This window comes from Nelumbo nucifera, chromosome 3, assembly GCF_055504915.1.
Source record: "Nelumbo nucifera cultivar China Antique chromosome 3, China Antique-T2T, whole genome shotgun sequence".
Taxonomy (NCBI): domain Eukaryota; kingdom Viridiplantae; phylum Streptophyta; class Magnoliopsida; order Proteales; family Nelumbonaceae; genus Nelumbo; species Nelumbo nucifera.
In genome coordinates, this window is record NC_142651.1 from 51,408,515 (window position 1) to 51,467,722 (window position 59,208).

Sequence of the window (59,208 nt, forward strand, 5' to 3'; positions counted from 1 at the left end):
TACTGCAAAATCGTCGACCACCGCTACTCCTGGTTGCTACTGATTAAAGAGGAAGGAAATCTGCCACTACTCCTTGTTGTTCACCGCGGAAGCCCTTTTGAGGAAGGAAATCCGTCGTAGTTGCTGGTCGTCGTGATTCACCATTGGTTGTGGCTGCTACAGGTTGTTAGTCGATGTTGATCACGTCGTTGGAGTATGAGGTGAGAGGAAGGAAGGCTGGAACTTGGAAGGGTTGGAACAAAAATGAAAAATTTTCATTCTAACCCTAACATAATTAACATAAGGCTGGAATCGGGGGACTGGAGATATAAATGACATTTTTTTAAATCAAGCGAAAATAAATTTTGCTACCCGCAAACCGTTGTTTGGGTCAAACGGTTAAGTGGTTCGACCGCCTGGGTCAGTTTTTTTTTTTGACCTTTTCAACATTTTTAATAAATAACGGTTTACAGTATTTTTTGATGGAATCTAACGCTTCTAGGCAATTTTGTTATGATCTATGACCACCTAATGTCTTTAACATCAGTTGCATCATCGTGGTGGGAGCATGGACGGGAATGGTTTTTGGTGACACTGGGTTTCTTTGTGCGGGACCTTGACCAACCACTAGAGTCACTGTTAGTCTTCGCTAGTTTTATGTCGTCGGGGTTGACTAGTTGAGGACTGAACTTGAGAACCCAAAGCAAGACAGGAAAGGTTTGGTCTTCTGGGTTGTTTCGCGATTTCAACCATTGAAGTTGGAGAGAGAGGGAGATGAAGAGAGGCATAGCACAACATGGAGAAGGGGATTCGAAGTTGGGAAAGTTTGAAATGGTGTCATTGTGGGGCGTTGAATTGTACTTCACTTGGCAAATAAGAGAAACTTTTCATTTTGAGTAATTGAAATAATAAATTTGCAATATAACAGAAATGGACATGATTAGTGCACAAAGCATTGTGTTGCTTCAATACAGGGTAGTTTGGGGATTTTAATTTATAACTCGATATAGTAGATGGCAAAATAATCTCGTAAAATATACAACGGTAGTTTGGGATTTAGAATTGTTTTAAGGCACACTTGACATCACGTGCCCATTAATCTACTCGGTTCATCGAGAAACATTTCATGCATCGATGGGGTCTTGATTTATGAGATATGCCCGGTTTTTCAATAAACTTTTAAACCAAACAGTAAAATATTTACACGTTTGTTGAAACGCCTATATAGATTCGATGTAGCACTGTTTTTGAAAAATGACCACGATTCCAAACATCCCCAACATTAATTTATATCATCGGACAGCATAAATTAAGTTGGACTAGAGCCTCCCTTATTGTATGATGTCATCGGACAGCAGCCTCCCCTCTATTAACATTAACATTTAATAATCTATTATTTACATCCATTTACACGTGATTTCATGCGCATGCTATTTTTTTTTGAAAAATCCAATCTTACCCTTCATCATCCCTTTGCCTCCGATTCTCGTGTTTTTATCTTTATCTGGGTGAAAACCTCAAACCTCCCCAAGTATTATATTCATTTTTTAACGCTGAGTCATTGCCATCTTTTCATTACTTTTCCGTATATTTAATTCTTTGAAAGTCAGGAGAAAGGATTCGTCTTATTTAGTTAACTTTCAGTTGTCTTAAAAATGTAGTAGAAAAATCTGACCTTTCTTTATGGATTTGGATTCCAGAATAACGCTTTTGCTTCTTCTAGGAAAATAAAAAATCTTATGGGTCCCTACGACAGTGAAGCTAGCGGTGGTAGAGGGGTGGGCTTGATACTTCAAGTTCGGACTTGGGCCCAGTCTGGCCCGTATATATTTAAATTTATATATTTTGTATATAATGTATATATATATATATATATTATTTTACATATTATATTATATATATAAATATTATAACATAACATATATAATTTTTATAATATGAATATTTTATATTATATAATATATAAAATAAGTTTATATATATAGCCTGAAGTCATGCTCAACCCGGCTCGAGCCCATATAGACTAGGACTATGGCTTATGTTTTAAACTTGGAATCCCAGGCCGGACTAAGTCGGGCCCCGGCCTAAACTATAACCCTTATTATAAGTGCAATGCTCAACCCATGATCACCCTTAAGCCCTAGTTTTGTGGATTCCGGATCTCTTGCCCACAAGAATTCTGCCACGCCTACCTACAATACACTACCCTTGTAAATCAGAGTGTAAACATATCAAATTCGAATCCAATCAGATAATATCTAAATTCAAATCTGATTAGAAATTTGATTGATATGAATTCAATTAATTAATTATTTTAGATAATTAATAAAAATATAAAATAAATATTTCATTGATATAAAATATATAAATATATAAATTATTAATATAATTTAATTATTATATATACATTAAATAAAATATTTTATATATTATATATAAGAATTAAATAATCGAACGAATTCAGATTTTCGTTAACACCTCTACCCGTGAATGGAAACATCTCCCCTTTTATAGTACTATGTTCTCCTTCTCCGGGGCAGGAGATGCGGATTCAGCCCTGGGTCCAAATTCCGAAGTACAGAAGTTGGGAACGGGCGGGAAATCGGCCGAAGCCACTCCAACGGAGCGAGAGCGACCCTTTCCTTTCTTTGTTCTCTGAGCCTCCCTCTCGAGGAACTCTAACTCGAATCCCAGATAATTATGCGCCAATGGACATACAAATCGCACGCTGGATTGCTGAATTTATGATTCTACAACCAATCGACGATAGTGTGGTGAACGCTCTTCTTTATGTCCTTCCCCTGTCGGACAATGATCTCCGTCTCAAGAAGGCAATACTTTTAAGGAGAATCTCTTCAGAAGTATCCAATGGTTCCGTTTCGGAGAGGGTTCTTGAATCGCTAGAAAGGATTGAAGAGTTAGAGTATATGGAAGGAAATTCCATTCTGGAATCGATGAAGGAAGCTTATTGCGCGGTAGCAGTTGATTGTACAGTGAGGTTATTGCGAGAGGGTCCGGACAAGCGTGCTGATTATTTTGATTCAGTCAAGAGGACATGGAAGGTCAGGATAGGCGAAATGATTTCAGGAAAAACTGGGTTGGTTTCGGAACAATTTAAAGAGGCGTTGGCACAGATCGAGGCGGCAAAATGGAGTGCCACCGGTTGTCAAAATGTCTTAAACAAGGATACGCGAAATGATGCTCTTAGACTGCTAAAAATTTTTCTAAACGAGGCAAGAGAAGCGATGATCCCCTCTTTTCTGGAATTCGCAGCTGAAAAGATGAACGAGATGGGATTGGAAACGAACGATTTTAGTAGTGTCTCAATACCTGATCAAGTTGGATTGGGACAGAGAGCAGCGAGTTCAACTCTCATCCCCGAGGGAGATAAGAATTCTGAAATGCCTATAAACATACCTGCGGAAGATGGCAAGAAAGTGATGCTTCATTCATCGTCTATTGGTTAGTGATGCCATTTCCTTTTTTGCTTCATTCTTTCCTTGCAAAATCACCGTGTTTTTAGTGCACTGGTTCTCTATTTTAATTTACTGGGTTCCTCCTCTTTCCAAATTAATTTTTTAATTCGTAAAATATGTGTGTTATTGTCAAACCTTTGGCTTTTCCAATATATAAAGCTATAGTTCAATCACTTAGCTTCTAAAGAATCTGAGATTACTTACGCAGCAAGAATGGGTGTGGATACTGCATGTAATAAATATGATTGCTTGCCGACACCTGAAGTTAGCAAAATACAAGAAGCTCTCAAGTCGAGTACTTCAGATCTACAAACATTGGTGAAAGACCCTCTTCTTGATGCTTTACACATTGCAGAAACTGTACTGTCAAACACTGCAAGAGAAAACATGAATCACAAACCTTCGGAAGAAAATCAAGATAAGGTAGATGCTGCTGTATCAAGCCATGACAATGAGGGCATCGTAGAGGTTCAAGCAAAGAACAGTAATATTGGAAACGAGAGTTCTAGTAATCAGAATATGCCAAGGCCTAGTTTGATGGAACGGAATAGTACTGCCCACACTTATGAGGTGATGTTTGAATGACTCAGTGTTCTATTATACTTGATGAGTTATTGTATATGTTATTAATCAGGGTTCTTATTCTGTATTGCTCAATAAATTTATTTAGTTACTTTTTACTGCATTATACATCTTTTGGTGTCATTTCTTGGTGTTATTATTATTATTATCATCATTGAGGGAGTGGAAAATTTGAGGGCGGTTGTGAATCTCTTTGAGAAGATGTCTAATTTGAGGATTAATTGGTCAAAGAGCTTATTGGTTGGAGTCAACATTGAAGAAGATGAAGTGAGATTCTTGGCAAGTTCCCTAGGTTGTGAGAAAGGTGAGTGGCCAATGAAATACTTGGGTTTACCCCTTTAGATAATCTTAGATCTGCCTGTTTTTGGTCTCCGGTGGTGGAAAGGATAGAGAAATGATTGGCGGCGTGGAAAATAAATTATATGTCATTGGGGGGGGGAGAATAACCCTAATTAAATCCACTTTAGCAAATCTCTCAGTGTACTATATGTCAGTGCTTAGGATGCCACAAAAGATAGTGAGGAAAGTTGAAAAAATCATGAGGGATTTTCTATGGGAGCCAGGGGAAAAAAATAAGGATCATTTGCTTAGATGGGAGAAGGTGAGTAAACTGAAAGAGGAAGGGGGTTTGGGAATTGGTAATGTTAGAATGAAGAATCGGGCTTTGCTGGGCAAATGGCTCTGGAGGTTTCCAAATGAAAATGAGAAATTATGGCACAAAGTGGTTGCAAGCATTCATGGCATGTTGTGCAACGGATGGGATGTTGCCTGTCTACGTAGGGCTAACTTGGCTGCTCCCTGGAAGACCATTCATGATGTCCTCCCTATGTTCCTTAATTTTATCAGGTATGATTTGTATTTTGGGAGGATTTGTGGATTGGTGATACTTCCTAAGGGGAGAAATTTCCTTCTCTTTGTGATCTGTCTAGGTTCAAGGGTAAGCTTATTTCTGATTTCCTAAACCATCATTCTCACCTTCCAGGATTGAATTGGAACCTTGGTTTTAATAGGAATCTTAGAGAGTCTGAACTGCTTGTAGTCTCTGAGTTGTTAGGATTGCTGAATTCAGTTTTCTTGGGGGAAGGTGGGTCAGATTCTAGAGTTTGGGGTACTAATTCTGATGGATCTTTTTCTTGTAAATCCTTTCTTCATTCGATGGTTGCCACATAGTTTTCTCTTTAGTTTCTAGTCAAAGAAATTTGGTGCCATCCTATTCCCCCTAAAATCAGTGCTTTTTGTTGGGAAGCCTTTCATTGTTGTATTAATACCTTTGATGTACTTCAAAGGAAAAGGCCAAATTGGTGCTTGTCCCCTAACTAGTGTGTCCTGTGTAAGTTGAATGGTGAGACTGCTATCCACTTTCTTTCATCATGCCCTTTTGTCGGTTTTATTTGGAGTTGGTTTACTTCCCTTTTTGGGTGCAGGTGGTCATCTCCTGACCGGTTGGAAGGTTTATTCAACCCTAATGGTTGCAGTGGTAAGACAAGGAGGGGAAGGATTCTTTGGAGGTGCACTAGAGTAGCAATAATTTGGACCATTTGGTAGGAAAGAAATGATAGAATATTTGAAAGTAAGGAAAAATGCAAGGAGGCTTTAGTGGAAACAATAACATTGAGGGTGGCACATTGGGTAAAAAGTTTAAAGCAGTTTTTAGATTTTAAAGTTGATGACTTCTGTAGGGTTTGGGGACTTATTGCTGCTTCATCAACTATGAGGTGACAGGTTTGTGAGACATGGTCCCCTCCAACAGAGGGGTCTGAGGCAGGGTGACCCTTTGTACCCTTTGTTGTTCATATGTGTTATGGAAATTCTCACACTTTTTAGCAAGAAGGATGCAGATTCGGGCTTATGGAATGGGTTTGCTATCTCCCCTGGAAAGGAGAAAGTCAATATCCTTCAATTTGCAGATGACACCCTATGCTTTGCGGATGCTTCTCTGACTCAATTGGACTCAGTGCTTGGAATTCTGAGATGGTTTGATGTGGTGTCGGGTCTCAAAGTCAACTTGAGTAAAAGTAAAATCATCCCAGTGGGGCATGTTTCAAATTTAGAAGATTGTGCAAAAGTGATGGCTTGTCAAATTGATTTCCTCTCGGTAAAGTATTTGGGTCTACCTCTCAAGGCCAAATATTCTTCCTCCTCTATCTGGTGCTTAATCATTGAGAGAATGGAAAAGAAGTTGGCTTCTTGGAAGGCAAAATATCTATCTTTTGGTGGTAGGGTTACATTGATTAAGAGCACCCTCTCCAACCTCCCCACTTATTTTTTTCTCTCTTTCCCATCCCAAACAAAATAGCAAATAGGTTGGAACAACTCCAAAGGAACTTCTTATGAAGGGGTTGGGAAGATTAGAAGAAGATTCACATTGTAAAATGGGAGCAAGTGTGCCTTCCTAAGGAAGTGGGTGGACTGGGAATTAGGAAGTTGAAAGAATTTAATTCTGCTCTTCTCAGTAAATGGTTATGGAGATTTGCTTCTGAGAGGAATGCATGGTGGAGAAGTCTTATTGCGGCAAAGTATGGAGTGGATTGGGGTGATTGGAGAACTCTGGATCCCCATCCAATTGGGGGTAAATCTCTTTGGGCTAGCATCTCAAAGTACAACCCTCTCTTTCTGAATGGGATCAGTTTTAAGGTCGGCAAGGGGGACACAATCAAGTTTTGGAAGGATCCCTGGTGTTTGGAGGGTCCCTTGGTTGTAGCTTTTCCTCGTCTGTACCAAATTGCAGTGAATCAGAGGATTGATTTGAGTCTAGAAGATGAATGGTCTTGGAAGTGGAATGCAGATGGTAGCTTCTCAGTTAAATCCCTATTCCTTAAGGTGTGCAGTTCAGGTCAGGAGAACTTCCCTGCTAGGCAGATTTGGAATCCAACTAGCCCCTCCAAGATCAACTTCCCGGTCTGGACAATGGCTTTGACTAGGATTTACCTGGAGAGAAGGGGTATTCAGATTCTGGACCCCTCTTGTGTTTTGTGTGGAAACTGTGCAGAATCCATAGAGCACTTGTGTATCCATTGTTAGGTTTCCTCTTCAATCTGGGGACATTTTTTCAAGAAGCTGGAGATTTGTTGGTCTATGCCAAGATCTCTGAAGGAGCTGCTAATGTGTTGGAGAATGGAGGGTCTCAGTAAGAAAGGTAAGCTTGTTTGGAATACCATTCCGCAAGCTGTTCTTTGGTCCATTTGGACTGAAAGAAATAACATAATCTTCTGTGGTCAACTCAAAAGCCCAGAAGTAGTGCAGAAAGCGGTGGGCAAGATTTGTTCCTGGGTGTCGGTGAATGAGGAATTTAAAAATCAGAATGTATCTCATTTGTTATGCACTAAATCATGGATGATCTTGTAATCTGTCTCGGGCCCAGGCAGATCTAGTGGTGTGGACCTTGTTGTAATCTTCTTTTATTCTGAATAAATTACTTTACCTTTTTCCAAAAAAAAAAAAAGGAAATGCAACCTATCATAGTGCATTGGGACAATTGTTTTATACACTTCAGACTGCCAAGGTGTATGGATTAAATGTTAAAACATCACATGCCTGTAATGAGGGTAATCAAGGAGTTGACTTTCTAGTGAATAGAAGATTCATGGATAGAAAGTGAATTAAGTGAACAAGATGGACAAAAACTAGATAGGATCGTAAGAGATGATCCTGCCTAACTTAGGGCACTTCCTTTCTACTACCAAAAAGGGCCTTTGCACTATCTGTTCACTGTTGGTCAACTTCATCTGGTGTGCTTTTCTTGCTCCCAGTTTTTCTTTTGGATACCTGTACCCAAATCCACTTTATTGTTCTTTCCAGGTTGCTAGGTTGTAGTTAAAAGTTGAAGTTCTGTTTAAAAAGAACCTCCCAATTCCCAATAGGTGATGTGAAGGATAAAATGCAACTATTTACACAAGAGGTAGTGTTTATCCCACTCACATGTTGGATTTGTGTGTTCACTATATCCATGTCAGAAATCTGGGTTGCACAAAGATAGAAATTGGGTGTCACTTGAATTGTGTTGAGTTTGCTTAGTGATGGTCACATGTCTCAATATTTTAACCATCTTTAATAAACTCAAGAGAGAAATATATCCTTAATAACTATTGACTGGTTATAAGATAAACCAATAAAATGAGAATCTTCTTAAAATCATACCAGGAATAAATTTCAATAACTTCTAATTTGGATCTTCAAAATGTCGGAACTTAGTGAACTTGATTACCTCATCTAAACCTTGTCCGAACCATATGAGGTTGGCTACATGAATCCTATCCTGCCATTCTGTTATGTTCAGTGTTATATCAATCGTTAAATTATGGGTTTTTAAATAATTTCTTATTATTTCCGCCCAAGTCCTTTTTGGACTATCCCTATCTCTACTATCCCCTTCAACTTGTAATGTTTCACTTTCCCTAACAAGTGTTGTAGGTGGTCTCCTATGTATGTGAAGAAACCATTTCCATCTACTTTCTCACATTTTTTTGCCTATCAGAGCTACTCCTAGGTTTCTTCGCATGCCTTCATTTCTAACACTGTTATTTCTAGTTTTACCACTCACCCATCTATGCATTCGTATTTCTGTCACACTCATTTTCTGGACATGCTGTTTTCTTAACTGTTAAACATTCTTGCTCCATACAACATAGCTGGCCTTACAACGTTTTATAGAAATTTCCTTTTAGCTGAAGTGGTATTCGCCTATCACATAAGACTCTAGATGCATCCTGATGAGTTACCGCTCACCTCGGAAGCCCCTTCGAGGGTGGCTTAACCTCCTGAAACAGAAAGATGGAAGAACGGGGATGGGAGGAAGAAGATAACAGAGAGAAAGAGAGACATGCTCATTCATGCCACTTATTACATGATCAGGGCCTTATATAGCTGGCCTATCTATGCAATCAAGAAGAAAATATCTTCTGGTGGCAGTGTAACTAACTCTGGAAAGGCTCTGCCAGCGTGGCATGCTAGCCTCTTTGTCTTCTAGTGAAATGCTGATTGGTGGAGGTCTGCTCCACACCTGTAGTTGGGTTCGAAGGGGGTGTTTGGGCCCCAACAATTTCTCCCCCCTTAACATTGACCTTGTCCTCAAGGTCTAGGTTTGGAAGCCTTTCATTCAGCCTAAGATAAGGTTCCCAAGTGGCATCGTTTGGAGGAAGCCCAACCCACTCTACTTTGGCTTCGGGCACAACTTGACCTCCTCGTTGAACCCAACAGAAATCCACAATTCTTACAAGCTCAGTGTTGAGGTCCCCTTCTTTAGTGAACCGGGGTAAGTTGGGTGAGATAGGGGTCTGATTCCCCACTGCCTTCTTAAGAAGTGAGATGTGAAACACTGGATGTAGCTTCGAGGTTGCAGGGAGATCCAACCGATAAGCAACAGGGCCCACTCTTTCCAAAACCATATGAGTCCCATAATACTTGGGTGCTAACTTGTGCCAAGCCCGCCTTACCACTAAGATCTGGTGGTAAGGTTGGAGCTTGAGGTAAATGAAGTCACCCACCTGAAATTCCAATGGGCGGTGGTGAGCGTCATAGTGGGCCTTCATTCGCTGCTGGGCCTTTGCCAAATTGGACTTGAGCAATCTAGGGATCTCGTCCCTTGCAATCAGACGGTTCTCCACTTCTGCCACATTGGTTGACCCATACTCATAAGGTAATATGGGAGGAGGTTCTCTGCCATAAAGAGCCTTGAAGGGTGTCATCCTAGCAGCTGACTGATAGGTCGAATTGTACCAATATTCTGCCCACGAGAGCCAGTGAGCCCACTGTTTAGGCTTTTCCCCTGCGAAACATGTAAGGTAGGCCTCCAAGCAACAATTAAGAACTTCAATCTGTCCATCATTCTGCGGGTGATAACTCGTGGAAGGGTGCAGTTGGGTTCCTTGCAAGCGAAAATATTCTTTCCAGAATGAACTCAGGAAAGCAGGGTCCCAGTCTGAGACAATGGATCTTGGGGTCCCATGTAGCTTGGCGACGTCCCGGATGAAGATGTCAGCCACCATAGCTGCGGTGTATGGGTGAGGTAATGCAGAGAAATGGCTGTACTTGGTGAGACGGTCAACCACTACGGACTACCATGATAACCGCCTTTCCTGCAGAACGAAGAAGACCCGTGATGAAATCCATGGGAAGGTCTTCCCACACCTGATCTGGAATTCTGAGAGGTTGTAGAAGGCCATTGGGAGACTGTGATGAGTATTTCTGCTGTTGGCAGGTTTGACATTCGGATATATACCGTAATACATCCTTACACATTCCTACCCAATGATAGTGGCTGCTGAGCCTCTTTATGGTCTGTAGCACCCTTGAGTGTCCTCCCAAAGCGGAGTTGTGAAACAACCTTCGCAGTTCAGCTTTGTGGGCCGAATTCTGGGCTACAACAAACCGGCTCCTAAAGAAAAGATCAGGCCCCACAACTTGGTAACCAACAACTTGTGAAGGATCTCGATTCCACTTATTTCTAATGGCCTGCAACTATAGATCAGACCTGGTTTCTTGTCGTATAGCTTCAAATAAAGGGAAGCTGGGCTGAGAGCAGGTTAGCTGGGTTAACTCTTCTACTGGTGACAATGCATAAGCTACTTTGTTTGCGGGCCCCGGTTTATACTCTATGAGGTAGTCAAAGCCCATCAGTTTTCTAAGCCATTTTTGCTGTTCTGGGGTGTGCATCCTTTGTTTTTCTATATACTTCAAACTTCGTTGGTCCGTTCTAATAACAAACTGGCGTCCCAAGAGGTATGCACGCCACTTTTGCATTGCCATCACTACAGCCATCATTTCTTTAACATAAGTGGACTGATTTTGGTGAGTTACTGAGAGAGCCTTGCTGAAATAAGCAATGGGCTGCCCTTTTTGCATCAAGACGACCCTTACCCCTACACCCGAAGCATCACACTCTATTTCAAAGGGCTGAGAGAAGTCTGAAAGAGTGAGGACTGGCGGGCTAGAAACTGCTGTCTTTAATTCTTCAAAAGCCCATTGGGTTTCCTCAGTCCACCTGAATCAATCTTTCTTCAATAGACGCGTTAGTGGGGCAGCCATAAGCCCATATCCCTTAATGAAGCGCCCATAATATCTTGTAAGCCCAAGGAAGCCCTGCAATGCTTTTACAATAGTGGGCTTGGGCCACTTCTGAATGACTTCTACCTTTTGTGGATCTGCCATGACCTGACTCGCTGCAACCACATGTCCTAGGTACTGAATTTGTCCTTGCCCAAAGGAGCACTTTGTCATTTTGGCATGTAACTGATTTCTCCTCAAAGTTGTGAGGGTGAGTTTTAGGTGTTCCATATGTGTGTCCCAATCCCTGCTATACACAAGAATATCGTCGAAAAATACCAAAATAAGTTGCCTTAGAAATGGCCTGAAGATGTCATTCATGATGGCCTGAAAGGTTGAGGGGGCGTTTGTGAACCCAAAAGGCATAACCAAGAACTCATAATGGCCATTGTGGGTCCTAAAGGCCGTTTTGTGGATATAAGCTTGGTGAACCCGGATCTGATGATACCTGGAGTGCAGGTCTAATTTGGAGAACACTCGTGCCTCTCCTAACTCATCAAGCAACTCATCAATGAGGGGTATAGGAAACTTGTCCTTCACAGTAGTCTGATTTAAGGCCTGGTAATCTACACAAGCGCCAACTACCATCCTTCTTCTTTACTAAGAGCACGAGAGATGAAAAAGGGTTGGTGCTGGTCTGTATATGCCCTTTTTCCAATAACTCTCTTACTGCCTTCTCAATTTCCAGCTTTTGAAAGTAAGGGTATCTATATGGCCTTATTGTTATGGACACACCACCCGGTAGCGCACTATGACGCAGTCATAGGCAGTAGCACACACAGCGGGCCGCCTAGCAGCACGCACCGCCCGGCAGCGCACACAGCAGCACGCACTGCCTGGCAGCGCGCATAGTAGCATGCACCGCCCGGCAGCGCGCAACACGCACCACACGGCAGCAGCACTAGGCAGCAACGCGCACTGCACGGCAGCAGCACACACCGCACTACAGCAGCACGCACCACACGGCAGCAGCACTGCGAGACGCGCGCACCGCCCGGGCAGCAGTAGTAGGGCGGGGCCCACATGACAGCTCATCAGGGTGGGTCCACACTTATCTTACCACATCAGCTCTGCCCGCCAACTCGCCGCCAGCTACACCATTCCTCATCCCTTATCCTTATCCTTATCTTATCTTCAGTAAGAGTTGTGTTACCTTTAGGAGTAGGTAATTAGGAGTTTGAGTTCAAGTTGGAGTTTGAGTTTAATTAGGAATTTCCTTCTGTAATCTCCTATTTAAGGAGCCACGAATTGAAATAAAGGCATTCAGTTTTCCAGCCAAGAAAGAGAGTGAGGAGAGTTCGGGTGGTCTCTTGGACAAATCACCCATTAGGAGAGTTCGGGTGATCTCTTGGACAAATCACCCACGTGATTGCCACAATAGGGTCTGTACGCAAGGGCAAGGGCAAGGGAAGACAGGAGTCTCTTCCGGTGGACCGACCTGTGACGAGATCCTACGCGCGGGCCCATAACACTTACATTGGCTGGATTAGAGCCAGGTAAGAGAGGTATCTGATGATCACGAGTCTGGGATGGGGGTAATTGGTTTGGCTCCTCAAATACATCAACAAACTGATTGAGTATCGGTCGTAGGGCCCTTTGTTGAACTTCAGTGGGGTGGACACAACCTTGGTTGTCCAAAATTGGAACTGTGGGCCGAAGGCCCAAGTGCATAAATATGGGTTGACTTGCAGCTTTGGAGGCCCGTATCATGGAGGTTAAAGTATCACTTTGAGGGCCTGGAGGCTGCACCCCCTGTAGATGACAAGACTGGCTATCCTGGTGAAAATCCATTGTCATTTGGGCCTAATCACATAGTGCAGGGCCCAAACCACGCAACCAATGAACCCCCAAAATAATATCAGCCCCCGAGAAATCCAATGGATGGAGATCCACCGCGAAATTATGGCCTTGTATGAGGATTTTCTCCTTCTTACATACACCATTAAATGACATCTGATTCCCATTAGCCACATGAGTTGAAAAGAGAGGGGTGGGTTGTATGGTCATACTTAGCTGCTTAGCCAAGCGGCAAGTGATGAAATTCAGGGTGGAGCCATTGTCAATTAAAATCATCACGGTCCGGCCCATCAATTTCCCTTCTACTCGCATGAAATGGAGAGTTGAGGCCCATGAGGGCATGCAAGGAGATCTCAGCCCCATCAGGTTTTGGACCATCTGGAATCAATTCACATTCAGTCGAGTTCTCTGGGTTGGACTCGTCTGGCTCTTCCTCTGTCTGTAGGAGAAATACCCGCTGGACTCGACATTTATGGCCCACTCCAAACTTGTCATCATAGTTATAACAAAGGCCATTCTCGCGTCGGGCCTTGCATCTTAGCCCAAGAGAGGCGCTTGAAAGGCATAGTGGGCCGATGTAGTATGGGCTTAGGAGGATCACCAACCGGTTTCATGGGCAATTGGTCGACCTGTGGAGGAGTCTTCAAGATTGGGTAGGGTTGTTTGCTAGCTTGACGAAGGTTATCAATTCTCTCTTCTTACAGGCGAGCTAATCCCACTGCAGCCATGACAGTCGCCGGGCGGAGTGCTCTCGCTTCTAGGTGGATATCCTCTCTAAGCCCTCCCACAAAACACCCTACTAAGGCCTTCTCCGGCCAGCCATGCACCTTGGTCACCATCCGTTCAAACTCGAGTTGGTATTCTGCTACCGTTCCAGTCTGCTTCAGCCTAGTGATCAACTCGTCATAGTCCACGAACACCATCGGCCCAAAGCGGATGCACAAGGCTTCGGTGAACTCCAACCAAGTAACATGGGGATGATTCTGGCGCCATAGAATCACGTCTCCTTCTAGATGAATGGAGGCGATGGAGACACGTTGGTGGGCAGGAGTTTCATGGTACTCGAAGTATCTTTCTGTGCAGAAGATCCAAGGAATAGGATCTCCACCGGAATAGTTGGGAAAATTGATCTTAGTGACTTTCCTGATGGGGTAACCCCCTGTCCTTTGGCTACTGGAAGCAGAGGCTTCCGCTCCTGCTAGGTGGCTGGTCTCACCGGTCTGCTGCTGAGAGGCGATACTGGAGACAAGCACTCTGAGTTCCTTGAATTCGTTCACCACCTGGTGAAGTCTGACCTCAATTTGGAGGTCTGCTCCACATCTGTAGTTGGGTTCGAAGGGGGTGTTTGGGCCCCAACAAATCCTTCCATTTTGCCCATCTTGCTGTAATGGCAGAGGTCACGTTGAGTTATCTCTTGGTCTCCAATCTTAAGTGTACCCTGAATTGCACTCCTATTATTATTAAATTTACATTGCACATGTTCTATTTTAGTTCTACTTATTTTAGAACTTCTTGTTTCTAATGCAGTTGTCTAATTTTGTATTTAATCATTCGCTAGTTTAGTGGACTTGAATACCTAACAGACTTTTTGACTGAATTTCTAATTATTAAAATAACTAAAAAGATACATCAAATGATCAAACCAAACTAACTAAAGTTTTAGGCTATTCATGATCATATGATGCTCAAGAACTTCCCTTCCTTGGTGTGACTCCATGAAAAGCCTTGTATTGAGTTATATGTTACCCCATACTTGATTCGGGAAGAGAAGCATGACTCCTCTAATTATCTTTTTCTCTTAATCTTTATTTTTCTTGCTCCTTAATTATGTTTAATATTTATTTCAAGCTATTTCCTTGCTAGAAAATCATTTCAAACTTGTAGTAGCTCAAATAGTTATTGTAGAAGGTTTTTTATGAGTTCTAACCAGCTTTAAAGTCCATCCGATTTTAGGCATCTTTCAGGAAGTAATTTGGAGTATTTAGATTAGGGTGATAAATCTATCTTGGCAAGCTGTTAAACTTAATGTGTTGCTGTTGAGAATAAAATGAATCATTCTTAAATATGTGCTGTGTGAAGATGTGCTTAATCTAAGTCTATTGTTTTTTCTTTAACTAATAGGATCTTCTCTCTACAGTGGGATGATGTTCAGGACCGACCTGAAGGATCATCAAGTCATTCAGAGAAACTTCACTTACCTAGTCCAAAGAAAAGGGCTGTTTCTCCCTTAAAGAAGTATGAAACGATGAAATTTGCTAGGAGGAGGAAGACTAAGAGGTGGAGTTCATTGGAAGAAGAAACTTTGAGAGCTGCTGTAGAAAAGTATGTGTGCCTTTCAACATGGCTATTATTTTCATCATCATTGCTTTTGGCGGAGTCTTACTAAAAGTTATGCCTATCTACATGTCTTCTCATAAGTTACTTGGATGTTTATTTTACATGTTTTTATGTTTCAGTAAATAATTATGCTGTAATTTGATGAGGATAGTCATTTTTACATTCACATTTTTCTTTTCATGTGAAGGTATGGAAGAGGGAATTGGAAGTTCATTTTAAATAGCTATCGTGATGTATTTGAAGAGAGGACTGAGGTAAGTATGTTTTGAACTCAAGCAGTGTAGGCAACCTATATAGAACTTCTGACATCCCAAGGCATTTCATTAATCAGACAATGTCTATTGACTAAAATTAGAATTTTATTTATCTACTTTCAGAGAAATAACTATATTGAGCTACCGCATTAATTGCATAGGTAAATGCTAAAAACAAGTATTAGCTTTACCACTAGGAAAATTGAAGTATTTCAAAATTTCATACATAGGTGTCAAGGTGTTATGTGATTCTTGGAAACAGTGGAACTCTTAAGTGCCCACCTGGGTGGTGGAATTTGACAAAGGAAAACTTAATCTCTAGGTTAATTTCTTTGTTTTATATTATATACTAACTAGCAAGCATGCAAATTGAAAAATAGAAAAAATTTCTGATAGATAGAAAAATTTCATTTCGAACCATGGTAAGTCGTATCTTTATTTCCTGTCTTTTCCCTGCCTATTCCCTTGTTTCCCAGTCAATTGGGAACCTTTGAACACCTTGTCTGCAAGAATGGATATTTTGTTATATCAATTATTATATTAAGGACTTCTCTAATATAAGCAAATAATATAGTATCTTTTGTTATTGTAAGATAATTAATATTAAGTAAGGATTTTGGTGTTCAACTTATATGCTTAAGTAACTACTGACTGCCTGGACCCTAATACAGTAAATGGGGAGTAAAGGGTAGGGGTGATCATTTATAGCTCGGCCTGGCCCAGCTTGGAAATTTCTGTGCCATGCTTGGGCCAATACTTTAGGTCTGATCCACACTTATGATACATGTTAATTTTTGTAATATTTTAGGTTTTTTTGATAGAATGTAATATTTTAGGTTGTATATCATAACATGACACCTATTATACACATTATATATAATATTTTATATTATATAATGTATAACATAAATTTTAAACAGATTTTATATCTCATATAATATAAAATATCATATACATTTAATATTTATATTTAAAGTCATAGGCCTGGAACTTGGCCCAGGCCTGAGCCTCGGCTATAGCCCTTAACATAGGTGTTAAGCCTGGTCCATGATCATCCCTAGTAGGGGGTTTTGGCCTTCTGGCCAGTGGGGTCAATTGCCATAAGTGAACTTAATTACTGTTTCAGAGAGTTACGTTGTTCTTATTAGAGATTGCAATGTTCAGGTTGATTTGAAGGACAAGTGGCGAAATATGACACGCTAGTAATCTTTTCTGCTCCTTTTTGGATTTTTACATAAGAGGTATGATGTTTATATTCCATTTCTTTTATCTATTGTTCACGTGAAAGACATTAGCATTTCTTGGATCGTTGGATCATGACATTTTTAAGAAAAAAAAGAAAATCAAGAAACTTTCCATTACTTTTTTTTAGAATTTCTATGTTCAAAGTACTAGTTATGCACATGGTTCAAAGTATTGATACTGTGATACACAAATTTTGTGTATCGAGAGTTTAAAATGATCAAACCTATACTGTTTGTTTTATATTTTGTCAGACATGTTGTCACATCATATAAAATTATATAAAACAAACCAACCTTGAAAACTTTTAATATTTAGTGTTTTGGAGACCCAAAGATACGATATGGTACACCTTGAAAGAATGGTAGGATCCATCTAATGGACGCTATGAAGATTGTGGAATGGGTGGGCGAATTTCAAAAATTTTCCTACCTTCTTCCAACTGGGAATCGTATTCCCTAAATTTAGAATACAATATTCAAGGATCCTACTTGAACCATAATCGAACCAAATCTGAACCAAAGGGAATGGAGGAATTATACCTGATCCAGAGAAGCAGTATCTCCCAAAGTTGGTGTTCACACCCAAAGATGACACTAAGATCCGCTCCTGCTGAAGATGACATAGCTGTATGTGGAACGGAACCAGCAGAGTGCGTCCTACACACTGGATCCTTCGCAAGAATCCTCTGGAAACTCTGAGCACCAAATCTTTTTTAGTCTTTTCTGCAAGACTGATGTCAAGAATTGATTTCTTGATTTCTTTCTTCCTCAAAGATCGAATCTTGCCAGAAAGAATGGTGGCGGCTGAAGGAGAACTCCTGGGACGAAAATGGCTGAATTGCTTCTCTTTTCTCTGGAGTGTGTATGAGATCCTATCTCAATTCGCAGGTTTCTTGCACACAACCCTAGGTTCGAAATCTGATTGATTTTCTCTCTTAGGGTTTCTCCTCTTTTCTTCTTGATTAAGAAACCTCCTAATTAGGAGTTATCCCAATCCAAATCAGTATTTGGATAGGGGATGATCTCAATCCTATCTGAAGATTAAGTTAGCTTATTCCTGATCTTATCAGGAGGTTACCAGATTCAAATCTGATTTGAATTTGGTCTCCCTGAGTGGATAAGGTTAAAGGCCCATTCCTTTTACTAACTCTAATCCCAGATTCGCCCCATAAATGGGTGATCATATCAGCCCAGCTCGAAATGGGCTTTTGGCCCATTAAATGTCCAGTGCTTAACTAGTTTCCAATCTACTGCCCAGTTGGGCTTCTTTGTATGGCGTGGGACCCAAGCATTGATCTACACACCAGCCACATGGGTTCGACCCAGCCTTTATTACAAGGCCCAGCCGAATTCACTGAAAAACTCAGTAAACCCCTGAGCCCATCACATGGACCCTATGGGCCCAACACTTACATTAAGTGGTCCCTGGGCCAAGCCATCTTATAAAAACCTAGGGACTGTGGGCAGGTGCAAGATTAGCCCATCAGGTATCCTAAATGGTCTTACACTTAACCTCTCAGCCCTTAATGATCAAGCACTGCCCGACAAGAGAGGACCTCTCCCTTGGCTGCAAGGAACAGTGCCGCACTCTCCACTCACATGGATCCCGGGAATTAAAACCATTTGCAAACATTTTGAAACCGTACATATATATATATATCATATATAAATTTTGCAAAACAAAATTCCAACGATTGAAATCAACTGCCGGCAGTTTGGTTTCCATCAGAGATAGTGCATTCCTGATCATTACCTTTGTCCGACAAAGGGGCTGATCTTGTCACTATGATCACCCACTCAGATGAATTCTCAGACTGCCCCAACATGCCCAGGTTTTGACCCCTGCTAAGGATCTCACTGATTGGCATATCAAAGACAGCCCGACCCATAGAAATGAGATTGCAAATCTCAAATTAATTTTGGAGGATTTTCAATTTCTGTTGAGTCAAAGAATTAATTTTGATAATTCTGGCATAATGTGTAGAAAATCTGTACATCCTCCATGTCAAAGAATGATTAGAGGCTGACTCAATGAAAATTTTAGATAAATCTAACAAATATTTGGGTTTGCCTTTACATTTTAATAAGAATAGGTCTCAGCCTCTGCAGTTTATTTTGGATAATCTGAAGAACAAACTTGAAAGGCTGAAAGCAAACTCAATCTCACAAGCAGGTAAACATGTGCCCATCAAATCAGTTTTGCAGTCAGCTCCTCTCCATTGTATGTTGGTTATGCAACTGCCTCAAAAGATTTTACAGATTATTGGTAAAGTTCAAAGGCAGTTTGGTGGTCTAATGGATCTCAGGGTACCCACAAGAGTAGATGGTGTTCCTGGTTTAAACTGTGCTGTCCAAAATCTGGAGGAGGATTAGGATTTAGGAAATCAGAAATTGTTAATTTAGCATTCTTGGAGAAATTATCTTGGAGATTTCTCACTGAGGATCAATCTATTTGGGTTCATTGTGGAAAGCTAAATATTTGAAGAATTCAAGTTTGTTTTCTTTAAAGGTAAGTAGCAATGCTTTTGTTTGGAAATTGGTTTCGAGTTTTGCTTAAATTCCATATTGAAGTGGGATATTTGATAAAGCAAAATGATTCTCGTGCCATCTGTCATGTTCCTTGAATCAAATTGAATGTCAGATATAGAATGCCTTGGGGCCCAGTTCCATTGGCTGTCTCAACTTAAATTAAAAGATTTAATGAGAGATAATGGGCAATGGGGTGAAATTAAGTTAAAAGAAAAATTTTCATCTTGAAATTATTGAACATATTGAGGGTCCGTTTGGTTTGCAGTAATAGGGGTCTAGAATCGGAATCGGAATCGGAATGGTCCATTCCAATTCCAGGCGTTTGGTTGGGCGGAATCGGAATCCGATTCCTATTTCGGGTGGAATGGCAATCCCCCATTTTTGGGAATGGCCATTCCTGACCCACCCCCCGGATCAGGAATCTCATTCCTGCTCTTTCGCATAAAAAACCAAAATGACAAAAAAACCCTCAAACCTCTCCCAACCCGATTCCAACTTTCTAACCCTCACTCTCTCTCTCTCTCATTACTCCCTCATTCGGCAGCTGGAGTTCAAAGTAGTGATCTGAAATTCAGAACCGAAACTCCGGTGACGGTGACAACAAGGTAAGTCTCTGTTGATTTTTTCTCTCCCATTTCCTATTCTTCTTCCTCTCCTTCTCTCTCTCACACTTTATTTTTTCATTACTCCCCAGTTTTTTCGCTGCAAACCTGACCAGACCACAGCAAGGTAAGTTTTATTTTTAATTGATTTGTTTTCATTTCTGAGTTATGCTAGCCGATTCATGATCCCTTAAATTAGAGGATACAACAGATTTTGTATTGCAATTTGGCAAGTTAAATTCCTTTTCTCATTTAAAAGGTAGTTTCTACTTTCGAGAGGTAAAATCTCTGAAAATTCCGCTCATTTTGTTTAATAGACTGAACTATATAGAGCTCAGTAGGTAGTTTCTTCTTCTTCTCTTTCTCTCCTATATTCTTCTCTTTTTTCCTTCTATTTTCTGCTATTATTCTAATCAAATTATACCATATTTATAGCCATTAGTTGCTTACCTTCTTTGATGAGATGCCCTGATGCCCATGGACCTGAAACATTTGAAGAGAGCCATTATATGAGAAGTTCATCTTTCTCGAAGAAGGAAAAATTATATAAACTGGGATATAGTATATATAATAGGGCTTTGACTGTATTGATTAGAATAGGGATGGCATATGGGTGCATTCAGGCTTAAAATAGAGAGAGCAGGTACAAGTATTTCAAAACTGCTGCTTATGGAGGTCTAGAAGCTATGGTTTGTAAAGAAAAATCTAGGCGTTCGAAGAAAAAAGTGTTATCTGGTAGGTGCCATGTGTAAGGATGGTTGCTGCTAAAATTCAAGAAAACATGAGGGTGATTTTATGTATAGTAATTTTCTTTTCCAAATTTCAGAGCTAAAAATTCGGTACTGTAATCACGTTTTTTTTCACTTGCACAACCTTATGGTTTACTCATCCAATGGTGGATCCTAGTAATCTGTGTATATGTAATATGTGGTAAGTTACAGGGTACCAGGTTGAAGTACATTGAATTATGGGGGCACCAAAATCACAACCTCCTCTTAACCTCCTTCGTTAGTTCATATTTGGGGACTCGTGCTTTTGGTCAATTGTCACATATATTAGAGCCTTATCTTCTTCCAACACTCCAAAGAAATTAAGTTGTTCTAAAGGTGGACCAAACATCTGGAAGAGGAATAGGGAGATGACACAGAACAGATAGCACTCCATTGGGGATGCTTTTCAAATTTCAAATAACTTGTCTTTCTTTGACATAGGGAGAGAGATTGATTTATGGAGAGAGGGTACTTTATTTCCTAGAAAAGAAATCTGAGAAATTCCACTAGTTTGTGCCTTAGATATGCAACCTTGAATTAGTCAAATGCTGTTAATCAAGAGTTGAAGTTAGACTTGCAATATTTCTGAGAATATGGACTTGGATGCAACCTTGAATTGTCCAAGATGAAGCTTTGTAGGTCAGCATTGACTTTATGGGGTGATTGTCCAAGATTTAGCAATGTGGACGCCAAATCTCTTTTTTCTTTCTCACCAATAGATATTTCTTATGTTTATGGAAAGCAGCTTATGTATGAATCCAATATTTGTGTAAATTAGTGATTGCTAATACTAATCCTAAAAATCTGATAATCATCACATCTCCACCAGTCTCTGAGAGCAGACTCATAAGAGAAATGCAACATTGTTTGAGAAGTACAAACAGGTGGAGGAGGCGATAAACCCACAAAGATAAGAGTGGTGCATTGGGATTTAGTGGCAACAGAATTTAAAGATGTACCTTTTAATAATTGATTAGAGACTGGTAAACAGTGGTGGGTTTCCAAAGAAGTAAACAGGTAAGAGGGATGCAATGGAGTCCACCAGATTGTGGGAAAATCAAGTTTAATTTTGATGGGTGTTGTATTAGAAATCCGGGGCTATTGAGTGTAGAGAGTGTTGTCAGAAATGTTATGCTTAGTTTTTCAGGCCCAGTGGGACAAGGGAAGTCTTTGAGAGCAGCATTGATGGCTCAAATACAAGGTTTAAAATTTCTGCAACAACAGGGGTTAAGAGATGTAATAGTGGAGGGAGACTGTCATGTGTTATTTGCTAGATGAAAGGTCAGAAACAAATGCCTTGGGAATTTAAGGCTTTGGTAAGGATGGTTATCTCACTAGGGTCCTCTCTGAATGCCTCATTCAATTGGATCCCTAGAAGCGCAAATATGTTAGCAGATTCTTTAGCAAGAGATGGAGTGGGGAGGGATTCTCTGCTATGGGGTTGCCCTGGACTGGGCTGTAATTTCGTAGAAAAGATTTCTTGGTAGGGGTGTGGGGAATTTGTTTCTGTTATATAAAGTTTACTTGTTTTAATGATGGTTGCTTTGTAATCAGTTTGACTTGATTAATGAAAATCTTCTGTAATTTATCAAAAAAAAATCACATCCTAACCTGTCCCAACCTATTTTATCCAGATACAGAAAGGACATGCCTGGATACAGTATAGATATGAAATTTACCTAAAATTTGAAGTATCCAACATGATATGGCACCCTCGTACATGTATCTGGGTATCATAGGTTCTAACCCGTTTAGGTGGGTTGGCAGCACCTACTTATTCCCTCATTCTGCTCTAAGGCTGTGTTTTATGTTATAGTGGTGGTAGTAGTTGTGCATTAATAGTTATAGCATTTTTAGCTTTAGTTTATACATTGAAAACTCATTTCTATGCATCTCAGCAACAGATTTCCTAATATAAATTTATCCAGGAGAATAGAGTGTGAAACCTCTCTTACTGAAAATTAGTGTTTGGTATTACTATCATCAGTCTTATCCCACTTAGGTGGGATTGGAAGCATCAGTAAAATTACTCTATTTTGGTCTATGAAAGGCCATACGGTACCACCATCATCAACAACAACAAAAACAACAACAATTTCATGTTGTAGGCTGAGAGATATTTTGTTGAAGATAGTCAAACCTTCCTAGATATTCATGGGAAATTATCAATATATTCCCAAGATTTTACCATGTTTAGATTGTCTCTATCTTTCTGTCTCTCTCCCTTCAGGCTTCAATTGTATCAGTGAAAAGGTGCATAAATTTCATTTCTAGGTCCCTAGAAAAATCAAATTACCCTTAGACAATAAGGAATATGTAGTAAAATGAGCACATTCTCTGAGTTGTATATTATTGTACAATGTAGAAATGAACTTGGAGTAGGACCATGCTTCCAAGTTTAAGGAAGTCAAGATTACTAAAGTCTGCCCAGACAAGAAGCTGATGGCCATCTTCAAAGCACTATCTTGGACTAAACGCAGACAATGGAGAAATGTTATCATCTTTCTGGATGCTGTATGTTATTTTGGCTTTGAAGACTAAAAGTCAAGGAGCTTCGAATCTCTGGTCTCTGTTAGCTAAAGTTAGGTCTCTTGTTGCAGTAGTCGGGCCTTTTAGACTTCATATTATGTAAATAGCCCTGCTCATAGAATGGCACAGTTTGCTAAAGCTTTATCTACTGAGTCTGGTTTGGTATTTTTTGTCTGTTGATAGAGGCTTTGATATTTCTCCTTGGTCAGAGACTCAAGGGACATTCTGGATACATTTATTTTGATAATCTGCAGTAATATATTATCTTTGTGCAGCAAAAAAACGTGACCCTTGCACTCCATCCAAACTAATGGCGAGAACTCCGGCAAAGACGATCACTCCGACAAAGACATCGGAGGTACTCCCCATCCCTCTCATCTCATCTCATCACATCACTCCATCCCTTGGCGTTCGGATCTGGCTACCTACATACATTTACCCACGACACACTGCAGCCACACATCGGGAATTTCTCCCGTACTTGTAGTATGTTGTCATTCACGGCTAGAAGTTGCCTATGCAAGGCTGGCTTTAGTGTCTTGTGGGTAGTGTCAGAAGCATATAATGGTTTCCACTTTCCAGTTCCACCCCTTTGACAAGATCTGTTGCTGGTTTATTGCAGCCAGGGGCAGAGGACCATTGCCGAAAACGAGGTGGGAGCGAGGCACAAGAAAGATGTGAGGGAAGGACTAGCGGAGACTGATCAAGGTATGAGGTATCTACCACGGCGGTGATTCCACATGTAAACAGCGTTGGTGGTTCTCACTGCTCAGGTTCGGTGTGTGAGAGATGTTCTCAATGCATGATGAGATATGCCTGCGTGAGGTCGTTGTGAGGCTTCCTATGTGAGGAGCAGATCCCACCTTTTGTGATTGGTTTTTGAAAGAATGTATTAGGAGTAACGTATCAATGATCATGCCGATTGCCGAGAGCCTGTATATAGCCCGAGCTGTGGAACGCAAGACATAAATTTTTCCCATTTATATATTTTTCGGTAAACCTTCCCATATATTGGACCTTATTAGTGAATTTTATTGTCCAAAACTCACCTTTTGTTAAATTTCTGTTAAATCATTGTTAGTGAGCATTAATAGAAGTGATCCACCTAGGCATTTAAGTATTTTACATGGCCAAACAATCCCTAAATTGGCAAGTCAACCTTATTAAATATTTTTTTATGATAAAACTACCTGTGATTACTCGAATATAATAATTGTGTACATATATTTTAAATATATGTGGGTTGAGTCAGGTTCAGGCCCAACTCTAAAATTTACGAGTCTAGTGTGGGCCTGGACCCATGTTAAAGATAATTTTGTCATAAAAAATATTTAATAAACTTGATTGGCCATTCAGATAGAGTTTGTTCATGCAAAATAATTAAATGCTTAAGGAAGGTATGTTTTGGACAATTACTCCCTGAAGGTTTTGAAAACTCATGAAGTGAGTATTAAATAATTTTCTTAGTGATTTAGAATAGAATATAGTCAGTAATCAGATTCAGATATAGTAGAATGTCTCGGGATTTCTATCTCGTTAAGTTATATTCTACGCGGTTGGTGTTGGTATATTCTTTTTATTTAAGATCCAGGTAGAGGATTATTGCTTCTATTGGGGGTGGGGGGTTGCTAATGTGCATCCTTTATGCTCTAGTAAAAAAACTTAGACCTATCCTGATATTTCACCTATATACTGAAACATCTCCTCACTTTTTAAATTAGACTTAAATCTCCTCTCTCATATTTATAAACTGTTATTTCTAAGAGAGAAAGGAAAACAACTAATATACCCCGTTTAAATTTGAAATTAAATCGATTTTTAATTAATTTAGAGAAAAATCTGCTTATCTTCATCCTTAGAACAATGAAAATTTGACCACTGACAGAACTGCATCTATCCACTAATCCCCCTATCTTTATACTTGTAAATTATTTAAAAATAATTTGAAATTAGAAATTTAACCGTAAAAGGTATGTTCCACATTCACATTTGTTTGTATACATTTGCAACAAAAAAAAAGTAATTATTTTATTTTATTTTTTATAAACAATGTCCTTTTTTCAAGGTTGCCGGTGAAGAGAGGTTTGTGTCCATGTAAGACACAATCAAGTAAGAAGAGGCAATAAAGGATATAATTGATTTTTAAAATACATTTAACTGCACGTGATATTATATTAAAGGTCCTTTCTTTCTCTACCTTTTCCTTTAAACCAAATACAACCTAATGGAGAGTTAAAAGAAAGAGGTCTTTTGTCGAGGTCTAGGTCCAATTTAAAAAGTGAGGGAATATTTTTAGTATTTACGTGAAATATAAGGGGAGACCTAAGTATTTTACCTAAGCTGTTGAATTTGGTGAATATGAAGGGTGATTTGGCCTGACCTACTACATAGCGTACACGTGGATGCGACCTGCTGATTGGATTGTGACTCAGCATTTCTTGTCACCTCAGTGGGCTAGGTCACTTCGGGTGTTTCGAGGCACTTCGGCAAAGACTGAGCTCCGAGTAGCTCAAGATGTTCCAACCTACTGAGGTGACATGTAGCAGACTTCTAGAAGCATGCCCGCTGTCTCCGAGCTCTTCAGGATCACATTGTACGACTGTAGGCCTTATCCTCATCTCGCCCGGATCAGACATACTCGATAAGCCTTATCGGATAGCACGATATCCACCTTCTATTGTGGAACGAACTCCTAACAGCATGGGCCGAGGATCTCGGAGGTGGTTTCGTGAGACTCGTGGCAATTCACTTATATAGGGGCACCATCCCCCGTAACCCAGGAACATGCGATTATTTGCATTCTAGCTATCTTACTCACAAACTTTTAGCTTGCAATCATTAAGTATTGACTTAAGCATCGGAGTGACCACACCGAGTGAGCCACCCTGGGTTCTCTGAGTTCTACTTCCTTGTAGTTTGATCGAACAACTAAGTAACTAACGTCCGAACTGCCATCTAGATAGGAGCAACCAAATCGCACACCATCAAAACCCATATTCTTTCTTCGGATTTATGTGGGGACCAAGGAAAGTTTATTTTCTTGCGTATTGTACCCATCTCCTAGGTGTGTAAATAACTTTCCTACCTAGCCAACACTTGAATGGGACAAAAGTGCCCCTTTTAATAATGGATTTTTATGACTAAAATGGTCATTGCCTTATTTACATGGGAAATAAAAGAACACGTGTAAATGCACTTACCAGGGTAAATCTTTCTTAGGAAACACTTGCCCGAATAAGTGCATTTAATCGAGTAAGTAACTTACCAAAAAGTGAATAGGGCCTAAGTCTCTAACCTCTTAACAACATGATATGTTTGAGCAAACTGGGAATTAATTTCTCATTCCTTTCAAAAGATCCAAACCAATTCATCAACCTAATTAGATCGGGGATGCAGATTTTAGGGGGCATTTTTTTTTTTGGATTTTAGAGGAGGGAAAGTTGGTCAATGGGATTTTGATTCCCATTGACCAAGAAACCCATGTTCTTCTTTCATATTTATGTGGAGATTAGTGAAAGTTTATTTTCCTAGGCATCACTTACCCCCTAGGTGGGTAAATAACTTTTCCTCGTGGGAGAAAGTTGCCAATACTTGAATGGGATAGAAATACCCCTTTTAATAATTGATCTTTATGGCTAAAATGGTCATTGCCTTATTTACATAAGAAATAAAAGAACATGGGTAAATGCACTTTACCTGGGTAAATAAGTTACAAAAAGACGAACAGGGCCTTAAGGATTTCATTTCTTACCTCCCTTGGTGGTCATTGATTAATAAGATCACCACATCCTTTTTAATGATGCCGGATACTATAATTGGTTTTGGATCATCAATCTTAAAAGCTTCAAAAACATCCCTTGTTTGGTATGCCCCTACCCTTTAGGATGTTTTAATTTTCATCGCCAGAAAGCACCATGACCCAAATTTGTCTCCCAAGTTGGAAGGAATACAAATACAAATAGGTAGAATGCAAAGCCTTATATTTTGTATGTATATATACTGTACATATTTGTCTTTATACTCTTTCCAAACCGAGCCTTAGGAAAATATTGACATTATAAACTGAGCCCGAATTTACTCCCCACAAAACTCTACATAAATTCTGAAAACCATTGCCATCCACCCATAAGAAAATGATTGGCTTTATAATTCAAGTCTGTATTCCCTTCCGCAAAACTTTGTACACACCCTGACATCCACCTGCACATTCAGAACATCTCTTGTATGTTATGTTACATTTATGGAGAAATGATGTTCCAAAGTCTAAACAGTGTTTTTGAATTATCATTGATTCGGACGATCGGACCATTCGACTTGAAAATTGTTCAGGCAACTGGTTCTGTTTTACTCTAAACCTTGTCCTTGATAAAAAACTGTTGAATTGATCAATAAACCGCTGAGTAGATAAATCATTAACCTGTTCAATGGTTTTGGCCATTTTTTTTTTTAAGTTGGAATAGGCTGTCCATTGGAAGAGGACAGTCAAACCATTGACCCGAAACAGTTCTAGTTCCGAGTTGGTTTTCAAAACCTTAATTCCAAATGTGAGGTGAAAAAGCCAGTACTTTCAGGGTTTTATCTTTTATGCATAGTTATTGTGATATTAAACCCAGGTCCACAAAGAGTCTGACTTGGCTCCAAATCTAGCCCCCAATCTTCAATAAGGCCAGATTAAACATTTAGGGTCTCTTTTCTTTTCATTAAATTAAAAAAAAAAACATCTAGTCTCTCTAAAACACATACATACGTCCATATACCGATAAGCTCTCATTTTTTTTTACCCTTAGAAACCTCTATCCAATGGACCCAATGAATTTTCTTACCAATAGAGTCATGGCCCAGCAAAAGTTCTGCTGCACCCTAATTCATCAAGACCAAGAAAACATCGTTGCACACTTGCACGTGAACCATTTCTCCTTGTTCTCAAGCAGGTCCCACATATAACATCAACAAAACATCACAAGAGCGCAAATGTAATGGGTAATGGGTAATGGGACCTACGACTACGAAGATAGAAACTGGTTTACGGAAAACTCCAAATTTTCAATTCCTGAATCGAAGGGAATATTATCAATTTTGGAATGCTTCCAAAACCATGTCAATTTTGGAATCTAAGGTTTGGCAATTTTTGAAGAGTTTGGTTGGTTTCAATTTCTGGATATATAAAGAAAGCTGAATCCCACCCAAAGTCTTTCATTGATTTAAGGGTATTTATGGGTTGGTCCGGTTTGATTGTAGGCTGTTTGGTTAATTGAATTGATTTAATTAGATTAAGGAATTGGCCACTTGAAACCGATTAATTATTAGTAAAAACCAGCCAATTCAGATGCATCCATTTGAATCAATTTATAAATTTGGTTAATCGGTTCAAAATACAGCCTAGAACTAATTTGTTAAGTAAGGAAATATGATTTGATTCGACCCAATATTTAAAACAATAAAATTAATTAATAATTGCAGTAGTATTATTAAAAAAATTTAAATTTAAAATATGATCAGTTTACATACAATCAAACTGAAACCGACCCTATATCTCCAATTGACATAATGCATGAATCAATTTGGATCGAGCTTGATTGGACTAATCGGTCTTCCCAGTCAGATTGAAGTATGGGCCCTTACGGATGCAAACGGATTGGGTTAGATTTGAATTAGAGTATATTTAAATGGATCCAATACTGTTTATGTCGGATCTGACCGGATATGATAAGACTTGATTTGAATTCGAATCCCATCGGTAAGTTGGATCTGATTCGATCTAACTTGTTTTCTTTAAAAATTAATAAATTATTAAAAGAAAAATAAAATATATTAATTTAAATAGAATAAAAACAAAAAATATAAGTATTTTTTAATTATTTTCATCATATATATACATATTTTTATAAAAAAATAAGTAATATATATATGTAAATATAATATATCGGATTGGATAAGGGGTGATCCGAATGCGAACCTATTATTCCGATCTGATCCAAAGATCCGAACATGAGTGATCCGAATTCGATCAATTGGATCTCGGATCGGATGATCCGATCCATTGGCACCTGTCCCTATGGCCCTAACGCAAGCTGAACTCACTAAAGAACAGAGAGCAAATCAAATTAGGATACCTGGTATTTCTTCATTTCCTACCTTGGGGGCATCATCTTTGATTATGGTGCACTACGTGGACACAACGCGAGGCTAAGCTGGTTGCTTGCTCACCAAGGAACCGAATAGGTGATGAGTTGAACACAAGCTCCTGAGTCCCCAGATTAAAATCAATAAATATTATTTCGATAGCAGAGCTTCTGCATCTGTATGTAACAGTAGAAATCTAGAGTTCTGGGTTTAAGCCTTCTTAATCCTATCGATTACGTACTGTAACCTCAAAGAGAGCGAGCTAAATGCATTATTTATATATGCAACTCTGCAACAAGTGAGACATGAAACCCAGTTGCCGATACCTCGAAGGAGCTGCACTTAAAAGTTGAAATCAAGTAAATTTACTCATGGAGATTTGTTTTTTCTTTACCGACTCATCAGTCATCACTCATATGCTATCCCTGGAAACAGAGCTGTCCTCATCGTTACTATTCTTTACTGAGCATTCTTCACTGAGCAGAGGTTGCATATCTCATCATCGTAAACTTCACTATTTCGTGTTTTGTTGTATTTTGTTTCCTTTCCCTGAAACCCAGCTGGACCTAATCCTCAGTCAGGGGCTCAGGGCTGCTTAAATATGGCCATACACCACAACTCTCAAGCAGTAGTCCATTAAAGGTATTAGTACTACTACGATACCCTGTTCCTAGTTACTGGCTTATTACCCAAGAAATAAAAAATTGTACTGCGCTCTTGTTTTCAGTTTTGACCAAGAAAACAAATGGAAAGAGGAATTTGGTTTTGGCCTCGGTTATGGGTCTCCTGCTGCGATCTTCCCCAGGATTCTCACAGAAAACAGACCCAGAGCAATTAGCTGTCCTCCTCTAATTTCAGTTTTGACCAAATATTTTCAACATTTTCTTGGTTGGAATTTTTGGGTTCTTTGTTTTTGAACTCACAACAGATTTTACATTAATTTTTTCCCTTATTTATTGTTCCAATTTCTGTTTTTTTGGGTAGTTCGAAACTTCAAATTCCTTTTTTTTTTTAAATTTCTTTTCATATTACAAGAATTTAAAACCATAGGGAAAAAGTTGGTCCTTGGTTCCTTTCGCCTACCAAACCAGACTTTTATTCGTTTTGGTCTAGAAACCACTGCAGATACGTATACAAAATCATCAATCATGAATTCTGCCCTTCACCAAACTATGACTCATTAGTCGAGACAAAAGAAGTAGTTGATGAGGGGGACCCTCCATTCTTATAGTTTCTAGTGCAGTACTCTCTCTCTCTCTCTGTCATGCCCTTGTAAAGGGGAGAGAAAGGGATCAACCACAATTATCAATTAATATCATTCATGGAAAGGTTGGAATTTAAAAGGAAAAGGCCTTATCCACAGAGAGTGCTTTAAGCATTAATGCTTATAATCATGTTCATGATTCAATTAGCACAAACTTGACAAGCTTCTAATCTCATGCCAGATACACCCAAAAATCCAATTTTTTCTATACACTCAATTTAGTCTTGTTTATATCACAAACTATTCCTTAAAGCTTCCTAATTCCAATATCTATATCTCAGAAAACAAAAGATGAAAAGAAAAGTGGAAAACAAGATTAATTTCTCTGCCTTAGGGCTCGAATTGGAGAGGAAGAATTGCGCTTCTAGATCCTCTGCCATGGCCAAACGAAAAGAACGACCGGCGGATTCTGTTGCTACAACCTTCACTAGGACTGACTTCATTGGGCTGCCTGTTCTGCCGTATGATCTCTTGAACAGAGAGGTAGAACTGCCTGTCAGCCGAAGAGTCCATGGAAAAAGATCTCCTGATGGGTGTGATTGAGAACTGATCATCTTTTCCCCTGACATCAATGCACTCATCTCCCATGCTTGTAATATGATGGAACTTCCTAGGTTTCTTGTTCAGAAATTTCTGCTCAAATTTCCTGGGTGAAGGACTAACCTCTCGGGCTGGGCCCAGAAGCTCCCCTGAACTTCCTGATTCTTGATGCCTGTGAGCTGTTTGACCTCCATTCTCTTCATTCCTCAGTTCAATTACTACAAAATCCTCATCACCACCCATGAGAGTCTCTGTAAATGGGTGTGGATCTTGGGGAGAAGGGGTGGGGGCAATGATTTGACCAATCGGAAACCGGGCTGTTGTCGAAATGCTTGATCGGCAGAGAGGGCAATTGGCATTGCTCTGGAGCCATATATCAATGCAATCGATGTGGAATGCATGGGCACAATTGGGTAGAATTCTTAGTTTCTCTTCTTCTTGGAACTCATTCAGGCAAACTGCACAGTCGAAGTAACTTTTCTCTTCACCTTTTCCTCCTCTTTTGAACTGAAAAACTGGTATTGCACGGATCAGAGATTCATCAAGACCACGGTTCTCTGTCGCTTGAACGTAGGCCATTAGTGGGTCTTCATGTCTTCGAGCTTGAGACATAGAAAACCGTCTCAGGAGATCAAAACGGTGCCAAGTCAAGCAGCATTTGATCACAAAGACATAGTAGCTCACTAGTAAGAAGGCTGTGGTCAGGATTCCTAGTATTGCAATGGCTAAGATGGGGAAGCTCGTGTCTGAAGAAGGAGAGGAGGGATGATAAACCACGTTTGCTTGGTTTTCCATAAGAGGGGGAGTTTGGACATGCTCAAACAAATATCCATGTCCTGGATCCATAAGAAATCAAAGAAGAGAATCAAACTGGTCTTAAAAAGAGAAGCAGAGGATTTTGGTTGAAGCAGAGCTGCAGAAGGAATCAGATTGATTGGTGGGTTTTCTAAGATCTCGAAACAGAAAGAATCATAATAGTGGGAAAAAGGAAGAAAAAACTCGGAGAGATGATTGAAGGTTGTGAGGGGAAGAAAGAAAAAGGAAGAAGAAAACGAAATAAACCTACTTGCCCAGGTGGGAGAATGGAAAAACTGAAATGGAGGCCATTAAACGTAATTCTAAGAGCAAGAGAGAGGTTGGTTAAAGCTGTGACAGCAAAAGGGTTTCTTAGCATTTCAGAAAGAAGGATATCCTACATATATATAATTAATGAGGAAACTTGAGGGAATGGCATTATAATGACCTGTAATTCTCCCAACTTGCATACACAAAAAGGATGAAAGAGATGGAAAGACAAAACACCAAAGGGACTTGCTGAAAAGAAGCGGATTAAATGAGAAAAACTGTAGACAGAGACACAATCTTTCCGGGGATTGAGAAGGTTGTTTCTTTTCAACTTTTAAGAAGGAGAAGAATACAGAGTATACAGGATTGATAAAGCTAAAGAGATTCCCCCTGGCTGGTCGTCTTCTCGCGTTTTGTATATCAACGAGGAAAAAAAAAATTCAGATTTCTGGAATATTATAATGACACAGCTGTTTGAATCGATTTTTTTTTCCTCCAGTGCACAGCATGGTAGTTTGGTTATTCTCACGATATTTTATGTGTAACGCAACCAACGTACATTAAAATATTACAGTATCTGTCTAGTGAAGTCTAAATTCTAGAATTTTGGTTTCTCATTATCAAATGGGTACTCGATCCAATGGCTCTTATAGATTCTGTTCATTTGATTTTGATCATGTGGCTGGTACCTGATTAAATGATTTGAAGCTCCCCATCAACGGCTGGTACCTACCCTGTTGTGAAGAGCAGTAATGGAGATTAATTTCCAGAGCTTCCAATGGGGGAGAGAGAAAGAGAATCATCTTCTAATTAAGTTGAGAATTTCGGAGCAATTTCTCGTGAGAAAGCAAGAATGATGATTGAAGCAGATAATTGTAATGAAGTGGGTCCAAAGGCTCCACTGTTCTGTATTGTATTTTCTGATGAAAAGTCAAAGACTCGAAACCGAATACACGAGAAAACAAGTTAAAGAAAGTAACAGAACCGACAGTCTCTCTGTGTGTCAGTACATGGTGGAGAAAAAAAAAATTTGCGTGAGGACTGGAGTCACCGGACAGAGCTACTCAGAGGGAAGAGGGAGAGAGACAGAGAGGGTGGGACACAAGGAGGAATCAAGGCTGTTTTGAGTTAAAGTGGGTGTCACCCTTTTAAGTCCAGAGCATTGAACCTGACGGTTCCTTTCAAAAACATACAATTCTTAGTTCACATCACATCAAGCATTTGGGACAGTGAAACCCAAAAATCAAACCAAAGAAGAAAAGGGTGCCTAACCCAAATCAAATAAAGTAAGAAACAGAATCCCAATTGATGTTGAAACTTCATTGTTCATACTACAAACTTTGGATCTTAGTTCCATACTTCATACATGACAGTGGATACAGAATAAGTGTAGCTTTAATTATTTTTACGAAAAATAATTCCTCTGTGCTGACTTATGTGGCCCACAAGAAAGTGATAGATAATTATGTGGTGGGCCAATGTCTCCTTTACACTATAAGCCAATTGAATGATGGAACATGCGTAAAAGAGGGGAAGAGAAAAGAACGGTCAAGATTTGCTAATCAAGTGAAGCAGCTGCGGCAGATGATGGCGTGTCCCAAATTGATAATTCAAATATTCTAATTGATATTTGACTTTGTGTTTGGCAATTATATATCATTATTAGGGCCAAACAGACATACAAACTCAGAAGGTACGCGGACCCGTGACCGTGAGGTGAGTGAATCAAGAGACCTTAGCGCCCTAATTCCTTTTTCTTCTTCTCGTGGCGACGGTGCAAAACTATTAAGTACTAAGGGCTCCTTTTATTTATTAATTTGATATAATATTGTTGTTCTAGTATGAGTGTAAAAGGTCCATGAGACTTGTTTGTCAATCAAAGACAGCAGAATTTATTGAATGATTGAAAGACTTGTGAGGGAAGATAGAAAGGAGGAGAAGTTCACACCGGTCATCGTGAGAGTTTATTGGAGTGGATTATTCATTATTGTCCGGATTTAGAACCCGTTTGGTAGGTTGAGCTCAAGATTCAGTTAAGCTGGTTCAGTTGCTGTCAAGCTTTTTTAATAAGTGGGTTATTGAAAATAGAAGTGGCAACCAAAATATAACATGTTTGGTTAAAATCCAGATAACCCAAATTGGCTGTCACTTGTCAGCCAGTGATTTCAAGGACTGTCCATTTCAGCTTCTTTGATTGAATTATATATATGGGGATCGTTTAAAAACAACTGGGCCAGTGTAGTTGAACCTTCAGTTCAGCACTCGCAAACGGACATGCCCTGGTCTACAAGTAAGTTTGACTTGCAGTGTGCAGCTCATGAGTCATGACTAAGCCCCATTCGGCCATTGTCGTTGTGGTTGCCATCTCACTATCAATTTGATGACCTCCTAGAGGATAAGTCATTAATCTGACGGTTACAATCATTTGGGCGGTTTGGATCGATGAATTGAGGAAGGGAGGAGGACCACAGATGGCGACTGACGAGTGGGTCGAATACAATAAATGGGTCCACATGGGCCATTATATTTTTGCAGTTTCGCAGTTTTAGTTGTGGGAGCGTGGAGTTGCAGAGTGCAGACATCTCTCAAATGAAATCTCAACATGTGGTTCAGATATGTATTCGTTTGGCCGAGTGAAACCGGTAATGTTATAGATGGTTAATCTGACTTTCTTCACTAAGCTTGCCACGTGGCAAGAAAGTTTGAAAACCTCAACCGCAAAATAAGGGGCTACCGACATCCTCAGCAACCACCACGTGTCTGTGTCTGTTGCCCGGTAGAATTCAATATTGATGTCAGGTGCTGTGCTTACGTAGTATCATCGGTCAGGCAGTCACCACTCACCACTCACCACTCACCAGCACAATCACATGCACACGACGAAGCTGCACGCACGTCGTCGTGTGCACGAGCACGACGGCTCTCGAGTCTTGAAAGCTAATTTGGTTGGGAAAAGTGCTGTTAAAGTCAGAGAAGGGAAGAAGAACAGCTTGTCCTTCTGATGAACGTTCTAGATTGAATCTCAGTGTCTTTTTTTATATTTTGGGATTTACCTATTACTTTTTGGGAAGTAGAGACTTTTACCATTCAAAAAAGAGATCCTTGTGCACGTGTTAACACGTGCTTTTAGGCCGTCAATCTTTGACCTTGAATGTAGTAAACCGTTGACACATTCAAATGTTGACCAAAGATCATTACGTTATGGGCAATTCTCATTCCTCAGTCGGTCAGTCCACAGTCCACACTACATCACTGCATTAAATAACCGGAGCATATTACAACACTGCCACACTGCGCTGTGCAGTCAGAGGCACTACATTCATTAATTAATTTTAAATTAGAAAATATATTTGTAAAAAATAAAAACTAATTTCCTTTTGGCTTGACAGTTGGCCCGTGTCCTGCCCACTTCAGAGAAATAGAGAGAGAGAGAGAGATTTTACATACTGCCATTTACATGAATGGGTGAATTTGTATATCAGTACAATCGCATTACATTGCAAGGAAAAAGGGGGAAGAATAAGATTCAAATTTTTATCATTTACTTGTTGAGATTCCACATTTTGCTCTCTGTTTATGGTTTTCCTCATTATGCTGCGTTTGTCTCTTCATAAAATTTTCTTCAATTGGAATATTTTAATTATTATTTCTATTCCTTTTACTTTGTTTTCTATCCCTTTTTATATGTTTCAAATGACAAAGCAAATACAATTTTCATCGCAAAAGAGATGAAAATATAGCCCAATTACTTCAGCCTATAAAAAATTTCATCTATTTTGTATTGAAAAAAAAAGAGTTCCAAAATAATGGATTGGTTCACTTTCACATTAGGGATTTTAGAAATTTAAGGAAAGGAGAATTATTAGGTGGAAATATTTCTTAATTTATTTACAAGATAGGACAAAGTAGGCTGTGTTTGGTTTGATAGAAAATAATAGTGAAAGAAAAAGGAGGGAAAGCTCTTAACAAAGAAACATAAATTCCTTGAGAAATTTCCCTTAACTCTCTTTTTCTTTCTTATTTTCTATCAAACCACACATAGTCAAAATATTTAGCAAACTCTTTAACCCTATTTTTCTCTTATTTAGGCTTTGTGCTTTTAATATGTAAAGTGGATGAAAGTTTTTAATGTCAAAATCAAGGTTTTTAAAATGGAACTGGACAACAAACCGGATCTTGGGTCGAACCGAACAGATGACCCATTTTGACAAAAAAAAATTAAAAAACGATCAAAACCGTTGAATGGTTCAACTGCCCGGATCAACGGTTTGTTGACCAAATCAATATTTTTTGACAAAATTTTGGTTTTGGGGAAAAATGGAACCAAGTCACCTGACCGATTCCTGATTTTTCCGATTTAATTGTCCGGTCCAATCTAGTTTTGAAAACCATGGTTAAAATATTTAGGCTTTTCTTTTTCACATCAAAGCAAATTACAAAATAGGTTGAAAACAAAGCTCCCATTGTACAAATAAGGTTGAAATAACAATAACTGGAGCATTTGAGTCTAACACAATTTTTGTCCATTTTAAAGAGAGAATTGCAACCTTAGCACAAGATGTTTCCATAGGGAGGGTAGTCATTCAAAGTATATTTTTGAGGGAATACATAACCTTGCTTCACTTCCAAAAGAAGTTTTATTTTGCTTCGCTGCCATGTTGGCATCACGTCAGCAAATTGGGAATCGCCAATTACAAGGCTGTTTGGTTAGGCAATTTTGACAATTTTTGGGTAATCCATGAAAAAATGGTCACCATTTCCAGTGATTCATCGATTTCCAACCGATTGTTTTTCAAGTGATCACATGGCATCCAACCGATAGTGATCTAGTCATGGTTTTCAAAACCGGACCGGACTGCATGGTTGGACCAGAAAAACCAGAAACCCGGTTAGGTGACCGGTTCCTTTTTACCCAGAACTGTTATTTTTCCAAAAGTTGTTAATTTGGTCAGCAAACCGTTGGCCCAAGCAATCAAACCATTTGAACCGTCCAACAGTTTGACTATTTTTTATTTTTTATTAGAACGGACCATCTGTTTGGTTGGAATGGTCAGATCATTTGACCCAGGAACCAGACCCCTAATTGGTTAGTTGTCCGGTTTAGTTTTAAAAACCTTGGATCTAGTGCTTCACAAAATCACCAGTATGCTCCAATTTGCAGGAAAAACCCTAATTTCCCAACCTTTCTTAGAAAAGCTACGAAGGAGAGGATACACTGCTGCTCCAAAGTCGGTCAATTCCTTGCTTCTTTATTCGTGGAGTACCAACCACTCGTCGCTGTAAATGATCACCGACGACAGGTGGTTATAGTAATAATTTTTTTTTTTTGTCTTTTTCCCTCTTTTTGAGTTTTGAATAGGGTGAACCACCACTACAATGGATGGCCAGAAGCTCCCCTGTTCAAGAATGATATGAAGCTAATGCTTTATGTTCCTTTTCAAGATTTAAAGGCTATCTTGCTCCATTCAACTTTGAAGGAATAACTCACTGCCGATATGTTTTTCAACCTTCAAAATCTTTAATTTTGATCCCAATGGTTTGTAAAAACCAGCTTGAATGCTTTGTATTAACTAAGCTTTTAGTAGTTATTCTACTCAAAGGGGCTCTTGACCAAATCCCAGTTTGATGGTAAATTGTTTAGTCAATCCTAGAGATGTAACTGAATCTATGCATATCCAAATCGATCTGAAAATATTTTTCTCCCTAAAAAATTTTCAGAAAACCAATGCCTAAGAAGGAATATGTAATATGATAATAGCTAGTGTTTTCTTAGTATGCTCATGTGCAATAATTCCGTTTCTTCCTATCAAAATTTTGTGCTTCTGTTTGTTGAGATATAGGCTTTTGCATATGACCAACATTTTTTTTTAGAAAACGTAGAATAAATTTTTATTGATTGAAAGGAGAAATGATGCAATACAGAAAAAAGCCTTAGGCTTAGTTTGAAAGGAGTACAAATGCAAATACGTAGAGTGCAAAACCTTACATTTTGTTTTATTTTGTATGTATTTGTACTGTACATATTTGTATTTGTACTCCTTCTAAACTGAGTTGGAAGCTCTAGAGTGGATCCATAATTGTTGTGAAGTTGTTATGAATGATAACAAAAATCTACATTTTTTACCATCTTTGATAAAATTTCTGCATTTTCTGAATTAATCAGCAAATTCATGTTATTCTTCATGAGTTTTCTGCAAAATTCTGCCTTTTTTTGGTATTTTTAAGAGCTTTCTGCAATGTCATTCAATTTCCTGCATTTTTTTTGCACCTTTTGGTTATTTTCAACAATTTTGTACCTTTTTCTGCAAATTTCTATAATATTTCTACATTTTTTTTTGCAATAATCAACAATTTTCTGGTATTTTTTTCATGAGCTTTCTACAAAAGTCTGCTAATTTCTAGTAGTTCTCTGCAGTTGCTGCATATTTTCTACAATTTTCTACTATTTTAGCAATTTTGTACATTTTCTCTGCAATTTCATGCATTTTTTGCCACCATTTCTGGGGAATTTTTGTAATCTCTGCAGTTGTATGTAATTTTGATATGGATTTACCATTTGAGCCATAGATTGTATCTAAAATATGAGAGTGCAACATATTGAATACTAATTCCAACGAAAAGAAAATTCATCCTTGAGAATCATTATCAAACAACAAAGTTTGGTGATTTTTGAAAAATCACAGACTGCATTTGATTGAGGTGTAAATTCAAATTTTACATGATGGGCAATGTGAACCAATTTAATGATCGATGGAAATTGGGACTGGTTGATTTTGCAAATTTACACCAACCATATTTGGTTGTCTAAGGTGTAAATTAGATGGAATTATTTGTCATAGATGAAAAACTGGTTTTGGGAATGTAATGCTCCAAAGGGAGAATGGACATAACGTCTAAATCTCTGAGGTGACCGAGAGGCAGAGCGATGTCCAAGTTGCATTGAGCATTACATTCCAAACATTATAAGATTGATAAAATATCACCAGATCTGTTTGCTGAACCTATGTTTAGATGACTTGTCAACAAATCTGAGACGGATTGGCAACATTCGCTCAGATCCGGTGACAAACATATAGATCTGACTTCATTTGGCCAGAATAATGTTTATAGTAGACCTTGTTCGTTGCGAGATAGGGACGATGATGTTTATAGTGTCTTCTGTATGAGCAGACCTTCGAACCTTCAAGAAAGAGAATGAGAGAGAGAGAGAAAGATCTAGGGGGGGGGGGGGGGAGAGAGAGAGAGAGAGAGAGAGAGAGAGAGAGAGAGAAACTACCAGATGTTTGACAAAGAAGTAGTGATGCCGGCGAGAGAGAAAAACAGTAGTTGAAATGGAGTAGACGGAGAATGAAGGAGAGAGACGTGAAGGTTAGAGGAGTTTTACTTCGATAATTTGGATGTATATTTTACATTGATTATCGGTGTAAAGAGAATTCAAAGTGGAGTTTTACACCAATTTATGGGATAAAATTACACAATTTCCAAACGCATGTAAAATTGAACTGGGATATAAAATTTATCCCGGTTCGATTTTCCACCTCAAACAAATGCGACCTAATTTAAAAAATCACCAATGTTTGAAAAATCAATAAGAAGGAAGGGATTTGCACCATCCACCATTTTGGGGGGCATTTGGGATGTAAACCTGGATTTGGATCTCAAAAAGACCGGATTCAGTTGTAATCAGATTGGATCTCGCTTTTGAGTCCACCTCAGTCCAATCCAGTTACGATCCTAGTTGGATTAGGGCCGGATCTAGGGGATGGTAGAGGGAGGCCACTCCCTCCCTCTTATGCCTCTAAAAATCCCATAATACCCTTTTAAATCTTACCTATATTTTGGAACCCCTTCTTATGTTTACTAGCTTTTGGCCCCCTATCTATGCTTACTAGTTTTTGGCCTCCCTCTATAAAAAAATCCTATCTCTACCCTTGAGTTGGATAGTATTAACAATGCATATGCATCTGTCTATATATAACATGAACATACTTTTATTGACAAAGCTGGTTTAAATATTACATTTTCATTTAAGGCTCATACTTTCATGTATCATGGAAGTTATTTTGATTTATTTTATTACTAATATCAATTTTGTTTCTAATTCAATTTAATGATAAAATATGATTTTGGTATTTTTGTGTTGTAATTTACTTTATTACTGATATAAATATTAGAATAGAATGGTGAAAAAGGATTCATGTAACAGATCCTGTTGGAGAAAATGGGGTCACTGTAACTTTGGAGGAGAAGCTCTGAGGCGCGTTTGAAGACACTGTCTTTAGAACGTTATTTGCTCCCACTCAGTTTTACTGAGTTTGCTGTTGGGTTACAGGCAAATTCGTTCCCAGGATACAACAGAGCCTTGGGTGAGAATCTGCAACCAGCAAAGTTAAAGAGTCTCCAAAGAAACCTTCCGTGAGACTGTAGCAGACCAGACTGAGAGAGAGAGAGAGTGAATTTCGAAATTCTGTGTTTTGGAATCTGATTCATGCTCCTTAAATAATTTGTGAAGAGGTATGAAGAAAAGGTAGGTGCTGGTTTAGAGAAGACACCTTGAACAGTCACAATTTCAAACATTGTGACTGTTTAAAAAGTAGTTAACAGTTAGTAACTGCTAACTTTGAATTGTGCCTCTTGATCACACCCGATCGAATCGTGACCGTTGATCTCATCAATGGTGATCAACGATCAGCAACACACCAAAACCAAAGCCGCCCATCGCGAGCCACGCGGGTGCGTGCGAAGTGCGAGCAAAGTGCGCCTCTAAAGCGCCTCATTGCACCGCACACACGTGTTGCGCAGTATCAAATTCCCATACTCTCCTTTACTAATTCTAAGGAGTGTAAATCAGCTCCTATTGAAATACTGAAAACAAAACTTATAATTTTCCAATGTGGGACAAGTTCAAAATTGGGTTTTGTAAGAGAAAAACTGATTTTTCAATCAAGTGTGCAGGTGCAATTTCTCATGTAATTGACCAATCAAACCCATTGGATTTAATCTCTTATGAGATTAAAATCCAACATATCCCATATAGTTGGGAGTATGACCCGAGTCGACCAAAATCTAATGGATAAAATTAGATCCAAGTCTGAATGTTGATTGGGTCATATTCAAGTCCTAGATCGAAACTGAATCTAATTAGTTATAGTCCTAGCTATGGCTCATTTTCCATTCTTTGTGGCTTGGAAACAAAAAGAAATGGGAGTAGCTTCTCTTTCAATATCATAAAAAGTAGTATTAGCTGATAAGAGTGTAAGTACATGTAGCTCGTCATCACTGGAATTGCAATGGAAGCCTTGGATAAGGATTGCATAGAGAAACCCCAACTGTAGAGAATATATTGGTCAGACTGGACAAGATGATAAATAGTGTTAGAGGTAGTAGAGTAATTGAGACACCTCTGTAATAGTACAATGACACTTTACCAAGGCAATGTAAGGCTCGTACACTTGCAATGAGAACAGAATGTCATCCAAGACTTGTGATGAGAATAAAATTCCTTTTGTAAATTGCAATGAGCATAAAATGCTATCTGAGACTTATGATGGTCATAAAATGACATCGCAAGCCTGTGACGAACACAAAACACCATTAGTACCCTGTGATGAGCATAGAATAGAAGCCCACACTATGGTGAATGGTAGATGAAAACCAAAACCGACAATACCTATTCACATTCAACATATGTGTCTTATAGTCACCGTGAACTGTAAATGAGGCACATCGAGGATGACTAATGAGATATTTGGATATGCCATCTGATCAAGGACTTTGTCCCCGACATATGGCCGCTAGAGAACCCATGAAGGGATGTAGCCAATGCGTGTTATGTGAGAATCTTTAGGAGAAAGGAATCTTTATTCCTGGAGGATCTCGTTGGACATGTGGTGAAATTCTAGTAGAGTTTGTTTGATAATTGATGTAAGGACAAATATCCCTTTTCCTAATAGGAAAATGTCTCTTTTAGACTCTTCTCCTTATAACATCGGGATTACCTCTATAAAAAGGAGAAGAAACAAGCCGTGGGACCTGAGAATTCTTAGGATTCACTAACCAAAAAAAAAAAACCCTAGCCTTTCTTTCTCCAAAGAATTAAGCCTACCTGTAATCCTGACCTAAGACCAATCCCATCTTCATCCTTCAAGGAGACCATTCCCTATTGCTTTACCACCTCACTTACAAAGAGTTTTCCTAATATTTCTCATAGTCTCTATTTGGTTTATTATCAAAAAAATAAGAGAGAAATAGAAAGTAGAGGGAAAGTTCTTAGGAGGCTTTATACATTCCCTTGAATTTTTATTTCATTTTTTGACAAACCAAATACAACATTATGAATGTATTTGGTATCATTGCCGTTTCTTCTTGATAGGTTTGGGGCTGATCAATACAAATTGGGGGACATGTCTTGTCACATCACATGAAAAGACTCATTTCAACTAGAGAATGCAAGTGCCATTGCCGTTATTGGTAAAACAACAAATTTGAGGATGCAACTCTAAACAACAATGATTGATCTCCCACATGCAATTTTTAGTAGAAATGACTCTCTTATATGATGTAACAACATATATTTTTACCAATTTGTATTGATCAACCCCAAAATGTTTCAAGAATAAATGTCATTTGTACCAAAAGCAACCTAAGGATGCTAATAAGTTAGGTTGATCCAATTGAACTAAGGGTCTGTTTGGTTTACAGTTGGAATTGGAATTGAAAATCATTTAGAATTGGAATGGTCAATCTATTTCCACAGTTTGTTTGGTTTAGACAGAAATAGAAATGAAAATTAGAATCACTAGGAATGGGATTTCATTCCCAAAGGAGGGGGAGGGAATAGCCATTCCCTCAAATAGGGGAATGCCATCCCACCAAGAATATGAATGAGGTTCCAGTTTCGTCAAACCAAACAGGAGGAATCGGAATAGCACATTCCGATTCCGATTCCAGACCCCTATTCCCGTGAACCAAACACGACCTGAATTCATTAAACCCCTTTTAACAATGTCTACATTTTAGTCCCAATTATGATAGGGTTTTGGACTAAATTGGAACCAATTATATATGTATATACATTGTATATAACACATGACAAAGGTGGCTCCAAATTAATTAGTTATATATTTTTTCTCATTATTCGCCCATACTAGGTCATTATTTTAACCATGAAGGAAAAGTAGAGAGAGAAGAGAGGTGACTATTAGCAATTAAAAGCATTTGAATTCTAATTGAATCTTATTGGATCAGACCTAATATGGGTCTGTTTGGTTTGGGGTCAGAATCGAAATTTTTCGAAATCGGAATTGGAATGGCTTATTCCCATAGTCTCTTTGGTTTAGACCAAGGTTCAAACTATCGATACGATATGCCCCATATTGAACATATCGTATTTTATCTTTTGATTTCAATATACCTATTTACAGGTGTTTTGGGACCCCATTTATTTCAATAAAAAACACTTAAAAATCATCTCTAGAAATCAAATTTTGAAAAAAAAAACTAAAAAAAAGCATTGAGCGTTGAGTTTTTAGTACTGATACACCCCTAGCAATACACAGGGGCATATCGATGCTTTGAATCTTGGTTTAGACAAGAATATGAATGGAAATTGGAATTAGTAGGAATGAGATTTCATTCCCAAGGAAAAGGCAGGGAATGACCATTCTCTCAAATGGGGGAATGCCATTCTAGCAGGAACGAGAATGGGATTCCGGTTCTACCCAATGAAACAACTGGATATTCCAATTCTGATTCCAGTCCCTTATTCTTGCAAAGCAAATGAGGCCTAAGTTCAATTAATAATAGGCATGAATTTGCATCCTATGGATAAAGTAGGTTTGGATGGATAATAATGGTGGGTAAAATAGGTTTTCTGAAGAAGTAGGGGATAATCTTGTTATTTAAAATTGTAAAAGGATAATTCATGGTTTAAAATAACATGCAAGGATTTAATGGTCATATACAATTATTTTGTATTGCATTTGGAGGATATTATGGACATTTTAAAATTTCATTAAAGTTTGAATTTGCAAATTTGCAACTGATAAATAATTTTTGTAGAACAAGGAAAAAGAGATCTCAACACCTTAGAACTTAACCTTCTATATGGATAAAGAGTTCAGATCGATTTACCAAACAACAAAAACCCCAAAGGTCATATCTATAGAAAGGGTGTTTTTTGTATTGATTGGAGACCAGGTAGCTTAACCTGACATATTGACCGTCCTAGTTTCTTTTAACAAGGAAAAGGATTTGGTATGAATTGTTGTATCTTTGTTGTTTTATTGTTGTACAGGGGTCTTCTAATGTTTTTTCTTTTGTCTTTTTTCACACGCTATATATTCCAACATATGTATATGACAAGATTCTTAAATAAATTCCTATTTTAAATTTTAATTTCAAGTGTCTTTTCATTTTTCATTTTCAGTGTCTATTCTCATTTTAAAGTGTCATTTCATTTCAAGTGTATTTTAAATATGTCTTTTTTACTTTAAAATTAAGGGCAAATTTCTTAAACTATCCTAAGGTTTAGGAAATTGACTAACTATATCTTTATTGTTTTAGTATTGTTTTAAAGTATCCTTACGGTTTCTGACAATTAACTAAATCTTTCTAAAGGCCAACCTATGTTAATAGAAGGATTAAAAAGACTATTTTGCCCATCACTTTTCTTTAAATTTTCAAAATGAAACTTTCGACAATTTATTGAAAATGATTATTTCAAATAAGGAGGTGGACCCAAAACCATGATTTGAGAATGAGACCAAGTAGAAGCATTTCCCACTGCTTGTATGTTAGATTCCGTTGCCGGTAGTGGCGGCATTGTTAACAAAATACAAAATTGCTCCCAGCAGTATCAACGACATCAGATTTGGTTGACTTCCACGAAGTCTGCCGAGAAATTTGAACTTGTAAAAATCAAAGGACCTGCTACATTTCTGCAAGAGAGCTAATGAGTAGAAAGTTTGTTTGGATTTTAGGGATTGAGAAAGAACTAGTAAAAGGAGAAGAGGGGAAAAAGAGTTTTGTTTAAGGCAACATGGAATTGGCAATACTAAAAATGGTGTGACGGGGAGCAGAGTGCACAAGCTTTTAACGCCGCTAGAAGTTGTAGCGGTGGCAGTGTTTTAGTTGTAGCGCAATTTTTTCAGCTCATTTTGACTTAGTGGTGGTTCTTTTCACCTCCTTATGAGGTGGGACCATACTAATAAAGGTAAAAAAAAAGAAAAGAAGAAAAAGACAAAAAGAAAGGAATGGAAAGTCAAGAGACTTTTTTTGTATTGGCTTGCAAGCCAATATGTCCTTGGCTAACCAACGAATTGGAGAGAGCTCACTTCTACTCTCCACTCTCTCAACTCTAACAACTTTTTAGAAAATATGAGAGAACAGGAAAGAGATTTAGAGAAAAGGTTTTTGGGAAGAAGAAGAAGAGTTATAAGGGCTGAAACAAAGAAGACAAATCCGATTTCAGCATTTCTTCTTGCTTCCATTGCTGTGCTTTCACCTTTGTTAAGAGATTTCATATTTGTTATCTATCTTAATGATGTTTTTTGTTATTGGTATCCAAGAGCTTTCTTGATGTTCATCATCTAATTGTAGCTAGATAGAAAAACATTGTACCCCATTACTATTGCTGATAGTGGATGATTTGGACTTTGGTCCCGTGGTATTTACCCTCGCATTGAGGGGTTTTCCACCTAAAAACTTGGTGTCTACTATTGTTGCTTACTTTGTTTTATTACTGCTGCATGCTTGATATTTGTGGTTAAGATCTTTCTGATTTTTCACAAGGAAAAATATAGAGATTATTCCCAACATTCTTAACAGTATAGCAGAGAGCTTGTTCTTCGTTGAAGGTCTTGGATATTAGAGATGAAGCTGAATCTTGCAACTCCCTAACGAACATTAGAACAATGAATGTGTTTGTCATAAGAACATTAACCCTTGCATAAGAAGTTCCGTTCTCATCTTCCACAAGGGATGAAGGTTTTGTTCCTCCATTCTCTTCTTCTATATCTTTTCTCTTTCATTTCCCAACCGACTCTTGACCTTATGTTGATTGAGTAGACGAGCGTTGGACTTCTTCATCGGCTGTTGTTGCTTCTCCTACATCTACTAGGTTTTTTTATTGTAGTTGCTCATTAGGATCAGCATCATTCGTTGACTTGGTGCCTCCACAACCAATGCCAGTGGATTTGAGTTTCTCATATAGGGGTTTACAAACCTTTGCTCCAACCGGCGCCTCCACCCTTGTTCTGACCCTTTCTCTCTATAGGGGTTTACAAACCCTTGCTCTGACTAACGATGGTGGATCTAAGTATCGTCTCTCAGATCTCAGATTTGGGTTCCTTGCAGGTCTGAGAGATACGCAACAGATTTGGGCACCTATTTGAAAGTTTTGAGATCTCCAACCTTTTTCCGATCTTGGGAAGCACTTCAACTTTTTGCAGATCTGGGCACCTTTTATGAGTGAGTGAGTGAGTGAGAGAGGGACTAGAGGTGGAGATGATGAAATAGGGGAGAGAGAACAAAGGGGAAGAAGGAGAGAGAGAGAGAGAGAGAGAGAGAGAGAGAGTGAGTGAGTGAGTGAGTGAGTGAGTGAGTGAAGGGTAAAATTGGGTTTTAAAAAAATTATGTCACATGGTGTCATGTGTGTATGGATTTTAATGGAATATTAATGGATGATAACAGTAAGGGTAGAGCTAGTCAATTGTCAGAAACAATAGGGATACTTTAAGACAATGCTGAAATAGTAGGGGTATAGTTAATCAAGTTCCTAAACCTTAGGGTTAGTTTAAGAAATTTGGCCTAAAATTAATGATTTTTCATTTCACAACTTTTCATGTGTAACATTTCCTTTACCAAGTTTCTATTAATTTTAAATTAGGCAACCTTTTGATTATGACTTTTCTTTGTTTGGGTATATTTTTTACAATGCACCATTGGGCCTAGGAGTGTCAATGGACCGATTTTGGATTGGACCCATCCAAAACAAAATCAATTTAGGCCCCAGTTGATTTGTGGGAATAGGGGTTTGGAATCGGAATTGGAATGGGCTATTCTGATTCTAATTGTTTGGTTGATTGGAATCAGGATCCCATTCCCAATTCAAATAGAATGGCATACCCCATTTGATGGAATGGCCATTCCCTATCTCTCCCTTGGGAATGAAATTCCATTCCTATTGATTCCAATTTCCATTTCCATTCTTGTTTGAACCAAACAGCCTATGGGAATAGACCATTCCGATTCCAAATCTGAAGGTTTTCGATTCCAATTCTGATTCTGATTCTGGATGCAAACCAAATGGACCCTAAGATGGATAGAAGGATCAATAAGACATTGAAGTGGACCAGTCCCAACTTAATGGTCCAAAGTATTTATTGGATTGAATTGGACACCTTCCATAATGGATTTATGTTGGATTGGATCAATATCTGGTCCATTGATAGAAGATAAGAATATAGGGGTGTTGATAGACCAGGTTTGGGTTGGAACCAATCTAACATTAAAACCAATTTGAATGAATTGGGTGGTCCAAACATTGAATTGGACTGGTCTAAAATGGTCCAAAGTATTCATTGGATTGTATTGGACATGGTCTATCTGTGATGGACTCATATTGGACTGTATCGGATTGGACCAAATCTAGTCCAATTGGCACCCCTAATTGAGCCTATGTCAAGGTTCAAAATTTCAACATTGCTGTCATATCAATGAGCTTGGGGATACATATTGCAAATAGATTTTGGATGCACATGAATGTGGTGCGAAGATATGGATACACGCTTGGATAATTGGGAAAATTCTTACAAATCCCACAAATACATAAGGAATGCCTAGTTTAATAGTTTATATGAAAGGTATGCACAGTTTAATAGTTTATATGAAGAGATACATTACCCAACAATATGAGGAGTTTAGAACATATATGTAGATATTATACAATAACTTTACTAATGATACCACTACAAGTGATGTGTGCACAATTTACATATAAATTCTGGTGTTTATGCATGGTTTTGATGTTGATTTGTGTGAATTCTTACCCCAATTTAGCTTGATTTCAGGAAATTGTCAAAGGGGACAAGCCTAGGGAAAAAGAGCATAAAATCATGCTAAAAGAGGCCAAATAGAAGGTGATACAGCCCAGCTGGGAGCAAGGCCCAGTCGAGAATTCAAAGGAGGGCCATTAGGCCCATGCAGCCCATGCTGCACTCTTTGGGAAAGCCCAAAGAGAGAGCACAACCGAAGCTCTCCAATGGAGTCTATTCGGCCCAGCAATGAGGAGGCCCATTTGCAGATCAAGAGCAGCCCAAAGTGCAGCCCAAGGAGCCTAAAGGCGGGAAACTTTCTAGAAGAGAGAAAGGTGGCGTTAAGTGAAAAACAAGGCTAATTGGGTAATTCTAGACAATTTCGGCACCGAATAGTAATTTGGGCATAATTCTCTCATCCGGACTCCAATTGAGATGATTCAAGATGATTGGAAAGATAAAGAAAAGTTCTAGAACTTTTATGTTTTGAGTTTTGATAGACACGGGCTGAATCGGGGTCAAAATCGAGCCCGAATTATCTGGAACAGCATTGTAGAACTTTCTAGATGAGAGAACTTTCTAGAGGAGGAAAGGGGCTGAGGAGAAGGCTATAAAAGGAGAAGAGAGCCAAGGGAAAATGGGTCAAACACCTGATTTCAAACTCTCCTTGAGCTCTTGTTCTAAGAGAGAAGAAGAGAGAGAGATAGGCGCAAGAGAGGAGAAGAGAGGAGGAACAAGTAGCTTCAAGAGAAGAAGAAGCTGAATTCGAAGGGGAAGAAAGCAATTGGAGATCAAGGTTTCATTCTCACTTGATTTCTACACAAATTGGTAATCGAATTCAACTAAGATTTATGTAATTTCTCCATCAAATTTTCCTTTCTTGTTGTAATCAAAGCATGTATTATGCAAATTCAATTCTGTAATTTATTTTCTAAGTTCATTCGAGTAAAGCAGATTAAATCTTGAAGTTTCTTGTTTGGAATATCAATTGTGGATTGTTGGCCGAATTGCTATTTTGAAATCTCAGATCCGAAATTTCAGATCATGAATTTACAAGGTCTGAATTGCTATTTTCCAATCTCAGATCTGTAAATTCAGATCATGAAATAGTGAGATCCGAACTGCTATTCTATAAAATCAGATCTGTGATTTCAGATCATGAACTTGTAATATCTGAATTACTTGAGAAAGAATTCAGGTAGCTTTAATTAAGTCTGGCCGATTTGTTCATCTTTCTTGGAATTCCTAGAGTGCTTGAGAAAGACTCTAAGAATTCAGATTTGCTAATCAAGAGCCGGATTGAGTGCAAGGTTAGAGATAACTTGCACAATTCGGTTGGTGTTCATTCAGCTGAGTTGATGATCATCCAGCTAAAATGAAGCCCTAGAATTGCTAGATCTGAATGTATGCATGGTGATTAGATCCTTGATAGAGATATAAGGACCATCACTCATGCATAGATTGAACATGCGCTCGAGAGAGGCTGTTCATTTTTTTGGGATTTCACCAAACCAAAGCAGAATCCTATTCTACTCGAATTGCCTAGAAATCTAGTTGCTGAATTTATTTTTCTTTGCATCTTTAGCTTGTCTCCTCACTTGCATACAAGGTGTTTGGTCCAGTGTGTTCGAAATAACTTTGTAGTTAGAATTTCAGATTTTCATTAGTTTTATATTTCGGCTGATCAGATAACAGTAGACTGATTTATTACTAGTAGTTGCTACATAAGTCATCGTGAGAATGATACTCTACTCACTACTCTATTACTTGAGCGGCTAGTGCACTTGCTAGTGTCACAATGAGCCACACATCAAGTTTTTGGCGCCGTTGCCGGGGACTTGTTGTATCAATATTAGGAACTATTAGCCACTGTTAATCTGATTTTCAATTTTGTGCATTATAGTTCATATTAGTATGCATGAAACTCCATTGCTGATCTAGTTAGTTCTCTTTCCATTGATGATCTACTTCATCTTCGATTGCTTATTTAGTCTTAGTAGTAGAGCTGCATTCTAGTTTCCATATTTCATAAAAATAGTGTGGATCAAATCTGTATACATTAACTGTCATGGCTAAAATAAAAAAATCAGATCTGAGCACACTGAAAAAAAAATGATTTTTGATCTTCATTAATGATTGCTGTTTTAGCCTCAGTAGTATAATCTTGCATATTTTATAAAATAATGTTCTAGTTTCAGTAGTGGAGTTGTGTTTTCTTTTGTTCTGTATACTTCAAAAAAAACCGTGTTCTTCAGATCTCCATACATTCACTGTCATTGCTGAAATCAGAATGCAGATTTGAGCACACAAGAAAAAAATTTTAAGTCTGCTTTTCTAGTTTCAGTAGTATGCATTCTAGTCTTGCATATTTGATAAAAAGGGTGTGGTTCAGATCTGTATACATTACTTTTCATTGTTGAAATCAGAATTCAGATTTGAACACAGAAAAAAAAAAAAAAAAAAAAAAAAAAAAACATACATAGTTGTTCTAATTCAGTAGTGTAGCTGGTAGATGTAGTTCTTCAGATCTGCACACACTCAATTACTAATTTAGGTAATCCTTTCTTTTAGTTCTGCATTGGTTAATCTGAATTCTCTTTCCGTTGTAGTAGGATTCAGATCTGTATTTTCCGATATCTGTAGTATGATTCAGATCTGAATTTTCCTATTACTGCTTTGCCTAGTTCAGATCTAGCTTGTTTCAGTAGTTTCAGTGTACTTTATAAAATTCTTATAGTTCAGATATGTGTAAATTACTCTTCATTGCTGAAATTAGAAATCTTAGGCTGCTATTCTTGTTTCAATCTTGTATATCAGTTTGGTAGTGTACAGTCTTCTTGATTTCAGTCTTGTATATCAGATTTCAGATCTATCTATATTAGTTTTCAGCCGGCTGATTGTTCTTTTTCTTGAAGTTTTTCTTGTTAGGTAGCATTCATCTTTCTTTGCTTTGTAGATTTCTACTCTCTTAGTGTTTAACAGTTCCTCTTTCTTAGGATTGCTGCTTGTTTGATAGCATACATTCCTTAATTAGTGTACAATAGTTTCTTTACTATTTTGATAGAGGAGATGGCAACAACCAACCATCAATGGCATTCCGAAAGAGCACAAATTAGAAGGCAGCAAGGTCTTCACAATGTGGACACATATACAGTTTTATTTGCACAAATAGGTGCAATCAGCAGGAAAATAGATGAAATGCAGATGGAAGCCATGCATGTGTAGTCCATGACTTGTAATTGGTGTGGGGGAGGCCACATCAGCACTGCATGCCAAGTTGGAAATCAGTTTATGCAGCCTCCAGAACAGGTAAACTTTGTTGGCCACTTTCCAAGGCAGCAATACAGTCAATACCCTTGTGCCCATAACCCCAGATGGAGAGGCCACCTGAATCAGCCATGGCAGAATCAGCATGCACCTAAGCCTTTCCACCAAAACTTCCATCAGCCGGAACCGAAATCTAACCTAGAGGAGCTGATGACCAAGTTCATAGCTAGTGCTGAAACCAGATTTCAGAATAACGAAACAGCAATAAAGAACTTGGAGAAGCAAGTCGAGCAGTTGGCATGGCAGCATACCTGAATGGCTGAAAACAAGGTTAGCAGGTTGGCCAACAACCTTGAGCTTTGCATACAAGAGGGAGGAGCTGCAAGGGAAGAGAATGAAAAGATGCAAGGCATGGCAGCATACCTGAATGCCAATCCACATTTTCAAGGGAAAGAGTGTCTCAAGTTGGATGGCTTGGATACCCCGCCAATACCCATAAGCAAGCCTTCAACCCAAGAGCCACCCTCCCTTGAGCTGAAGCAACCCCCTCCACCACTAGAGTAGGCTTTCTTAGAGGCTCCATCAGCACTACCAGTAATCATATCAGCAGATTTGAGTCCTTTGCAAAGAGAAAAAGTGGTTGAGGGTGTCTCGGGAACACATGATAGCTTTAGCTCGAAAACTGTCATTGATTGAGGTTGGTGGATGTTTTTAGGCCAGCGGTCAGTACCTCACTAGAAGGTCAAGCTTTAGACCAAAAACAAGCGCTTGTTGAGAGGCAACCCAATTCAGATTTTTAGTCATAAACTCTCTTGTTTTTGTTTCTGCTTTTCTCATTCATATCAATTGAGTTTAGTTAGTATTTATGTAGGATGTTAATTAAATAAGTTGTTGATTGATAATTTGGGGTCCAACACCTGATTTCAAGGGAAAAGGGGTCCAACACCTGATTTCAAACTCTCATTGAGCTCTTGTTCTAAGAGAGAAGAAAAGAGAGAGATAGGCGCAAGAGAGGAGAAGAGAGGAGGAACAAGCAGCTTCAAGAGAAGAAGAAGCTGAATTCGAAGGGGAAGAAAGCAATTGGAGATCAAGGTTTCATCCTCACTTGATTTCTGCACAAATTGGTAATCGAATTCAGCTAAGATTTATGTAATTTCTCCATCAAATTTTCCTTCTTGCTGTAATCAAAGCATGTATTATGCAAATTCAATTCTGTAATTTATTTTCTAAGTTCATTCGAGTAAAGTAGATTTAATCTTGAAGTTTCTTGTTTGGAATATCAATTGTGGATTGTTGGCCGAACTGCTATTCTGAAATCTCATATCCGAAATTTCAGATCATGAATTTACAAGGTCTGAATTTCTATTTTCCAATCTCAGATCTGTAAATTCAGATCATGAAATAGTGAGATCCGAACTACTATTCTATAAAATCAGATATGTGATTTCAGATCATGAACTTGTAATATCTAAATTACTTGAGAAAGAATTCAGGTAGCTTTAATTCAGTCTGGCCGATTTGTTCATCTTTCTTGGAATTCTTAGAGTGCTTGAGAAAGACTCTAAGAATTCAGATCTGCCAATCAAGAGCCGGATTGAGTGCAAGGTTAGAGATAACTTGCACAATTCGGTTGGTGTTCATTCAGCTGAGTTGATGATCATCTAGCTAAAATGAAGCCCTAGAATTGCTAGATCTGAATGTATGCATGGTGATTAGATCCTTGATAGAGATATAAGGACCATCACTCATGCATAGATTGAACATGCGCTCGAGAGAGGTTGTTCATTGCTTTGGGATTTCACCAAACCAAGGCTGAATCCTATTCTACTCGAATTGCCTAGAAATCTAGTTGCTGAATTTATTTTTCTATGCATCTTTAGCTTGTCTCCTCACTTGCATACAAGGTGTTTGGTCCAGTGTGTTCGAAATAACTTTGTAGTTAGAATTTCAGATTTTCATTAGTTTTATATTTCGGCTGATCAGATAACAGTAGACTGATTTATTACTAGTAGTTGCTACATAAGTCATCGTGAGAACGATACTCTACTCACTACTCTATTACTTGAGCGGCTAGTGCACTTGCTAGTGTCACAATGAGCCACACATCAACAAGACACCTTAAATTGTTTGTAAGTCTTCGAATTTGATAGACCATTGGTGGATCCATCTTATAGTTATTCCTTACAATGAAAATCATTTAGAATAAATAATATCAATTATTTTTTAAAATTTCAGATTTTTCCAAAAAATTTAAAGAGAAAGTCATTTTTGGCACGAACTGTTATTAGATCAATGAGATTAATATGCCATTGATAGGTCTATTTTATAATTATTTCTTTCAATGAAAATCATTTAAAATATATAAAAATTAGATTTTATAATTTTGGATTCTTCCAATTTTATGGGAAAATCCATTGATCTAAAAAGTTTGGACCGTTAGTATAATTGGATATATTTGTTGATCTATGATGATTAGGAACTTTTAGCAGCGGTCATGACTGTTGCCATCTTTCAGTGGTGGTCATGACTACGACCATAGGTCCAGAATTAACACTTGAATGGCACAAAAGCCCATGAGTTTGGATGCTAATTCGATATGCCCTGTATTAGGATTATCATGTTAGTGCTTTGAACCTTGAACCTTGGTCTTTATACACTCAAGGGTATATAAGACTAGAAAACACAGAAAACATTCTTCTTTTTTACATGTTTCTATGATCAGTCCATCTCAGAATTCTTTAGCTCCATTGTACAGGGGATGGGGATGAATCTTGACACTAGATTGATGCTAAAATCACGGGCAGGATGTGGTTTGGGGGGGGGGGGGGGCTACTTGTAGACTATGGGGGTCTGTAATTTAGAATTTTGCAGTGAGCTATAGAGCTACTATAATTAAAATAACTCATGATTTACTACAAAAAACTCTTCTTCCTTTAACTTCAAAGTTTTCTATAGTAAATACTTTCCAAAGTGGATTAGTTAGGTTAGTGGTCTTTTTCTAATCCCTTAAGTAGTAGTACTAGGGGTGGCAGCTCCGGTAACATCAACCATATCGGTGATAACGTACTGTGATTGAACATCATCAAAGTTGAACATATTGGAAAATTGATTTTGAGATGAGCCAGCCATTTTTAAAAAATTATAGCATTAAAACTAAAAAATGAAAATTAATTTAATTACAACTTACTTGATCTGCCAGTTGAGAATTTCAATTGTTGGAATTTCTAAACCTCCCAAATTATTAACTTGAGATACTTGAACAAGTCTTCTTCTTATTGAAACTTAGACAAAATTGAGAATTAAGGATTAAAGAGAGTATGAAAATTGATGTAATGATGGTGGAAATGGGTATTTATAGGAATTGGAATTAATTAAATTAATTAGAACTCCCCCAATGGTTATATTCTGTGGGAACTTGTGGAATTAACATTATACAAGCACAAAAGAGAAAACCACTAAATAAACGGATAGAGTAGTGAAAACTAGCCTAGGTAAAATGACTAATTAAACTAAATAGGAAACAATAAAGGAGAAACAACAGGAATTCTAATAAAACCTAAAACCTAAAGCCAAGGATGAAAAAGCAACTGAGAAAGACAAACCAATCTCCTATTTGGCGAAATTGGGCTACATATTTGGGGAAATTGAGCTGCTAAATAGGATTTGGTAAAGGGTATGCCAGATCTGATCCGATAAGAAATCCGACCGATCTAAATCTGATAGAAATCCGTCAATGATTCGAATTCAAATTTGAATATCTTATCGGATATTCAATTTGATTCGAATTGTAACAAAAAAAATTTATGATATAATATAAATATTTATTATATTATTTATATAGTATAATAAGATAATAATATATAATATTTCATAACTAACATGAATCAGATTGGTTCATGGTAGATCAGATCGGGGTATACATGAGTTCGATCTATTAACTAAACGGATTGACTTTCTTGATCTGATCCGATTTATTAGGATAAAGAGAAGTGTCTGAATTCGACTCTAATCGATCAGGTTCTAATTCAAATCGGATCTGATCCGACTTATTTGCAGCCCTAAGTCTATTACCATTAAACAACATGAATCAAACTGCAACTTTGCTGAGATGGTTATCATAGGAATAACTACAATAATATCAGTCAAACATCACAAATGGTAATAATCTTTCATGACTGATTGAGGAAAGTCGAACTGTCAAATGTTAATGCATTACCCGTTGGTTAATTATGACCCAAACCAAGGTTTTAAAAACCGACGTGGAAACATAACCGTTTTAGCTACTGGTTTCTGGGTCATCGGTCCAATCGTTTGGGTTAAACGGTTCGGACGGTTTGCATATTAGGGAAAATGTTTATATGAGATTTGTCCTAATATGCAAACCTCATATAAGAAAGAAGAGATGTGGGCTAAGAAAGTTAGAAAGGAGAAAGGAGAACTGTTGTTGGCTGAGAAAGAAAAAAATAAAGAAGAAGGAAGAGGAGAAGGAGGATTCGATACTCACTGGCGACGATAGCGGCGACAGTGATGGTGAGGCAATGGCAACGGATGCAGATCTGAGATCTGAGTTCTTGGATCTCAGATATGAGATCGATTTCTATAAAACACCTGTAGTCTTCTTCTTCTTCTTCTTCTCTTTGTGCTAGATCCCAGATCTGAGATCTAGATTTGAGTTCGTGTCTTAAACTAGATCTCATATTTGAGTTCTCCTCTCTGCAACTTTATATTGCAAATCGCTAGCAGGGTCAAACGAGTTGATGGTTCGACCGCACGGGTCAGATTTTTTCTAACGAAGTCAATGGTTTTTGACCCAAGAACGGGTTAGGGGTGAAATGGAATCGATTGGTTGGACGATTTTCGGGCCGAATCGTCCGACTGTCTAGGTCAACGATGATTCAAAAACATTGAGCCAAACCACCTAATCCATTAAATGTCCCTTCATTGGGTTAATTAACCAACCTGCCAATGACGTAGGACTAAATGAATACAACCCAACCTATGGCCCCGTGGGTTGGGCGAGTTAGCTGATTGGGTTAAAAAGATGCTAGACTATTATTTTTAAGTTCAGATCTGCACCCCACAAGGGGGTGCCCCCACAACGTCCTAGAGCACATCCTCGCTGTGTATTGGGAACATCTCCCGATGATGATATCATCATTTCTGGTACTTGGGAGATGTTCCCAAATACACGGTGGGGATGTTGTGGGGCGCTCCCTTGTGGGGTGCAGATGGAATCTCTTATTTTATTAGACATCAAACATCAAACTTGACAATATTTTTTTTATTTGTCCGCAAAATTCCTTCGCACATTTTATTCAACATCTATTATTAGTAACATACTCTTACTATACTAAAACTTTATAAACAATAATACTAAAATATTATTTTAACAATAATAATCATATTATTATTAAAACACTCATAATAATTATTATTAATCATTTAATTACTTTTATTATTATTTAACTATTTTTATTATTTTATCATGATCATGATCATCACTATTATTATTTATTATTAAAATAATAATAATTTATGATTATTTTATAGTTTTATAAATTTATTAGTTATTTGTTATTTAATGATTTTGAATCATTATTCTAATTATTTTATTATTTTAACTGTGTTTTTATTACTATAATGATTTCGTTAATTTGATTATTATTTAATTATCATAATCTTTAATTATTTAATGATTATTATTTTGTTATTAGTTATTATTTTTGAATATTAATTTTATTCTAAAAATATGAATTAGTATCAATTTATTAACTTAAGTATAACGAACATAAAGAAGGACACATAAGTCGAATCTTATTTAAGTAGGAGCCATCTACACTTGGGCACTTCCTATATGAGCTTTTATGCTTTGTTTAGGGAAAGTAAAGAAAGTAGATAGATGTACACCAAAAGTCCGATCCATTTCCATTTTATTGTAACCGATTAAATTAACATGTTGCTTAATCATATAAATAAATCATTGGCTTATCGAGCTATAAAAAAGATTCAACAAAAGACGAAAAATAAAATAAAATAAATCCACTCTATTTTACCTGAAGCAATATAGCAGCAAAGCAAGGCGTATAAGCTGATTGATTCATATTCCAACTTCAAGCATTTGAAGCTGGCATCTGTAAAATGGATGTTAAGGCTCCGTTTGGAAGTAGTGCACAATACAAGACCTTGTGTTTTGTATTTCTCAACTAGTAGATATTTGTATTTACATTCCTTCCAAACCGAGCCTATATCACTTCTCAAAGTTCTCAACAAACAGAAAACGTTTTTTTTTTTTTTTGTGCATTTTGTAAAATGAATGGATGCAGATTCCAGTTATATGGAAATGGTCACGCCAAAAATCAATCACGAACCGAAATTGTCAACTGATTTTGGAATCTACGAGGGAGAAAAGTCATTATTTGCTAATTTATACAGAAATTTAATAGATAGAATATGGCTCCCAATTTAAAGCGTAGAGCCTCTATAGCTCAGTGGTAGAGCGTCAGTCTTGTAAACTGAAGGTCTGTAGTTCAATCCTGCATGGAGGCATTTTTTATCGTAGTGTTCACGTGGTGGATCTGTTCATGGCTGGGCTATGCCTTCGGGCTGGGCTCATTAAAAAATAAAACCATGATGCCGGTGCCGGGTAGACAAGATACCGATGAATTCTGGGTCATAGTCGGACTCTAATTTTTCGCTCTAGTAATAAAACACGGCCTAATAGCTCATTTAATCTCAACAAATTCTGGGTCAGGATGCGGCTGGGCCCGTCTTATTAAACCAGAAATATAATCATATAAGCCTAATTTCTGTTTTTTTTTGGTACATATCACATTAGTTCAATGTGATTCAACAGATCTCACTGAAGAACCAAATACCAACAGATCTCTGTGAAGAGCAAATCCCAATTTCAAATAAATTGGTTTGAGAGGTAGAACCAATTATCTGTTTTCTGTATTTTTGTTTTAAGAACCAACTTATTTGCTACAACCCACATGGGTTTCAAGGTCGTTTTAAAAATCGATCATTTCTCTGAGTTGTTTCAACTTTGCGGGCTCGTCTAGATTTTGGCCAATCTAGGCCCAACCCTGAGAATGGCCCTCAGCCTCCAGTATTTGGCTTGGCTGAATCCGAGGCAAAGCTCCATATAAATCCCAATATCCAACACAACATGATAAAGGATTATGCACGCCTCGGAATTGACTTGATTCAAAGATCATTTACCTAGCTTTGCTTGGGTCCAGAAAGTACTTTTCAGCCCAAGTTTGTGAGAAACTTGAGATGATGTGTCTAGCGACTAGCTACTGGTATTAATTGTTTTTCTGTGGACTACACATAAATCTGAAAAAAAGAATCGATTTTCCCCTCTCAAATCCAAGAAATGAACTGACCCATAATGTTTTTTTTTTTTAAAAAAAAAAAGAGAACAGAATAGTCGTAGTGTTTGGTCTAGAGTTCAGTTTTGAAGAAGATGAACAATATTTTCAAAAGGGGCAAGATTGACATTAAAACAATATACTATTAGACCGTTTGTTTTATAAAATATAAATAAAGGGCCTGTTAATATTATGTGGGACCAGCTTAGAAATATTTAAATAAGTTTTCAAAATACATGACATATTTAAATAAATAGTTTGGTGAAGGTTAAAATGACTTGAGTTGAATAAGAGCAGCCCACCAGCCTGAACAATCGGGGCTTATACAACCAATGCATTATAAGCTGTATCCACTTACTCCATGGTAGCCACACTCATTATTTCTGATATATACCAAAACAC

The 59,208-nt window shown here is 38.2% G+C and overlaps 1 protein-coding gene, 1 non-coding gene and 1 pseudogene across 3 annotated transcripts; 2 read left to right on the top strand and 1 right to left on the bottom strand.

Annotated features, from left to right (window-relative positions):
• The first annotated feature begins 2,436 nt into the window (after positions 1-2,436).
• Positions 2,437-16,707, top strand: LOC104600854 (uncharacterized). The gene is made up of 5 exons (XM_010263998.3): positions 2,437-3,441; positions 3,664-4,025; positions 15,013-15,197; positions 15,400-15,466; positions 16,631-16,707. Exons 1-5 carry the CDS (start codon positions 2,523-2,525, stop codon positions 16,667-16,669), a joined length of 1,572 nt encoding a protein of 523 aa, XP_010262300.1. The 5' UTR covers positions 2,437-2,522; the 3' UTR covers positions 16,670-16,707.
• A 13,936-nt stretch (positions 16,708-30,643) lies between these two features.
• Positions 30,644-32,649, bottom strand: LOC104600856 (RING-H2 finger protein ATL16 pseudogene; annotated as a pseudogene). Its single transcript, XR_016083651.1, has one exon. The product of XR_016083651.1 is annotated as an RING-H2 finger protein ATL16 pseudogene (transcript).
• A 25,258-nt stretch (positions 32,650-57,907) lies between these two features.
• Positions 57,908-57,979, top strand: TRNAT-UGU (transfer RNA threonine (anticodon UGU)). The gene has a single exon. It is a non-coding gene; the product is annotated as a tRNA-Thr (tRNA).
• The last annotated feature ends 1,229 nt before the right edge of the window (positions 57,980-59,208 follow it).

Coding starts and splice junctions, on each gene's coding strand:
- LOC104600854 (XM_010263998.3), top strand. CDS start 2,523: ATGCGGATTCAGCCCTGGGTCCAAATTCCGAAGTACAGAAGTTGGGAA. Junction 3,442..3,663: donor GCTTCATTCATCGTCTATTG/GTTAGTGATGCC, acceptor TTACTTACGCAG/CAAGAATGGGTGTGGATACT. Junction 15,467..16,630: donor TATTTGAAGAGAGGACTGAG/GTAAGTATGTTT, acceptor TGCAATGTTCAG/GTTGATTTGAAGGACAAGTG.